Source organism: Lycium barbarum, chromosome 6, assembly GCF_019175385.1.
Source record: "Lycium barbarum isolate Lr01 chromosome 6, ASM1917538v2, whole genome shotgun sequence".
Classification (NCBI taxonomy): domain Eukaryota; kingdom Viridiplantae; phylum Streptophyta; class Magnoliopsida; order Solanales; family Solanaceae; genus Lycium; species Lycium barbarum.
In genome coordinates, this window is record NC_083342.1 from 42,290,670 (window position 1) to 42,362,758 (window position 72,089).

At 38.7% G+C, this 72,089-nt stretch overlaps 1 protein-coding gene across 1 annotated transcript; it reads left to right on the forward strand.

The window, feature by feature from the left end:
• Positions 1-50,263: 50,263 nt before the first annotated feature.
• LOC132644005 (uncharacterized protein At3g60930, chloroplastic-like) lies at positions 50,264-52,538 on the forward strand. Its single transcript, XM_060360539.1, has 4 exons — positions 50,264-50,285; positions 50,661-50,984; positions 51,045-51,160; positions 51,765-52,538. The coding sequence occupies exons 1-4, from the start codon at positions 50,264-50,266 to the stop codon at positions 52,536-52,538; spliced, it is 1,236 nt and encodes a 411-aa protein (XP_060216522.1).
• The last annotated feature ends 19,551 nt before the right edge of the window (positions 52,539-72,089 follow it).

Genomic DNA, 72,089 nt, shown 5'->3' on the forward strand with positions numbered 1-72,089 from the left:
TAACATCAAAATCCACCATTTCTAGCTCATGAAAATCAATCATGGTACGACGATCACAAATAATAATTACACAATTTCTATATTGTTATAGCCCGTATTTTGTACGTCCGGATAATTCGGGATAATTGCGAGAAGTTAAGGGCAAGACTACTTTCCAAGTTATTTTAATGAACAAGTTGTTTATTAGTATGAAAATATTGAGAAAGGCTAAGGGTAAAAAGGGAATTTCGCAAGATAGCTCATAAAAGTGTTGAGGAAGGCTAAGGGCAAATTTGGAATTAGGAAAATAATTTTCATGAATTGCAAGACAAAATACAACAAAAAAAAAAAAAGTGGGCTTGAATAAAAGGCCATAAGTGGCCGGCCAACTTGGTATGGGCCAAGGCCCATATGGGAATTAATATATACAACTAAAAGATGACCAAAATCATCTTCAACATAAGAAACTTCAAGAAACTTTGAGAGCAAAAAAAAAAGATAGCCTATTCGGCCAAGAGAGGGAGAAATGGAAGACCAAAAATCTTGATCAAAAAATTATTTCTCCTAGTAGTTCAACCAATTTGAAGGTCCTAACTAACATGGAGTGGTTGTTGGAACAAGCAAAGTACTCATGGTGCAAGATGGAAGCTCTAGCCGAATAAGAGGAGTCAAAGAATAAAGGTAAGGTTTAACCCCTCCTTTCATGTGTTATAGATGATTTGTGAAGTATTGTAGCATGTAAAAACGGATGAAATTCATGAAAATATGTATGTTGGAATGTGGCCGTATAGGTGCTTGTATTGTGTGGAAGTGATGAACTAACTTTACTTAGTATTTCAATGGTTGTTGTAATAGATTCTATGATGTAAAATGAGGATTTAGTGGCTTGAAGTGAAGTTATAATCGTTGTGGTATTGTTGTGGAAGATAATGTGACACTAGCATGAATTCTTATATTTGTATGCATGAAGTTGTTAATGTAGATTGTTGGTGGAGTTTATGAATTTGGAAGAAAAGAATGTGTTGTTGTTGGTTATGTTGTGTTGTGAAGTTTGGGTAGTGTATGTATTGGTTGGGTCGTTTGAAATGTTGTGCGGGTGGTTGAAATGTTCTTGAATATTGTTGAATGGTTTCGGATTAGTATTTGAATATGTGAACAATTATGAATTGAATATAAATGAGATGCCATGGAATTGTGACAAGGGTTGTTAATGTTAGAATGTATTTTGAAATAATTGTTGAAGTTGGAAGATATGATTGTTGGTATTGTTATTGATAAATTGGCCGAGTTAAACTCTCGGATTGTTGATTGATCATTTGGCCGAGTTAGATTCTCGGGGATGGTATACTTACAGGGGAAATGCTGCCGAAATTTCGGTAGATTATAAGTGAACTTATTTGAGAAACTGAGGCAAGTATATGATGACGAATCTAATGATTGTGTGAATTATTTGAATGTAGACTGACAAGCTTGGACAATTAAGCGTAGCTAATAGGATGTGGAGCAGGTATGTAAGGCTTACCCTTTTCTTTCTTTGGCATGTCCTAGAGCTAAGTAAGGTATGATGTCGATATGCACATTGGGGTTACTCTATTCTGTGATTCCGAGCTTGTTTATGATTCGTATGTACTTTTGATATGTTCTTAAAAGAGTTCTGTAAGAATTAATGTGTTCGACTTTTGAAAACAGTCTGCTATGTTTTGATACGTATGTGGTTCCAAAATACCTATCTGATTTGATCCATAATGAGATTCGAAAAGCTACTGATATGACTATTGTTTTGATTCTCCAAAGAAAGCTTCTGAAGCGTTCAAAGAGTTTCTGTTCCTAAAAGAATTCCGTAAGTATTAATGTCCCTAACTTTGGTATATGGTCTCGGATCGGTTTGATATATGACTATGATCCCTATGGCTCTCGATGTGCTTATGATGTTTGATATGTTTCTGAGTGGCATTCAAATGATATTTGGTATGACAAATGTCTTGATTCTCAAATAATAGTTCGTTCGATTATTCCATCGAGTCTTCGATATAATTTGATATGTATACATGGCCCCAAAAGCTCCATTTGATTTGATCCATAACGATATCCGAAAGGTACTTGACATGATCATGGCTTTGATTTTCCAAAAATGGCTTCTGAAACGTTCGTAGAAGGTTCTGTACTTCAAACGCTCATAACTTTCTTATACTAAGTCAGATTGACCCGAAACTTGTTTCTGAGCCTTCAGGTGTCGGTAAGTATACTGGACTATCGAGTCTTGATTTGTGTGCATACAGTTTCGCACTACTCTGTTTGTGCGAGCTTCCGTATGTCTTTCACTGAGCCCGGGCCAGGATATGTTCTCGTGCGTACTTCTCTGCATTGTTCACCGCGTCCCTCTCACTTGCGGGCCGGGGCATGTTATATATGATATGATGACATTATGATGTGATGACGGGGTGGTGGCCAGGATGACACATGATTTATTCACCGCGTCCCGCAAAAGTGGGCCGGGGCACGTTACATGCATATATGATACATGACATATGATTTACCGCGTCCCTTACGGGAGGGCCGGGGCACGTTATATGCATATGTGATATATGATTCTGACATGCATTGATGATTCTGTTCACCGTGTCCCTTACCAGAGGGCCGAGTTCTGTTGTATGCATCTGTGATATATGATGTCAGCATACGTAAGGAGTCCATCCACCGCGTCCCTTACTAGAGGGTCGGGATCTGTTATATGTATATGTATATGATGACATATGAGGTCAGCACGTATGATCTGTGTTTGGAAAGTAAGTATTCTGACACTCTAGACGATTTACTCATTTTTTGTACTCCTTCTGACATGTGACATCGGTATACATGAGTTGCGTTTGGAAAATAAGCTCCTTGGTTTTTCTGGCTAATGTACTTACTTTTGTTCCGTTGTTCCGATTATGATTCTGTTTTCTATATTTCGTGCCTTACATACTCAGTACATATTCCGTACTGACCCCCTCTTCTTCGGGGGCTGCGTTTCATGCCACGCAGGTACATACAGATGAGTAGAAGATGTTTCAGCAGGATTGGCGAGCTCCATTTACTCCTGGAGTGTTGCCGAGTCAGAGTTTATGTGTTATGATGTTTTGTTCGAAGTTAGAGACTTTGCAGACAGAGACGTGGGTATAGTATGTCAGTTTTGTAAGCGGCTCCATCAGCCGATATGTCATTCTGTATTATGTGATAAAATCTATATGATTACAGATTTTGCCTGATTTGAAAACATCGATAGAAGAAAGATTTTGAAAGCTTACTATGTATTTCACTTTTATTTGATTTCAGAATCCAAAGAAAATATGTGTGTAATAAGAGTCTGTGGGTTCGCTCGGCTCCGGATATAGGGCCGGGTGCCCATCACACCCTAGGGATATTAGGGTGTGACATATATACTCGGCTAGCTATTATTGATTCACCCACTGGTGTAGACACCTCAAAAGGTTTAATCGACTCCGGTTCGACTCTAAATCGACCCTCAACATACGGAGTAACATATGACAAGGTAGAGCCCGGATCAATCAAAGCATATACATCATGAGATAATACCGATATTATACCTGTAACCACGTCAGGGGAAGACTCAAGGTCTTGGCGTCCAGCCAAAGCATAAACACGGTGCTGAGGACTGCTGGAACTGGGAGCTCTCCCTCTACCTCTACCATGGCCGACGGGCGCATGTGAACCTGGCCCCATAGGGCGTACAGATGCTGAAGATTCGACTATCGACCCTGAAGGTTGGGTCCTACCTCTACCATGAACGGAGGGGCAATCACGCATGATATGGCCTGGTCGACCACATGAATAGCAAACATCCGAACCCAATCGGCATCGACCCCAATGCAACTTCCCACACTGGGAACATCGTAGTACGGGTGGCCTTGCCTGACCCGAATAATCTCTAAACTGAGACCCCGAATAACTCTGACTCGGCCCGGAATGAGTAGATCTGAATCTCTGGCCTGAAAACCGCGGGGGCGCACTAGTCATAGAATAGCCTGAGTGCCTAGACATCTTCTATCAGTGCCCACCTCTAAACTCACTCATCGGACCTGAAGATATGGCCCTCTTACCATGGCCCCTATCTTGCTCGTGTTCACTTTTTTGCTGTTGCAAGCTTTCTTCTAAGTTCTGAGCATGGGCCTGAATGCGCGCAATATCCATACCATCCTAAAGGGACGCAGTCAAGCATCTATCCATCAAGTGTGGCCCTAGGCCCTTCACAAATCGGTGTACCCGATTACCCATATCCGCTACCATGGCTGAAACATACCTAGCCAAGGAGTTAAAGCGGAGACTATACTCTAGGGCACTCATACTACCTTGCCTCAAGTTCAAGAACTTATCGGCCCTAGCTCGCCGAACTTCTGGAGGCATATAGTGTCGGAGGAAAACATCAACAAACTCTTGCCATACCGAGGGAGGTGCATTGGCTCCCCGTGAAGCCATCTATACCGTATACCATTGTATCGAGACATCTCTTAATCTATACGACGCTAGCTCCACCAACTCGGTGTCCGAAGCATGTATCAATCGGAGTGTCCTCAACATACCATCGATAAAATCCTGAGGGTCCTCCTCCGGCTTTGATCCAAAGAATTCCGGAGGGTTCAAAGTAATGAAGTCACGGGCCCTTGCACTAACAGCCCTATCACCTGCCCTGAACTTTGCCTCTGAGTCTGGGCCGCAACTAACTGAGTAAACAAATGTATGGCCTATTTCACATCTTAGCCCGAAGCATCCGGTGGAGGAGCTGGAGGTGCTGGAGCTGGGGCTGAGGCTCCCTCACGCTCCTCAGTAATAGGCACTGTCCGGGAGGACTGAGATTGAGCCGCACTCTGGGACTCACTTTCTTCTACTACCGGTGGCGGTGCTCTTTAAGCCCGCTTTTACCACCGTCTTGCCCTTTTGGGCCGCTGTAGCCTTTCTCTTTTAGGGCATCTCTGAAATACACAACACACGATTAAGGAACAAGAATTTCTTATATCACAGCTCTATCGCACGATTTCTTATGAAGAAAGAAGATCATTTATTCCCAAAATGTCCGCAGCTTCTTGTTTATAAGTGTGGTGCGCAACACACCCATAACCAAGACTCTACAAGACACAGCTCGTAGACACACCCTAGGACTGAACCGCGCACTGATACCACTTTTGTCACGACCCGTCTAGAGGGCCGCGACGAGCACCCGGTGCTAGCACACCCGGGCGCCCCTTAAATTACACTTATGCTTACATCTAGGTGAACCATACAATTAAACATATATATCTATTCATTCATCATACTAGTCCCATTGGACGACAATGCCTTTATATCATAATTGGCATCTATGCCACATCAACGTACATGAGCCGACGAGGCTATCAAAATGATATACAAAATATAGGCCGACAAGGCTAGACATATCTAACCATATACACGTGACTACGAGCCTCTAAGAAGAGTATAACATATCACATGAGCGGGACAGGACCCCGCTATTCCCATAATTATGTGCACAAAAGAATAAGTACCCAATAGCTATGGCTCCGAATGAAATGGAGCTCTGCTATGTAATCTTTGAGTAAGCAGCTATGGATCAAGCCTGTCTCCCTGTGCACCTGCGGGCATGACGCAGCGTCCACAAACAAAAGGAGGTCAGTACGAAGAATGTACTGAAAATGTAAAGCATGATCAATATCAATATAGAAGCATAAATAGCAACACAAGAAATAGCATAGAATAGGATATGGCAATATCATCGTCGTATGCACTTACTTGTCTTTCATAGGAACTTTCCGTTGCTAATACGTATTTGTGTACATACATCATTATCCGTATTCCATAATAGTACCCGTACCATATTTGTGCTCGGATTCGTATACATGCCCTTATTCACATTCATATACATAGTCATATCATATTCATATTCACGTCATATACATAATCATATCATATACACAACATTTACATAGCATACCCGACCCCGTAGGATCGGTGTTTCATACATACTTGGCTAACCAAGGCTCAAGGTTACTCATACCTGGCCCTACCAAGGCTTCAGGGTTATATCTACCTGGCCCTACCAAGGCGTCACGGTTATCCGTACCATCTGCAGAGGTGCGCGCACGTTTCGTAATCGTATACATACTTATTTACATATCATACCCGGCCTCATAAGCTCGGGGCTCTATAATAGTCACTCATAGATACATATACATAATAGCTCATAAGCTTCATTATTATCAACGTCATTATCATCATCTTCATCATTGTCGTCGTCGATATCATTATCACTATCATTGTCATTCGTCACATCCATCTTTATAGGCGTACTCGTTATACGAGGACATTATCAAATCAATTGAACGATATCATACTCTTACAGAAGATTTAGATGTTGGGCCAAAGAACCATGCCTTATAAGGGTTAGCCTTACATACCTTTCCGTTGCACTATTCTACACTTGCGCGTCCTCCTCCAATGCTAGCGTTTCTACCTTCGTTGAAGTCATACTATCATTAGAATCGATAGCTAGCATATATGACTAAAGATAGAGAAAATCGGACAGCATCTCCTCCATAACGTATCTCAACTCCTAAACATCAATAATAAATTCACGATGCCATAACAATAGCCATTACTCATTCATATTATCCATATTTCTAGACTTACATTCAATCCATCCATAACCATGGCCATAACACACACGACGTCCATTTACATACATTGTTCATCTCATGTTCTCAACATCATTTATATCGTATTTACATCACAATACATCAAGACCCATAGCTCAATTCATACTATTTCTCAAAATGACACTATTCCATATTCATGACTCATTTTTCTATACTCTTCTACAATCCAAGTATTTCAACTCTTAACTACCTTAAACAACATAGAAATATCATGAATCTTACCTTAAATGTTGTAGGAACAAGCTTTAGTTGATAATACTCCACTTTGAGCAAAACCCTAGTTTATCTCCATTTGGATTTCTTGACCTTGGATGATCTTGATGGTTTTCTTACACTTGATTCCCTTGATTTATGTTGTTGATAACCAAATATCCTTGAATTCTTGTGGAATATATGTAGAGAGATGTTCTAGAGAGAAGGGGTGTGATGTAGAAGTGAAATGAAATAAGCCTTGGTCCCCTTATTTAATGACTTAAAAATCTGATTTGAAGTGCACAGTGGTCGTAAACTTGGTTTGCGGTCCGTATTCCAGTTTATGGGCCGTCCTTCGTGGTCGTATTTAATCATATCAGAACCAGAAACTCAGGCTGAAACATGGTGATTTACGATCACGGTTTACGGGCCGTAAACCACTTTTCGGTCCGTATTTCAGGTCGTATTTAACCATTTGATCATTTGGCAGAAAGTTGAAGTTTTGAAAGCCAAAATACGACATGGCAGTTTACAGACCGTATACCACTTTACGGTTCGTATTTCACTTTACGACCAACTGGCTAGAATGCAAACCTGCAACTTTTCACATTTCCAAAACCTATAATTATTCATTATGGAGCATAACCTATCTCTTATTGCAATTGCCTTCGGAATCTTACTTAGGGTCGTCAAATGTTATTTCTTACTCATGAAAACATCAGATACTCGTACTCCTCGCGGGTCCATTCACTTGGACAACAACGGAGGATTTTTTCGAGGTGTAACAACATGTGTTCCATCAATTGATATTACAGGCTGACAACGAGCAAAGCCATCAATGCATGGTTTGAATGCCCAAAACACAAAATCAAAAATATGACCGGGCACACCAGGTTTCGATTTGAGTTTCCATTCAACAACAGTATCGTGATTGAAGTGTTGTAGAGCCGCCATGTATCTCGGCAACTTCTTGAAAGAGCCCTCCCAATTGCCGTACACTATCTCATGTGCACGCCTACACCCAAGATACGCCTTCCTCCTAGTAACAGTTTTGCTATATACTTTCAGGATGGCTGTAATACAATCTTTAATAGGGTACCTGAAAAAGTTGAAATATCAGCATATAGCAACGAGGAACATTATATTAACACCAAAAATAAAATGAACATAGGCGAAGGGGATACCTTGGGTTTTTTGCAATGTTGCCAACTAACACACGAGCAATCATATTGGTATCTAGATTGCAATGATCATCTGGGTGGTCACCCATATCACAAGTGTGCTTTGTGTAGAACTTTGAAATAGTCTACATCTTTTCAGCAGTTTCCTTACCACGGAGCATCCATTCGCAGCCTTGATATTTTCGCTTGCAGACCAATCACCAAATTTTTCGTGTGGAATCGTCAAATTTAAACTCCCTCATCCCCTGGATGCAATAAATCTTAACAGCCCTTTGCAATGATTTTTTCGAGCTGAAAATCATCCCTTTTTCAATATGAGCTTTTTGTTTTAAAAGATCCACTGGCTCTTTCCACAAACTTCGCCGAATATAATCATCCTCCCTAGTAAAGACAAAGGCATCTGGGCGACCTTGAAGATGATCAAGATAGGGGATCTCATCGGAATGCCACTGAATCGGCGTCGACTCTTGAAATTGGCTTTGCGGCTGAACCGGAGGCGACTCTTGTTGTTGAAATGGTTGTTGTGAATTCAGTTCCTCCTAGTGTGTCGGACTGTCCATCATGTCTTGCAACAATTCTACTTGATGTTGAGGATTAGTTCCAACCTCAATCTCATCGTCACTTTGCTCATCGTCACTGTCATCGGCATTAGGTATTTCCTCACTATCGCTAGATGATGTCACTATATAATTCGGATAATCCGGACCATCCATAGCAGGCCTTTGCCTATAATTTGGTGCAACCACCACATTCTCCCTACATAAGAAATTAGGGTGTTTTAACTACTACACATCAAATAACACTATTGATGTTAAAAAAATAGACATACCAATAGTAATCAACTGCACCGAAACTTGAGGAAGGACCGTCGCTTTGAGTTGTTGGATAGGCTGAGGATGTTCCAACCTGATTCCTCCATCCCGATTGAGGAGACCGTCCGATATGATCCATATCATGTGTATAACCCCTAAATAATATAATCGACATCATTAGTAGCATTCAAGTGCCACTACACATAATAATAATAATAATAATAATAATAATAATAATAATAATAATAATAATATTGTAAAAACTGAATATTTACCACTACCCGTCAAATTGCTGACTTAAACTATCCAGAGGCATTTGGCTCGTCAAAATGCCTTCATAAGTACTATGTCAGGGTAATTGTGTTGATAAGTAGGTTCCGCTTGAGTGACTTCGGCCTTAATTATAGACGGGGCTTCCCGACGAGGTCTATTTCGGGCTTCCTGAGGAGCCCTAGCCATGAATTCAAGTCGATTAATGGACACCTTCTCTATATACATTTCAAGGACGTTTAAAGTTATGCATTTCCTATAATTATAAGGCGCCTTCAAATAATCAGTCAAAGAATCATCGTCCTGAATGTACCACTGTCCATAACTAGTTACACTTTGCGGCGTAAATGACACTAGATATTTTCCAATTATATTGAGATCAAAATCACTTCTACTAACTTGTAGTCTATTATACAAGGCTTGGAGTAGTTTTGAGAATTTTAAGTCAAGTGGAAACTTAACATGGTATTTTGGGGGAGAATCGTATCGCAAATTATTTTCCTTGAATATAATTTGTCCGTCCCAGAATAAAGAAACTTTAATTCTTGGAACATCTGCCATATATTTTGAATAATTGAGGAGGAATACAAAATGCTAAAACTAGTTGAAACTTAGAATTTTATGCTTTACGAACTCGGTATTAATAGGATTCGAAGTTTGAATATAGATAGAACCAACGCATGCATGCAATTACAGTGTCTTGCAGTGTTACGTCAAATCAAATAAGTGTATAAAGTGTTGCATGACGCATGAAATAAGTGCGTTATGGCAGAATAGCACAGTAAATTACTGCGTTATTCTGTCACAGAAGGCTCACAACGCAGTAACATAATGCGTTATGTCAGAATAACGCATTAATTTAATGCGTTATACCGGTATAACACAGTATTTTACTGCGCTATGCCGCACATCTTATTGTCACCTCAACTGTCAAACAAAAAAAACGTCATGATTTGAATCAAAATTTATATAACGTAATTTGACGAATAACTTACCAACACAACATTCCACACAAAATTGAGTTACGATGTCATTTTTGACCAATTTAGAGATATTAATCGTGTTATATCATTCACTCCAGCAAACATCTTTGAAACAATGGGTAGGACCTGGGAACTAGGTGATGATGATTTTCATTACTCAAATAACCCTAACGACAGATTCAATCGAGAATACAATAATAAAATGAGAGAGGAGTGAGATTGGCGTGTTAGGGAAGCTGAAGCACTGGAGCACAAGTTAGCGTCAGTAGGGCTTAAACGCCCAAAAAAACGTGCTATGTCAATGTCTCGCGGAACTCCACAAAAGTTTAATTTGGCTCTTAATCGTTTTCGTGAAGAGAACAATCGGATGCAAATACGTTACTATAGGGTAGAATATGGTATACATGGTAGCACAAGATTTAGATCCAAGTGGGATTCGGACTGTGAAATGTCCGATGAAGATTAATATTTTTCTTACAATGAGGTAAGTAGGTAGGGTCATAAAGACCCCCTCCCCCCAGGGTACTTGGGGGTTTGCAACTATATAAGTAGCCCTTTCTTTTGTTATTAGACTACACCATATTCAATGTCGAGTAGTAGAAACTCACCTTGGTCTTTACTCCTTCCAAAAGAACCAAATAGCAGTGATGATGAGAGTTCAAATCATAGTAGTTTTTCGAGCAATACCAGTGATTTCAAACTAGATGAGCTAAATCCCCACCATCTTATAGAGCGTAATGATGATTTCTGCAGTGTGAAATATTCAGATCCGCGGGAATATTATTGCGGTTTACGCCGAGAATGGTCACATCGGCTTGCTGAATCAGAATGTCTTGTTCGTGACTTGGAAAATCTCAACGCTTCAATCCCAACAAGGTACTCCTTAACCATGCCTCAAGTAGGTCCAGAAAGTTGCGAGCTTGCCGTGCAAAGGATTAGAAAAGAAAGCAACAGAATGCTGGCAAGACGATGTAGATTTTACATGCTACAGTTGGCCGAAGAACAAGCATCATCAACCGGTAGAGAACTATCTGCTACTGAAACAAGATGTGTCTTAAGAAACCGCCAATATTTTTCGGAGGACGATATTGAGGACTTGTACTCTGATGATGATTAAAAATGTTGTACCTCTAGTGGTGGTGGCACATCTAGCGGTGGTGGCAAAAGATCAACTCAAGGGCATTAATTGATAAATGTTTTTTAAGTTTTTTTCTTACTTTGATGATTGTATTTTAATAAGTTTGGTTTTCTCATTAATTAGTATGTTAAGTATTTTCATCCACTCAAGGTTATGAATGAATGATGCAATTTAATTAAGTTTTTTTTTTTGAATGCTGCCATTTTGACTAAAAAAAATTAATTATTAATGAACAAGTTTAAATATTCGTAAAGAACTTAAAACTAATGACACCAAGCCTTCAGACGAAAATGGCGTTCGAGCACTTTTCAACCACTAAAACGGTTATCCGAAGATTTTCTTATCCTTGATGTGTTGATCCTACCTTACTAATCGCATAAAAATAAGTAGGGTCCTATATAAAATATTGAAGTTTCGGGGTCCCGAGGCATGATTAATCTATGGTCAAAATACATTAAAAAGTGTAATGGAAGAAGGGTTAACCAAAAGGGCCGAAAAAATAAGAGGATGCACTATAGCGCAGTAAATTACTACGCTATAGCACTTAACGCAGCCGTTCCCCTTAAGTGCTTTAGCGTAGTAATTTACTGCACTAAAGGCATTTTGGTAACTTATTTTTTTGTTGGGGTATTTTGGTTCAAAATATTTTTTTGGGGCCATTTTGGTTCCGGACTCGGTAGATTCCAACCCCATGTTAGGGTATTTAGTATCATGAGTTGGCTTGAGGCACGCATGTTTTTTCTAGAAAGACATGAAAGAAGCACACACGTGTAAGGTTTTATTAAAGAGAGAAGAGAAAGAAGGAAAATAAAAATTATTGAGAGGGGAACTAAAGCTTTGGAAATAAAATTGTGAGGCTCTTTTCTAAAAGGGCTACAAATACATTTTTCAACTTTGCGATTCATAACGGATATACCTCTTATTAAAAAAGTGATGCATATATACCTCTGTTGTTATACAAATGGTGTAAATATACCATTTTCGTTGACGAATTTTTTTTTTTAAAAAAGTCAAAAATAGGTCTCCCCATTTTTCGTGAGTAGATTTATTTTTTTAAGTCACGTGACAATTTTTTCCTAGTGGATTCTCTAGTTCATTTTCAGAAAATTTCTCCGTGGCTTTAATAAAAATAAGTCTATCCATTTTTTTAAACGAACCAGACCCGATCCACTAGAAAAAATTTTACTTCGTGGCTTTAAAAAATTAGTCTAGAAAAGAATGAGTAGACTTATTTTTTTTAAGCCACGTGGCATTTTCTTAATTAAATAACAAGCTAAATGATTTTAAAAACAAATCCGCAGCAAAAAAGAGTATTATTTGCTCCATTTGTGTAATGGCAAGAGTATATATACACCATTTTTGTAACGAAGGGTATATACTCTAAATCCCAAAGTTGAAAGATATATTTGCACCTTTTTCCTTTCTAAAATATATATACACCATTTTTGTAACGAAGGGTATATATATTCTAAATCCCAAAGTTGAAAGATATATTTACACCTTTTTCCTTTCTAAAATATATGTTCAGATCGAGAGATTGTAATAATACATATAGCTTCTGATCGATGGCTGAGGAGATAATGAAATAATCTAAACATAAATAGTGATATTTAATAGATCTACCTAATTTCGACAAACAAAGTGGGGATTAAATAAGACTTTTGTTGGTTCAACAACAATCACGATTTTTAGCTCTCTACATGTGTGTAAGGGTTTTATCCAAGAGAGATTTCTGATTCAAGCCTTATGAAAAAAACAAATCTTGATAAGAATGTCTTTCTATTGTAATGAATTTACACGGCATAAATTCGAATTAATCAAAGCCCCAAAATTTATATCGGAAACCAAATGAAAGACAAAAAACTCAAAAAAAAAAATTGATGTACCCTATTACTTCGAATCCTTTTAACTTGTTACTAAACTTTGGACAAAGCTCTAACCGTCTTGCTTGTTAAGTGTCAAAATAATGCACATTTGCGTTACAATAGAGACGTTCAAATTTGTCATTTGTTACACGATTATTGGTCCATTCGTGCTCTTACGTTAGCAAATTATTTATTTATTTTACCACTAAAAAGCTTCAACATGATATGAATGTACTCTATATCTCAAAAGAAAAAATCGACAAAATAATTCAAGTTTACCCCTCTACTTTTAAATATGATTTAAATTACCCTTTAAGTTTGAATTCTGTTAAGGGACAAAGATAAAAATGAGACTTTCTCGTAACAAAGGTAATATTAAATCAAAAGTTAAATAGAGGGTAAAGTTATTCAATTACGGACAGTAAAGAGTTAATTTAATCATTTTTTCTACTTGAAAATAACATGAGAGAGAGATGTCATGTACGTTATTCCCTTGTCCAAAAACTCACTAATTTATGCCCTAAGTTGTGTTTCTTAAAGTTCATTGTCCCCTTTTATGTGATTCCCTTAAACCCTTTTTCTTTCCTTTGTTTCTCTTTTTGCTAGGGGACAAAAAATTGGCTGTACGGTTATCACATGGGACTACCATAATCTATTGTAATTCTTATAATTTTTATTATTGTAAGCATTACTTAGGCCCGTTTGTCCATAGAAACGAAAAAAAAAAAAATTGAAGTTGGAGTTGTATTTGGTCATAGTTTTTGAAATTGTAGTTTTTGGTGAAATGTAGTTGTAAAAAAGTGAAATTTTTTGAAAAATAAGTTTTTTGAGTTTTTGATATTCCGGAATACAACTTCAAGTTATATTCGAAATTCTTATGGCCAAACGCTAAAAAGTGAAAAAAAAAATTCCGAAATAAAGTGAATAATTCTTATGGCCAAACGCCTACTTAATTTTTGTTAAGTTAGTTAAAAATTGAGATATTTAAATAAATATTTAAAGCCAGCATGTGTATTGCACCCATGACCATAGAAAAATACATATACAAAAATTGAGAATTATTAGTGCAAAATTATTGCATTGCGTAAGAAAATCTTAACCTTCACCTAACTAATATGTCGTACAAGCTTTACTGCCCTACAATTTTTCTTTTTTATTTTCGTTTATAAATTTTTTATTAGGTATTAACAAGTATTTCACTGCTCTTAATAGGTATGAGGATGACGATGATGATATAACTTTATCAATAAATTAAACATCCTCATTACAGTATTGATTATTAGTAAAGCTATCATTTGAAAGTAGTTGGAGATTCAAAAAAAAGGGGGAGTAATTCGATCAACCAAAATTTGATTACTTCCTAATACCATTTAATTTTATCTTGTCATTAAATGATAATTCTTGATGATTTCCACTAATATCAGGTAATGTTGGAAGCTCAAAATGCTCATAATACACTCCAACTTGAAGAGCTAAAAGGGTACATATATATGTAATGAATGATGCTTGAATTTTTTTACTTGCATCCTTTTATACTCTTATAATGGAATTTATCATTGGCTGTTTATTCTCTTTTCCCGCAAGAAAAATAAGTGTCGTTACTAAAGATTGGAAAGAGAAGCCCCATATATTTGGATGTACATCAAATCTCGGAATATACATTACAACGACTTGATTTTACTTTGCTTGAAATACTTCCAATATTATGGCAAAAAAAGTGAAGATATCTGGTTGCTTAAAAAAGTTGAGATCTATTTGTTTGTTTGTCAAGACTTGAGAGATCTATTTTTTTCATCGAAGAATGGGATCTAATTGTTTGTGTATTTTCTTTCTATTTTTTTTTTAACCTCGATTTTCTGTCTTCAATTCCTTTTTCTTTTTTCCTCTTGGAAGACCTACGAGAGGGAGAGGGGGGGGGGGGGGGTGAATAATGTTATAATGGTATTTTTGTTAACTCATCAGTATAATCACCATCTTTTACATGGTTAGTAAGGCTGCTTGGATGTATATATAAACTACAAGAAACAAGTCCTGTGACCTCAAACGTAAATGATTTTACTAATGCCAGGAAATATAAATTCTAATAAATGTATTCTATTAGATAAATTGTGATAATCAAGATCCCACGAAAATCGATTTTAATGTATTTGACAATTCACTACTAAAATGTCACTATACTTAGCTTGAGTTTTACGTACAATATACAAATGTCATGATCTAAAATCTGGTCATGATTGGTGCATAGGACCAAATTACTTTACTATATTCCAACAATATTGTGTCATATCAATTCAATAACTCAAGTTAATTAATAAGCTTTCACACATAAGCATCTGATCATGCAACTTCAACTCATAAATATAATAACATAACCAACAGATCTAATACAACTCAAGAAACAAATTCAACATAAATATGTGGAGCAAAATTCTAAACCCTTTTCTTGTAGAATGTACTACATTTATTTATGAAAATATGTGTGTGTTTAATTAGATAAAGCAGTAATGTCATAATGAAAAAAAGATAGTTTGTTTTTAATCACGTGCTGCATTGCATCAAGATTAAAGTACCAATAAGAACCAGTCGACATAGATGAAACAACACTGTCCTACCAACCAGTGGCACTGTCGATTAGTATTATTTATTTTTCTGTAGGTAAAGTCCTACAAATTTGTCTTACCTACAAATAGTATTTTCAGATGATGATTATGAAAATGGGATACTTGAATATAAATTTAACAGCGATGTTCAATTTGTCTGGTGAAAGCTCCAAAAATATTTTGTAGGTATGCTCACAACAAAATTAGTTAATCTAATTTTCCTCCTATAAATCCAATTATTTACTGGAAAAATATTTTTAAGAACCAAAACAAGGAGGGAGAGAGAGAGACCATTTGTTTTGGATATAAAAAGAACTCTTTTGAGAATAAAAATATTGCTCCAGAGACCTTCAGTTCTCAGTAATATTATTTTGTTAATGAGCTTCTACAGTTGATTTGGCTTAGAGGTAATTTTTTGCAGATTAAATATAGAAAAATTTACCCCTTTGATTGCTTGAGTGATTATTCTTTTTCCACTTCACTAATTATTTTTCTTGGTGACATGTTGTAGTCTCAATAATAGTTCAGAGGCTAAATGAAGTTTTGATCATGGACAAACAATGTACAAATGACAATCAAGTACAAGAAAGATTGAAGGAAGATGTTGAAGAACCAAATCCTAAACAGATCTCCAAAAGGAACTGGTAAAGAGTCACAACTAAAGAGGAACTGGAGACTGCCAAGAAGAAGCTGTTTCATGCAGACTTGGAGAATTGAGAATTTGTCTCATTTCAATTCTCTAAGGAACTGGATCTCAAGATATGAAAATATTACCATAAATTGAACACATGAAATTGGCTTGGTAATAGAAGAAGGTTTGTCGAATACGTGTGAAGAAAGAAAGAAGAAAATCTATATCAAACAAGGATTGACTTTCATACAATTGATGAAACCAAATCTTCGATGGATTTGGAGAATCGAAGGCAGTTGTTCACTCCTATAAATAAAGCACATCAAAAAACTTTGGAGCTCGACCACAACCAAAGACAGAGAGACATCTATATTGAGAGGGAGTAAACACCGGAGTTTCGAAGGAACCGACTAGAACAACATCAAAGAACTTGTTCCCATCAAGATTTATCATTTAGTTCTTGAGTTGTAATAGTTAGGTTTCTTGTGGTTCCATCTATTTACAATCCTAATAATTGTAATAGGTGTTTTCGAAGAGCCAATGAAGAGTGAGTAGAGAGAGAGCCAACAATTGTTGAGGAAGAGAGAGTTGAGGCAAAGATTGTTTGAAGCAGTTCCTTAGGTGTACAAGTCATTGTAACCTTAAAAGTTGCTTGAGTTTAGTGAAAGAGTTCGGAAAATTCCTACAGGGGTAGATTGTGGTTTATTCTCCCTTGAGCAAGGAGTTTTTCATGCAAAAATACTTGTGTTGATTTAATTATTCCGCACTTTACTTTTTTACATGGTTGCTCAAAAAAACAGGTTCTTTGAGTGTGTAGGTTGTAACCGGTTTAACAATTGGTATCATAGCTAGATCTTTTTATAAAGGTTGGCACCTTAAAAGATTATAGAACGTTGCACCTCAAGAATGTCAAGAAGCTCTACCAATCACAAGACCACCATGCTTGAATGGAAAATATTACCAATGGTATAAGCCAATAATGCAGGACAAAATAATAGCCAGGGACATAGAAGTTTGGGACATCATTCAAGATGGTCCAAGAATTTCTTTGGCACAGGTCAATGAATGTAAAGGAACTGGTCTCAAAATATGTGAGAAATAAAACGAGAAAGACATGGAGGATACTCAACTAAATGCCAAAGGTGAAAAAATTCTTATTTAAAGTATTGCACCTTCCATACACGATCAAATCCTCAGATGCAAGACTGCAAAGAAAATATGGGATACTCTTCAAACAAACTATGAAGAAGCTTCAGGAAGTCATGAAGAATAGGATGATCAATCCCTAGGAATTCGCAAGGAAATACCTATGTCAATAACCAATTCAGACTCAGGAGAAGAGAAAGACAATTCCTTAGATATCGAGGATGAACCTGATTTAGAAAACATCGCAGCAGAGAATATTAAGCAGAGAATATTATCTTTTATTCAGAACATGAAAAAGAAATCAGTAATAACTACTTCATAGAGGTCAGGGATGATATTCCCACTTACACTAGGAACAAACTAGAAAGTGTGGCTCAAACTATCCTCAACATCCTTGAAAATCTCTACATTGAAAGGAATAAATTGATGCAAGAATACACTATTCTTCGAATGAGCCACACAATCCTGGAAGAAGTAAGAGAGAACTTGAAAAGTGAAAGTCTCAAGAACCAGGTTCTCACTCTAAAGAATGAAAAGGCTGGACTAAAAATTCAAGCTTCAAGGTAAGTTAATGCTAAGTTTAAACTGGTGTTCTTCTTCTATGTTAATCACATGGTGCTTGTATTGATACTTCTCTGGTTATATTTATTTAAATGTTACTTTAAGGTGAATTAAAGTAAATAAATCAAAGGGTTTTAGCAGTAAAGGTAAGGTTTCACCTCCCCCTTCATTTGTAATCTCGTATGAGCATTCTAGACGTGTTTTTGACTCACAGAATGGCGAACGGAAGCCGTGAGTTCAAGTTTTTCCTATTGTATAGAGAAGTTTGGGGCTGTTTTATATGCTATGAAGTTTGGGGGTATGATCGATCTCGTGAGAGGATCGTGTGAAGTGGTTATTAGACAGAGAAGGAGGATGTGGTGATACACCATTCGTTTGAGGACAGTGTGAGCTTGACGCTCGTCATGTGCTTAATGTATTTTTAACTTGTTGATTAGCTGGTAATACTAGATTTATCATCTGCCTTCATTGTAGATTAACGTTCTAATAAGGAGGATTAATTCTTCATAGTATTCTATGTTGGAATTGAGGTATGTAAGGCTAAATCCTCTTTCGCCACCTAAGGCACGACCTCCCTCTCACATATTTTCTTATATGAGCTTATGAGGTCTTAAACTACAAATATCAAAAGATCCCATGTGTTATATGTTTCTGTCACTTGTTATTGCTCCATTGTGTCGAGCTTTCATGTTACCTTATACGGTCCATATGCCTCCATTTGAAATGTACATTAGTCTTTTATTTGAAATAACCATTTGTCTTGATTTGAGATGTCTATTCAGGTGTTCTGAGTGAATCACCTATCAAGTATAACGGAAATAATAAATCATGTATAACGAACCTAAGAGATAACATAATGTATTCCCAAAATGCCAAGGTACAACTTATGTGTTATATGGCCCCTTTGTGGCTTATTTATTCATGTGTTATATGAAGACGGATGAGTATCCTAGATGCCCCTTGTGGCTCAATCATGTTATGAAGACGGGTGAGTATCCCGAATGCCCTTTGTGTCTCTATTATGTTATGAAGAGGGGTGAGTATCCCGGATTCCCCTTGTGGCTCTATTATGTTATGAAGACGGGTAAGTATCCCGAGGCCCTTGTGCATATCATTATTTATATACAAACTCTCCCAAAAACTAAAAGAGCATGTGTAATATACATTGATCCAAAAGCTATAAAGTATCATGGTCCCAAGTGTTATTATACATAATGCAAAAGACGTATGTGGTATAAGAATGATAAGACTTGACATGTTGTTCTATAGAATGTTTCCTAGCCTCTAGATATTCTTATTTGACCATATTTCGGTTGCCTCTATTATGAGCTTCAATATTTTTAGATGTTATGTTGTCTGCCTTATATACAATTACAGTGCTATCTGTACTCACGTCGTAGCTATGCTTTTTGTTGTTGTTGTTGTAGCCCGGTGAGGCAATATATTTTGGGTTGCTGTGACAGTATGGTAGTGTCATATTACAGGGGAAACTATCACAACTGAACAAAATATATAGTAAATACCGGCCACACTTAGGAGAAGAGAAAGACAATTCCTTAGATATCGAGGATGAACCTGATTCAGAAAACATCACAGCAGAGAATATTATCTCTTATTCAGAACATGAAAAAGAAATCAGTAATAACTACTTCATAGAGGTCAGGGATGATATTCCCACTTACTCTAGGAACAAACTAGAAAGTGTGGCTCAAACTATCCTCAACATCCTTGAAAATCTCTACATTAAAAGGAATAAATTGATGCAAGAATACACTATTCTACGGATGAGCCACACAATCTGTCACACCGTAACAATAGTAGGACATGACGGGCACCCGACTCTCATTAGAGTCGAGCGAATCCCTAGACATTCACTCTATCAAAACCTGTCATTTCAAAAAAAAAATTTAAGAACATAAAACTTTTCCAAATAGAGATCATTATCTTTATAACGATTATGAAAACTTTCAGCCCAAGCAAGACTTACTATATCCATATGAATAATGTCCCCTATCTCCATAAATATAAAGGAAAACAGTATTCCTTTTGTAGCACTTCGCCCCTCTTTTTATTTATTCTTTTATTTTTTCTGAAATTAAGTCAAAAAATAAAAAATGATTTTACCCCTCCCCTACGTTTCCTTTTTCCTTCCACCCCCCAAAAGCGAAAGGCGGGAATTAATTACTAAATTAATTACTAGTTAACAGAGTTAACCTTAAAATAGTTTTGCAAAACAAGATGTTGTGGAGACAGGATTTGAACCGGTGGAAACTACCAAGCTGGAGTACGGTAGGGGCAGAGGGAATTTTCGGTGGAGCGGTGAAATGCATAGAGATCGGAAAGAACGCCAACGGCGAAAGCACTCTGCTGGGCCGACACTGACACTAAGAGACGAAAGCTAGGGGAGCGATGGTATTAGATACCCCAGTAGTCCTAGCCGTAAACGATGGATACTAACCAATTGAAATCATCTAAAATACATACTCTGTTAAAATCCACAAATGACTCAACTGACATCACTTTGGCGGCATCTCGATAAACAGGACACTGTCTGCAGAAGTCTCTACGGCCCTGACATACCCATAATCATACATATCTATACATGACTCGGCACAGCTCCAGAATGAGGTGGAACTTGCTAATCCCAGCTGATGTCCAAGCATCCTAGCTATACACTTAACCTGCCAAGGAATCTGGGGCTGCGGGCATGAACACAGCGTCCCCAGGAAAAAGGACGTCAGTACGGAAAATGTATTGAGTATGTAAGGTGGTAAATAGTCATAATCATAATTTGACTTAGGAGAGAAGAAATCACAATCTAACTTAATACCTGCAGCCTTCGCTGGAAGAAACATAAATGTGCACACGAAGTCTCAAAACAATCTTTAAGTACATAATGCAATCCAATACACATGCTGCTTCCGACATGTTAACAGAATGGTCCCTTCGGAAAGCCACTTCCGGCTAATATCACAATAGTCCCTTTGGACGGCCGCTTTCGACATAATAATGATGGCCCCTTCGGGCAGCTGCTTCTGGCTTAGCTAGGGTGGCCCCTTCGGGCAGCCGCTTCCGGCTTAATATCACCATCATATCAACACAAACTTAATCCACAAATATCAATTTTAATTCAAATCATAAGTCACTAATCAATTCATCACAATCCAGTTATTATCCTTAGTCTTTCATAAAAAGTTATCAAATTTGTATCTCACTAGACTTAGGAGGACATACTTCCAGGTTTGAGGGTAGAATTGTTATGAAATTCTTACTACTTATATTCTACTCAATTTCATCTTATTTCCCCTACCCAAAGAATAAATAATCATATCAATACAAAGGGATGATACTATGGAATGTAAACATAAATCGTAAATGAAATGAAGTAGTAAAATCTCGCACCCCCTTCGGAGTGGTTTTGAAAATCAAACTTTATGCTTCCTTTAGTATAAAACTCATTTCCTCGAAATCATTAGTAAAACCATATACACAACTCAATTTGACACCTTATGGGTGTTCTCTTCGGAACAGAATAGGAGTACAATATCAATAAGCCATCACAAGAAACATTTAGACCTTACTCGTCTAAGAATGGAATCATATGGAGTATATATAGAACGAATAACAACAAGAATCATGCCAAAGGAAGAAACCTTACATACCTGGTCTTAACTCAACGGCTCAAGAAATCAACTCGTAGCTGCTCCTCAACCTATATCGAAGAATATGTCCTTAGTCATTTTCCACCAACCTCACATATTAACTTTCATAAGTCGCATATTAACAAATGATTCGGGTTAGTGGAATTTCGGCAGCATCTACTCTGTTTCTACAATTCCTCCAAATCAACAACCATACTTAATTTACCACAATCACTTTGAATTAATTCTCGTACAACCAACACAACACCAATAATAACATCAAATATGATTTACGGTATAATTTCCGTACTTTCTCATTTAGCAACTTCGCCATGATCAAAATTGACTCAAATTCATCTAGAGGGAGGTAAATCTTACCTTATGTGCCAAGAAATATTATTATTTTACCTTACTTCACAACGAAGTAACCTTCGATCCGCTTAACGGAAGAAGACGTTACTGCTTTCCTTCTTAAGAGACCATACGTTGGCTCAACTAAGAAAACCTCTCAAGTTTCTGCCAGCGTTATTTTTTTTGCTAGTATTTGAAGATGAGAGGATCAAATTGAATATATATCAAATGTGCAGCATCCCATTTCCTATAGTAAATTTCCAAAGGAATAGAATTGTAATTCAAAGAGTCCCTTTCCTTGTCTCTACGTGTCACTATGCACTTTTATGTGCTTTTGACTCATCCATTTCATTATAATAACTTAGTCACGTTAGTTGCTGCCACATGGGTGGTAGTGTCCATATTAATTTTTCATCCAAATTCCACTAATTAGTGATGTGATTCTTCGAGTTAACAAAGAACCAATCGACCAGGATCTTATTCTTGAAGCGATTGATGGGCAGAATTCAAGAAACGGACGTAAATCGGGCTATACTTCTCGAAATTATGTGAAATCAAGACGAGGACAAAGATGACGATTTGAACTATAAAAATAACTATTGAATGGTTTAAATCAAGTAAGTATTAAAGGCGGAATGATGAAAAAAAATTAGGGTTCTGGATATGAACTAGAACAAATTTTAATCAAGAAACGCGTTCTTGAATGATCAAGAACGAATAAATTTCCTAAGTCACCACTTGAAATCAACTTACATGATAAAGAAATACCACACGCTATTTAAAACAAGATAAAGACTATCACCACCTTGCTTGGAACCAAAAACAAGGATAAAGAACAAGAAATGGAGAAAATAACTCTATTACAAAACTTAGGTTTATGCTAAAAACGTGAATAGTGTTTAACAAAGAATAAGAACCCTTTATATAGGCCTAGGGTCTCTTATTTGATGACTACAAATCCCTATTATACTCTAGAAAGGAAGTAGCTAAAAACAAGGAAAGTAAAATCCCTATTCTATAAGGAAAGGGGAAAGTAAAACCTACTAGAACAAGGAAAACAACTAATCCTAATTTAAGAAGGAAATAATTTTAACTTGGCTTCTTGGGCTTGAAATCATCCTTGGGCTTCTTGAATTTGAAGACAAGTCCACATACCAATTCTTGGGTTCACAAGAGCTTGTTATTGACGCCCTAAATAACAAAAGCCCAATATAGCTTCTTGATTTTCATCAATTAGTTAGTAATCTCTCACTAATCCAATATTTAACCAAAAACCCACATAATTAATTCCCTGATCACAATTCACTTAAATGGTAATCATTTTTAATACACTTCATATACTCATTGTCATGATCATGTGACATAGCACTAGTCCATACCCCCTTTGGTACACACAAAATATTATTTGCGATCATCCTCGTCAGACTTTTTCGTCTTAAACCATTTCGAGAATTCATTCCTTGTATACACCTAGTTCTTGATTTTCATGCTTGAATATGACCAAATCCTCTGGGCTCGAGTAAATTTTCTCATATTGGACGGTTCAATTTCCCAGCAAAAAAATACAGGGTATTATAGCTTAGACCGTATTTCATTCAAATAAATTTTGAACCTCGACGAAACTTATTTTTCTCCAATTCGTTTAACCCCTAACCCTTACGACACATCTATACCATCAATCTAACTAGCTATAAGCTTGGGGAAATAACCTCATATTCCGTTACTAATTTCATTTAACTCGCACGCTTTTCAATGCGTGAAAACACGGGATGTAACACAGTCTTGGAAGAAGTAAGAGAGAACTTGAAAAGTGAAAGTCTCAAGAACCAGGTTCTCACTCTAAAGAATGAAAAAGCTGGACTAAAAATTCGAAAGATTCTAGCCACGCCTTTCAAAAGACAAAGGTCATGCCAGGAAGACTCCGAAGGAATTGAAGGAAATAATGGTAGATATTAAGGCTGATCTATATCAGTAGAACAGGTCCTCAAGAATGAAAATTTTCCCGCATAAAAATCAACACATTGACAGACTAGGTTTGAAGTAACAAAGAAGAAAGGACAAGTAATAAGAAGGCTCTATCCAAAATTCAGTGCTTCTATTGTGAAAACTATCTGCGTACACATAAGACATGTAGATTCAGGATGTGGTCAACTCAATGAAGGATGCTCAATCTGTATAATGGGAGAAGAGATGAACCTGGACCCTCAGTCAGCCGCACTCTCACTTGAGGGAACTAAATTCATTCTGAATTCCAAAAGCTTGTCTCTGAGTGAACAGAAAAGGCTAAGGTAGAAGGAAACTAGAGCATGTGAAAAGGTCTTAGAACATGACAAAAAATAAGGAAAACCCTCCTCCTACTGAAAGCTTAGGAATGAGGGAGCATGGATACATCGAAAAACTCTCAAAAGAGTCTCATTCCCTGTATATAAAGAAACAAAAAACAACCTGAAGAAGTGTACCATGGTTGGAAGCAAGGACTTGGGTCACTAAAAGACGAAGTCCCCGAAAGCTTACATTGAAGATAAGGTATATAAGTGTTAAGCAAAAGTTAAAGTGAATAAGGTTTGGAAAATGAAATGTTGGACAAAGTAAATAAACTACTAGCTTCACCTATGTCACGACCCAACCGGAGGGCCATGATGGGCACCCGGTGCTAACCCACCCGGGTACCTCTTATCGTACATTCATATTCACATCTAGGAGGGCCACATAGCCTACTCATGATTTCTATACATCAATAATACTAATCTCATTGGGCGGTGACACATTTATATCATCATCAACAACTGTGCCCATATCCATATACACAAGCCGACGAGGCTAACGAAATAGTATACAAAATACAAGCCGACAAGGCTAAAAGACATCTAACTATACACAACTTTCTACGATCCTCTAAAGAGAGTATGTAACATCATATAGACAGGACAGGACCCCGCCATACCCATATGTATGTACACAAAAGAATAAAACCAACAACTGCAGCTCCGGATCAAATGGAGCTCCTCTATGCAGTCCCTGAATAAGTAATCTATGGATCAACCTATCCACCTGCGGGCATGATGCAGCATCCACAAATAAAAGGACGTCAGTACGAATAATGTACTGATTATGTAAAGCATAATCAACATCATAGTAGAAGCATAAGAAATAACATAAGATAGGAGAGTCATGAGATAATTGAGCCATTTGTACCTCTAGTGGTAACCATCCTGTTTTCTTACCCATTTTCTAATAGGAACCTTCCATTTCTAATTCTCACTTATATATTAGTACCATACCTGACCATGAAGGCTCGGTGTTTCACATACCCGGCCATAACAAGGCTCGGTGTTATACGTACCTGGCCCTACCAAGGCTCAGTGTCATCCGTACCCAGCTATAGTGGTGTGCGCGCGATAGATATCATACCCGGCCATATAAGATCGGTGTTACATAATGGCCATACATAGATATACATGTATACATAAATGTCCATAAGTATCATCAACATCATCATCGTCATCGTTTTCATTACATCTTCCTTTAGAGGATCAACTATCATATAACGGAGGTAATAGCATCGTGAAAATATCGAGGATCATGATCTTTAGTAATTCTAGGGATGGAGTCATTTGGGAGACATTGTGGAACTCATGAGAAGGTATATCGCAATGGAATCATGCCTTAATGAAAGAAGGGTTAGCCTCACATACCTCTGTGTCTTCTTAACTACTTAACGTTCCTCGTCGAAGCTTGGAGAATCTACATTTAGAAGGATTCATACCATGGTTAAGCCTTAATGATACTCTTAATTTCAAACTAGAATAATTCATAATCTAACGAAAATTGGGCAGAATTTCCCCTATTTCATCAACTTCCACCATATTACAAAACAACTCCCAAATAACCATAATAACATCCATCATATCATAATCAAGTACTCACATTCCATTAAGTCTTCAAAATTCATTCTCATATTCAACTTATACTAACAACTTCACACCAACCCATTTCACAATTTCATACAACGCTTCCTCATCACCATTATTACCTTCCATAATAAGATTATATCCATATTATACTAAGAATCATAACTTAAGTTAGCTTACTACTCAAAAATATCATAAAAGCTACATTTAGACTTCACTTTCTACTTCCTTTCCTCATCCAAGTTGTTTTACAACTAAACATGCTTAACAACATGTAATAAACATGAAAACTAACCTTTTATCTCATACGAATGAGCTTTGGAGTAAGATATCAACTTGTGCAAAACCCTAGCCACAATACCCAAGTAAATCTTGAAGTCTACTAACCCTAGTGAGCATTCTATCACATGAACACTTCAATTCTTGCTATTTGATCTTTGTTTTCTCTTGGGTTGGAGTGGAATATTCTTGGAGAAGGATTTGGCGATCGCAAGACTTTTTGAAATGTGGTAAATGAAATAAAAGAACAAGGGTCATCTATTTATACAAAAAAAATAAAAGCTGCCCGATGGACTTATACGGACCATTTATACGGTCCGTATAAGTGGATCGTATAATACCACCATGAAATTACCCCTCTATGTAAGGGTAATGTTATATGGACCGTATAAAGTTATACAGACCGTATAAGTGGTCGTATAACCCATAATTTCCGAAATTGCTCTGGGTGATTCATTTGACTTCCAATCCTCATGGAACCTTCTTGGCACTTATATAGCACTTAATTAACCATACAATAGACCCTATAGCAGCCCCTCAAGACATTACCCAATAAATATTAGCTCAACTATAGCGAAAACTTTTCCGAACACGACTTACATTTCACTTCCTTCAACAAACTAAATTTCACATATTCATATGACTTCAAACTATTATAGTATGCACTTTAATCTATCTAATACTTTCCTTAATCTCGTAAGGATTTCACAATCACCTTAAGCTCACGTTAGCCTACTCACAAGGCAATACTCTGACATTTTCGAGATGTAACAACTTATGTGCCTCACCTACTAGCTTGAGAAAGGTGGAGGACATTTAAGGCCAAGTTGATTTCTTTATTTTCATTTTTCACTCTCTCTGTCCTCAAGAACATCCCAAGGCCATCTCTCTCTTCTCCAAGCTTCACAAGCTGATTTTCTCTCCTTCAAGATTCAAGGTAAGTTAATGCTAAGTTTAAACTGGTGTTCTTCTTCTCTGTTAATCACATGATGCTTGTATTGATACTTCTCTAGTTATATTTATTTAAATGTTACTTTAAGGTGAATTAAAGTAAATAAATCAAAGGGTTTTGGCAGTAAACGTAAGGCTTCACCTCCCCCTTCATTTGTAACCTCGTATGAGCATTCCAGACGTGTTTTTGACTTACAGAATGGTGAACGGAAGCCGTGAGTTCAGGTTTTTCCTATTGTATAGAGAAATTTGGTGCTGTTTTAAATGCTAGAAGTTTGGGGGTATGATTGATCTCGTGAGAGGATCGTGTGAAGTGATTATAAGACAGAGAGGGAGGATGTGGTGATACACCATTTGTTTGAGGACATTGTGAGCTTGACGCTCGTCATGTGCTTAATGTATTTTTAACTTGTTGATTAGCTGGTAATACTATATTTATCATCTTCCTTCATTGTATATTAACGTTCTAATAAGGAGGATTAATTCTTCAAAGTATTCTATGTTGGAATTGAGGTATGTAAGGCTAAATCCTCTTTCGCGACCTAAGGCACGACCTCTCTATCACATTTTTCTCTTATATGAGCTTATGAGGTCTTAAACTACAAATATCAAAAGCTCCCATGTGTTAAACTTTGCTGTCACTTGTTAATGCTCCATTGTGTCGAGCTTTCATGTTTCCTTATACGGTCCATATGCCTCCATTTGAAGTGTACATTAGTCTTTTATTTGAAATAACCATTTGTCTTCATTTGAGATGTCTATTCATGTGTTCGGAGTGAATCACCTATCAAGTATAACGGTAATAATAAATCATGTATAACGAACCTAAGAGATAACATAATGTATTCCCAAAATGCCATGGTACAACTTATGTGTTATATGGCCCCTTTGTGGCTTATTTATTCATGTGTTATATGAAGACGGATGAGTATCCTAGATGCCCCTTGTGGCTCAATCATGTTATGAAGACGGGTGAGTATCCCGAATGCCCTTTGTGTCTCTATTATGTTATGAAGAGGGGTGAGTATCCCGGATGCCCCTTGTGGCTCTATTATGTTATGAAGACGGGTAAGTATCCCGAGGCCCTTGTTCATGTCATTATTTATATATAAACTCTCCCAAAAACTAAAAAAGCATGTAATATACATTGATCCAAAAGCTATAAAGTATCATGGTCCCAAGTGTTATTATACATAATGCAAAAGACATATGTGGTATAAGAATGATAAGACTTGACATGTTGTTCCATAGAATTTTTCCTAGCCTCTAGATATTCTTATTTGACCATATTTCGGTTGTCCCTATTAGGAGCTTCAATATTTTTTGATGTTATGTTGTTTGCCTTATATACAACTACAATGCTATCTGTACTCATATCTTGTTTGCCTAGGCACCTCATCCACATTGCAGGTTCAGAAGCACGGAGTAGCTGACCTTTTTGTTATGCATCTGCTTGTATCAGCTATTGGTTAGTGAGATCCATTTCTAACTGGGGACGAATCGAGACTAGTACTCTTTGGTGTATATGTAGATACCATAGATAGGTCGGGACCCTGTTCTGACAAAATGTCAGTTGTACAATTTTTAGATTCTAGTAGAGGTTTCATAAACACTGTGATGATGTTCATGTGTATTCAATTGTATTGTCAGGTTATGTGTTTCAGTTAGGCTTGGTGGCCCTTATATATTTATGTAAAATTTCCTTTATCAGAGTCTGTCAGTCGTATCATCTGCACATCTGTTTTTAGATTATGTCAACTGCTACGGTCATGTGTATTACAAGTGTCATATGTTACACCTCGGCCATTCGTGTTGTTGAGCTGTGAATACACTAATGTAGGCTTAAGGTGAACATGAATTCTATATGACCTTAAGGAGGGTATTTGGTAGCTTAAAGGTGTATACTACAAGATTTTTGAAGTAATACAAATCGGTGGAACTAAGTTCGTTGAAGGAAGTGAAGTATAAGTTGTGTTTAGGAAGGTTTCGCAATTATCGAGTTAACGATTATTTAGTAATGTCTTTTGAAGGGGTTATAGGGCTCCTTGTATGGTTAATGAGGTGTTAAATAAGTGCCAAGAAGGTTCCGTAAGTATTTGAGATCAAACGAATCGACGAAACGAATTTTGGAAAAGGTGAGTTATGCGACCACTTATACGGTCCGTATAACTTTATACGGTCCATATAATGGTCCGTATAACAGTTACAGTAAAGGGTCATCACTGGTGATATTATACGGTCACTTATATGGACCGTATAAAATTATATGAACCGTATAAGTGCCTGTATAATCTCGTCGGGAAGCTTTATTTTTGGGTTATAAATAAATGACCCAAATTCTTATTTCTCATTTTTTATCTTCTCCGCACCTCTTGAGAACTCTAGAACATTCCACACACCATATTAACACAAATCCAAGGGAAATCAAGGAGTAATTATCAAGAATCAAGAGAATCAAGTGAAGGAAGGCTCACTAGGGTTTGTAGAAATTCCTTTGGTATTGAAGTTGGGTTTTTTCTCTATTGAAGTATCGTCATCCAAGGTTCATTTCCATATGAGCAAAGGTGAGTTTTACATCCATTCAATGTTATTAAAACTATTTGAGTGGTTGAATGACTTGGATGAGGTAAGAAAAGAGAATATGGGCTCAAATATGGAAATAATGACATTTTGAGTAGTAAGTTAACTTGAGTCATGATTCTTAGTATGCTATGAGTACAATTTTGTTATGAATGATACTAAAGGTGTTGAGGAAGTATTATGTGTAAATGAATATGGTGTTGTGTTGTAATTATGGTTGTGAATGACTTTGAAAAGGAGTTTTGAGAATTGACCAAAGTTTAACTTGAAGAAGTCTATTGATTATGATATCATGGGTGTTACTATTGATTTTTGGGAGTTGTTTAGTATATGGAGAAAGTTGTCAAAACAAAGGAAATTCTGCCCAATTTTCGTTAGCTCTTAGTCGCATTAGTTTAGACTTAAGCATATTTCAAATGATCTAATTTAGCACGAATTCTCTTGAATGTAAAGTTGTGAGCTTGGAAGGAGAACGATTAGTCGTTAAGGAGACGTAAAAGGTATGTAAGGCTAGCTCCTTTCTTTCAAAGGCATGACTCCTATACTACGATTTCCTCTCTATATTTCCATGACTTTCTTGCATTTCAAGTGTTGAAAGTTAAAGATTCTTAATAGTTTTTCATAAGATAAAGATAAGATGTGTTCTATAATGGTGACGATGATGATGATCCTACTTCTAGAGATTCCAAAGCCTATGAAGTGATGCTATTACGAGTTTAATGATCTTGTTTCATGATTTTCTTGATTTTATTCATTATTGATGATATCACCTCATGATAAGTTCCTTCAAGGTGAGACTTAGCGATGACGTATGATCCACAATGTAATCGGAGGTTACCGACCTTACGTCACTCTGATAGAGTTACAGCTTTTACTTAAGCTCTCATACATGCTTTATGATATGTATATGTGAGATTACTCCGTACCTAGTTGGCCGGGCAGACACCACTACGCTGGGCGTAACTGGCCGGCTATGATGATAATAACACCGTACCTAGTTGGCCGAGCAGACACCACTAGTGGGCGGCATGAGATGGTTACCCCGGATGTAGGAGGCCCGGGTGCGGGCTCATGATGATCACACCGTACCTATATGGTCGGGAAGTTCATGTATGTATACATGGTATGATGATGTTTTAAATAAAAAATTTAGCATGCATGACTCTGCCTTAAGAGGCAGTTAGTACAAGTTATCTCTTCATCTTATGTTCTCTTATTTCTTTACTATGTTGTTATATATGCCTTACATACGCAGTATATTGTTTGTACTGACATATTTTCTTTTATCGACGTTGCATTCATGCCCACAGGTAGACAGGGAGACGACACAGATGCTTAGAAGCTTTTTTTTTTTCAGGAGATATACAGGAGCACTCCACTACCCTAGAGTTGCCGCTTATCGGTATATTCTTTTGTGTGCCTATTTGGGGCATGGCGGGGTCCTGTCCCGTTCTTATGATTTCAGTACTCCAGTTAGAGGCTTGTAGATACATATGTGTGGGTAGTAGATGTCCCATGCTCTTCTTAGTGTATATCATGTATATCATTTTGTAGCCTCGTGGGCTTATGTACATGTATGTTTTGAGAGATATTCGAAGATCAATTCACAATAAGCTTGTGTTGAGAATGGTGTATGTTCAGATTGAGTTTGATCAATTCCACTAGCATTTTGTTTATGGGTGTGAAGCACGCCACACTTATAAGCAAGAGGCTGCGGGGCATTTAGGAATAATGGTCGTCCTTCTTCTTCGGAGATCGTGCGATAGAGCTTTACTATAAGATTTCTATTTTCCTTACTTGTGTGTTATGATTTCAGCGATGCCAATGAAGAGAAAAGCAACAGCCGCCCAGAAGGGCAAGACTGCCACAGGAAGGCAGATTGAACAGGAGCCACCGATAAATATAGAAGAGGGTGAGTCTCATAATGAGTCTCCATCTCATACATCTCACACTCCACCTATATTAGAGGAGCATGAAGGGGTCTCCACTCTAGCTCCAGTGCCCCGAGTTCCTCCACCGGGTGCTTCGGGCCAACAGATGACCGAGGCTATTCAATTATTGACCCAGCTAGTTGTTGCTCAGGCTCAGCGGCAAAGTGCAGGTCTAGGTGATAGAGCGGTTAGTGCAAGGGCCCGTGATTTTATGAGTTTGAATCCTCCAGAATTTTTCAAGTCAAAGCCGGATGAAGACCCGCAGGGTTTTATAGATGAGATGCTGAGGACGCTAAAAATAATACATGTATCCGATACTGAGTCGGTGGAGTTGGCTTCCTATTGGTTGCGGGATGTAGCCGTTCTATGGTATAATAATTTGATGTCTTCGAGGAAGGAAAATGCACCTCCCCCGGTATGACAAGAATTCATAGATGCTTTCATCCGCCATTATTTGCCACCTGAGGTCCGTCGGGCCCGAGCTGACAGGCTTTTGAATTTAAGGCAAGGAAATATGAGTGCTCGGGAGTATAGTCTCCGTTTTAATTCATTGGCTAGGTATGCTCCGACCATGGTAACCGATATGGGAGACCAGGTACATCGATTTGTGAGTGGCTTAGGGCCACATTTGATCAAAGATTGCTTGACAGCTTCACTCCAGGAAGGGATGGACATTTTCCGTATTCAGGCCCATGCCTAAAATTTAGAAGAGCAGCAACAGCCGAACGGGGGTGAGCGTGATATGGATAGAGGGCATAGTAAGATGGACATACCGGCCGGTGCTAGTAGTGAGTATAGAGGGGGCCAGCGACAACAGTACTCCAGATATTCAGGCCAGTCCGCGACGAGTGCACCTCCTCGATTTGCGGGCAGGATATTTGATCGCCCCATTTATTCTGGACCGGGTCAGAGCTAAAGAGTTTCAGGTTTCCAGTTTGGAGGTGATCCTAGTCAGAGGAGACTACCGGTACCACGATGCATCCAGTGTGGTAGATTACATGTGGGTCAGTGTCGTCGAGGCTCAGATGCTTGTTATGCCTGTGGTCAGACCGGGCATATGATGCGTGATTGTCTGTCGATGAGTAGTAGAGTTGGGGCCTAGCCCACAGGATCAGTAGCTGACTCTTCTTTGTGTGTACGCCCTATAGGGCAGACTCCCCAAACTTCAGCAGGTCATGGCAGGGGCAGAGGGGGAGCATCCAGTTCGAGTGGCCCTCAGCCCCGTATTAATGCATTGGCTGGACGACAGGATCTTGAGCCCTCCCCAAACGTTGTTATAGGTATATTATCCGTATTATCCTATTATGTTTATGCCTTGATTGATCCGGGTTCTACTTTGTCATATATCACTCCTTATATTGTCGGTCGTATTGGGGTGAAACCTGAGCCAATCAAACCTTTTGAGGTGTCTACTCCTGTTGGTGACCCGGTAATAGCTAGACAAGTATATAAAAATTGTGCAGTTGTGGAATGTGATCGTCTGACTGTAGCTGATTTGATTAAGCTGGAAATGTTAGATTTTGATGTGATTATGGGCATGGATTGGTTGGCCTCCTGTTATGCTAATGTGGATTGTAGAACAAAAATGGTTCGATTCCAATTCCCAGGAGAACCAGTGCTTGAATGGAAAGGTAACACAACATCTCCAAGAGGTAGATTTATTTTATATCTGAAAGCGAGGAAGATGAATGCAAAAATGTATATTTATCATTTGGCTCGGGTTCATGACACCGAAGCAAAGCCGCCGACTCTTCAATCCGTCCGGGTAGTAAATGATTTTCTGGATGTATTTCCAGATGAACTTCTAAGTCTTCCACCGGAGCGGGAAATTGATTTTACTATTAATGTGCTACTGGACACCGAACCCATATCTATCCCTCCGTACAGAATGGCTCCTGTAGAATTGAAAGAGTTAAGGCACAGCTAAAGGATTTGCTCGAGAAGGGATTTATTAGACCCGGTTCATCGCCTGGAGAGAACCTGTCTTGTTCGTAAGAAAGAAAGATGGTTCCGTGTGAATATGCATTATAGGCAATTGAACAAGGTGCTGATAAAGAATAAGTATCCGCTTTCGAAATCGATGATTTGTTTGATCAATTACAAGGTGCTAGATAGTTTTCCAAGATAGACCTGAGGTCAGGATATCACCAGCACCAGGTGAGAGCTAGAGAAGAAGATATCCCGAAAACGAATTTCAGAACCAGATATGGTCATTATGAATTTCAGGTATTGTCATTTGGGTTGACTAACGCCCCGACAATATTTATGAATTTGATGAATAATGTATTCAGGCCCCTCCTAGATCTATTTGTAATCGTGTTCATCGATGATATCCTGGTGTATTCTCGATCAGAAGCAGAATATGCAGATCATTTACATACTATCTTTGGAATTCTTCGGACTCAAGAATTATATGCAAAATTTTCAAAATGCGAGTTCTAGTTAAATTCTGTAACTTTTCTGGGCCATATTATCTTGGCTGGCGGCATTCGAGTGGATACTCAGAAAATTGGGGCTGTGAAGACTTGGCCAAGGCGTACAACACCTACAGAGGTCCATAGCTTTTTGGGATTAGCCAGTTATTATAGAAGATTTGTGGAAGGATTTTCTTCTATTTCAGTACCATTGACGAAGCTAACTCATAAATCAGCAAAATTTTAATGGACCGATGCTTGTGAGCGTAGTTTCTAGGAATTGAAAGATAGATTGGCTTTAGCCCTAGTCCTGACACTTCCAGAAGGAACAGAAGGCTATGTTGTTTATTGTGATGCCTCCGGTGTTGGGTTGGGTTGTGTGTTAATGCAGCACGGTAAGGTTATTACCTATGCTTCCAGGCAGTTGCGGAAACACGAGAAGAATTATCCAAGCCATGATCTTGAATTAGCTGTAGTTATTCATGCATTAAAGATATGGAGACATTATTTGTATGTTGTTCATATTGATATTTATATAGATCACAAGAGTCTCCAGTACATTTTCAAGCAGAAGGAATTGAATCTGCGGCAGAGGCGATGGTTAGAGCTATTGAAAGACTATGATGTGAGTATTTTATATCATCCCGAAAAGGCAAATGTGGTGGCCGATGCTCTCAGCCGTAAATCTATGGGCATTCTATGTGATGTTCAACCGGATAAGAAAGAATTAGTCTATGAGCTCCACCAGCTAGCTAGCCTAGGAGTCCGCTTAATGGACTCGAGCAATGCATGAGTTGCTGTTCATAACCCAGCTGTTTCATCTTTAGACATGGAAGTGAAAAGTCGCCAATATGAAGATCCCAAGTTGAGTTACTACAAAGATGCACTTCCCCAGAAGGAAAAGTCACAATTCAAGATTTCTGCAGATGGGATTCTCGAGTATCGAAGCAGACTATGTGTTCCAGATGTTGCAGGATTACGCCACCAAATTCTGGAAGAAGCCTATTACTCCCACTATTCCGTTCATCCAGGAGCGACAAAGATGTACCATGATCTCAAGTCAATGTATTGGTGGGACGGCATGAAGAAAGATATAGCGGAGTTTGTAGCTCAATGCCCAAATTGTCAACAAGTGAAAATTGAGCACCAAAAGCCAGGAGGATTGTTGCAAGCTATGGAAATACCAACCTGGAAATGAGAGGTGATCAACATGGATTTTATTGTAGGGTTGCCCCATTCTCGACGTAGGTATGACTCCATATGGGTGATTGTTGACAAACTCACGAAGTCAGCTCATTATGCAAGGCTGTATCTTAAAGAAATAGTGCGACTTCATGGTGTCCCAGTATCCATTATCACAGACATAGCAGAGCAATTTACTGCTAAATTCTAGAAGTCCTTTCAAGAAGGTTTGGGAACTCAAGTGAGACTCAGCACAACATTTCACCTACAGACGGATGGACAAGCTGAATGCACTGTCCAAACTTTGGAAGATATGTTACGGGCATGTGTATTAGATTTTGGAGGTAATTAGGATGATCATTTGCCGCTTATTAAATTTTCATATAATAACAGCTATCATTCCAGTATCCAGATGGCCCCGTATGAAGCTCTATATAGAAGGAAGTGTAGATCGTCAATTGGATGGTTTGAAGTAGGAGAGACACAACTAATAGGTCTAGAATTGATTCAAAAAGCAGTAGAGAAGATCAAGAAAATCCGAGACCGGTTGTTGACCGCACAGAGTCTCAGAAATATTATGTGGACAATCGTCGACGAGACTTGGAATTCCGAGTTATTGATTGGGTATTTCTGAAAGTGTCGCCAATGAAAGGTGTGATGAGATTTGTCAAGAAGGGGAAGCTTAGTCCCCAGTATATTGGACCTTACAGGATTGTGCGCAAAATAGGCCAAGTGGCTTATGAATTAGATCTACCTTCAGAATTGGAGTCAGCTCACCCAGTTTTTTATGTGTCGATGCTCCGTAAGTGTGTCGGAGATCCTTCCAGAATTGTGCCTATAGATGATGTTCAAGTTACTGAGAAGTTGGCTTATGAAAAGGTACCCATTGCCATACTAGATAGGTAAGTGCGGAAGCTCAGAACCAAAGACGTTGTTACGCCTCCTGTTTTCGTCATAGGAGAACTTATGGTTTCCTAGTTAGCTATGCCTTTGGGATAGAGACCCGTTCTCGAGTTTTGGAGATAGAAAGCGTCTTACCCTGTGTACGAAGGTAGCATCGGATCTTCTTGATAATTTACAAGATTAGAAGTTGAACGAACCGAATCGACGCAACCTGAACTGATTCAGGCTAATCTGCAGACATCAGTCATCATCGACGGGCTGTCGACATGTCAACGGACCGTTGATGTGCGGCGTCGTTATGTTTCCGTAGCCCTGAATCTGCAAGCACAGGTCGACGGAGCAAGTCGACGGACTGTCGACACGTCTACGGGTCGTCGACCCGTTCATCGAACCACATCGCTGGAACTTTTTAGTTCCAAGTATAAATACATGATCTCACGACTTTATTTCTCATTTTCTCTCTTCCTATCAGAGAAACCCCTAGTATATATACTCCTAACATTTTCTATCATTATAGTGGAGATTTGGTAAGGTCCGAGCCCCGTAAACCCGAGCTTGTGAAGAAGAAGGTTGTTTCTAGGGTTTCTTCAAAGTTGTGAAGCATAGGAAGTTGGAGTTGAAGTTGATCCTTGGAATCTCAGACCCCTGAAGGTATGTAAATGATTCTACCCTTGTATTTAAGTTAATTATCAAGAGTTTTAGTGGTTTTAAGTAAAGAGAGGATACTTATGGAAGTGGTAAATGGATAAAGGGTAAGATAGTGACTTAGGGTTATTTTAAGAGATGATTGGGAATGGACTTGAGTATATTTTGACATGTCAGTGTTGTCACCGTTGTTGTGGATATTGTGGTTGATGTTGGATAGAATGTAAAGTTGAAGTGTTGTAAGCTTACAAGGGAAATGTTGTCCATAATTCGTTAAGCTCTATTTGTATTTAAAATGGTTCGTAAACGAGGTAAATAGTATAATTGAGGCCTATGTTGTCTTGATTGTAGACTTACAAGTTCGAAGAATAGAAGTTGGACGATTGGATATATTCTAAGGTATGTTAAGGCTGTCTTTTCTTTCATTTTGGTATGATCCTTATGATACGAACGAACAAACGAATGAGTGAGCTTCCATATCACTCTACTCTTAGAAGCACTGGGAGTACTTCAGTCTTTGATGTTCCTATACCTCGTATGATTTTTCTTTCCGTTCATGGGTCTTGATATTTCTTATGATGACGATGTTAGTTCAAACGTTGTCCATCGGAGGTAATAAGGCTTTATGTTACTCCGAGTGTTCTATGTACACATTTCAGTCATGCATTGAATTCATATACATATGCATATTGACCCATGACCAGAAGACGTTATATACACGTGTATTATATGTATATGGGACATGGGGAAAGATATAGGTGTTATATACGCAATACCACCTAATCAGCTGGTGCACCTTGATGATGATATATGGATCGGGTCGTACGTTCCTCGACACTATTATATGATATATGTATCGGGCGGTACGTTCCTCGGCACTATTATATGATATATAGATCGGGTCATACATTCCTCGGCACTATTATATGGGATATGGATCGGACTGAATGTTCCTCAGCACTATGACCTAAATATATATATACATGAGCACGATTATCATTGAAAGCTTGCATATTATGTGCCCACAGAGGCATTGTCAGTTATACAGATTTATGCAGATGCATACAAATACTAGTTCATACAAATACATGTAGATAGTCATTTCAGCTTATGAGTTTAGATGTTATTCATGATTCTTACATATACACATGTTTTTCTTATGCCTTACATACTCAGTACATTATCTGTACTGACTCCCTGTTGCTTGGGGGGCTGCGTTCATGCCCGTAGGTTCAGGTAGACCGATAGGTGGTCCAGCTCAGTAGGACCTCTATATCCAGCAGTGGTCAGTGCGCTCCATTTGATCCGGAGCTGTAGTCAGTTTTACCCTTTTGAGATGTATATGCATATGGGTATGACGGGGCCCTGTCCCGTCCTTTCTACAGTTTTATTCCAGTAGAGGTCTGTAGGCAGTTGTATGTATTAGTTAGATGATGTAGTCTTGTCGGCTTCTATTCTTTTATGTACAGTATATGTAGCAGCCTAGCCGGCTTGCACTGTTCCCTCAGCATGTATATGTATATATAGATTGAGTCATTTATAGGCCCTTGATATTCAGTATGGTCCAGAGTATAGAGGTGTTTGGTCACTAGCGGTCAGACACTTGTCGCGACTCATCGGTTTGGGTCGTGACAGACGTAGCCTCAGTTAAGGTTCTGTGGAGAAACAATAATAGGGAAGAGATGACTTGGGAAGCAGAAGAAGATATGAAGTCCAGATATCCGTATTTGTTTCCACCCCCAGAAGAGGCTCAGAACGAGACGCCATTGTCCTCAGGTATGTAATGTTTCTTTTGATGCTTTCTTGGTCGTGTGTGGCCATGCTTTCTGTTGTTGTTGTAGCTCGGTGAGGCAATATATTTTGGGTTGCTGTGACAGTATAGTAGTGCCATGTTTCCAGGGAAAACTCTGATGAAATTTTTGTAGAATCCCCGGGAACTTAACATTCAAGGACGAATGTTCCCTAGGGGGGAGGAAGAATGTTACACCTCAGACATTCATGTTGTTGAGCTGTGAATAGACTAATGTAGGCTTAAGGTGAAGATGAAGTCCATATGACCTTAAGGAGGGTATTTGGTAGCTTAAAGGTGTATACTACAAGATTTTTGAAGTGATACAAATCGGTGGAACTAAGTTCGTCGAAGGAAGTGAAGTATAACTTTTGTTTGGGAAGGTTTCGCAATTATCGAGTTAATAATTATTTAGTAATGTCTTGGAAGGAGTTATAGGGCTCCTTGGATGGTTAATGAGGTGTTAAATAAGTGCCAAAAAGGTTCTGTAAGGATTTGAGATCAAACGAATCGACGAAAAGAATTTTGGAAAAGGTGAGTTATAGGACCACTTATACGGTCCATATAACTTTATACGTTCCGTATAACAGTTACAGTGAAGGGTCATCACTGGTGATATTATACGGTCACTTATACGGACCGTATAAAATTATACGGACCGTATGAGTGTCCGAAATAATCTCATCGGGCTGCTTTATTTTTGGGTTATAAATAAATGACTCAAGTTCTTATTTCTCATTTTTCATCTTCTCCACACCTCTCGAGAACTCTCGAACATTCCACACACCATATTAACACAAATCCAAGGGAAATCAAGGAGTAATTATCAAGAATCAAGAGAATCAAGTGAATGAAGGCTCACTAGGGTTTGTAGAAATTCCTTTGGTATTGAAGTTGGGGTTTTTCTCTATTGAAGTATCGTCATCCAAGGTTCATTTCCATATGAACAAAGGTGAGTTTTACATCCATTCAATGTTATTAAAAGTATTTGAGTGGTTGAATGACTTGGATGAGGTAAGAAAATAGAATATGGGCTCAAATATGGAAATAATGACATTTTGAGTAGTAAGTTAACTTGAGTCATGATTCTTAGTATGCTATGAGTATAATTTTGTTATGAATGATACTAAGGGTGTTGAGGAAGTATTATGTGTAAATGAATATGGTGTTGTGTTGTAATTATGGTTATGAAAGACTTTGAAAAGGAGTTTTGAGAATTGACCAATGTTTAACTTGAAGAAGTCTATTGATTATGATATCATGGGTGTTGCTATTGATGTTTGGGAGTTGTTTAGTATATGGAGAAAGTTGTCAAAACAAAGGAAATTCTGCCCAATTTTCGTTAGCTCTTAGTCGCGTTAGTTTAGACTTAAGCATATTTCAAATGATCTAATTTAGCACGAATTCTCTTGAATGTAGAGTTGTGAGCTTGGAAGGAGAACGATTAGTTGTTAAGGAGACGTAAAAGGTATGTAAGGCTAGCCCCTTTCTTTCAAAGGCATGACTCCTATACTACGATTTCCTCTCTATATTTCCATGACCTTCTTGCATTCCAAGTGTTGAAAGTTAAAGATTCTTAAGATCTTTTCATGAGATAAAGATAAGATGTGTTCTATGATGATGATGATGATGATCATACTTCTAGAGATTCCAAAGCCTATGAAGTGATGCTATTTCGAGTTTAATGATCTTGTTTCATGATTTTATTCATTATTGATGATCTCACCTTATGATACTAGTTCCCTCAAGGTGAGACCTAGTGATGACGTATGATCCATAATGTAATCGGAGGTTACTGACCTTACGTCACTCCGAGAGAGTTACAACTTTTACTTGAGCTCTCATGCATGCTTTATGATATGTATATGTGAGATCTTTATATTCTCTAGACTTGTAGCTATGTGTGCTTCCATGTCCTAGACTTGGGAGCATGCATGAAATTCCGCTTTCTAATTCTGGACACATGCTTTGCTCTGCTCGGGTGCATGGAATCTCAAATAGGACAACTTTCTGTAAAATGCTCATAATATTTTGTTAGAATGTCCAGATGACGAACAATTTGAAATGTTAGAAACTAGTCTTCATGGAATTTAAGTTGACACCTTGTTCATAGTCAAACTCATTATACATTAGGAGTTATAAATTAAGTTAGGACATGTGTGCTATGGTCATCTTCTTCTTAAAACATTTTCAACTTGTTTCAAACTACCTCTCCCCTCTTATAAACAACCATTCAACCTTCCAAATATAAGATTTAGGTGTTATACACCTTCACAACTTTCTGAACACCCTTATGCCTAACTTAGAGACTGAGTGAGAACGTAATACCTAGCGAAAATTTTCTGGGACCTTGCATTTTTTTTTTCTCAACAACTTGATAGGTTCAACCTTTAATTTTTTTTTTGGAACCCACAGCCGCTACCCTTCGGGTGCGCACTGGTAACCTGCTCATTGTGCAATAGAGCTTGCAAACCACACAGGAGATATAAACCGCACTAGGAAAGCCCGGTGCGACGAGCTCTGACTGAGAAAGCTGTTGGCAAGGGGAATCGATCCCAGGTCTCCCATGTGGGAAACCGCTTGCCCAACCAACTCAGATCAGCCAACCGTTGTGGTTCAACCTTTAAAATTGTTAACATTGAACTCATTATACTTCTACAGTTTATATATATTCATTGCTTATGTGTCGTGTCAATATTGAGTTCGGTTGAATCTGTGGCACAAAGGTTACATCTGCCACTATGTATATGATTCTTGTTACACAATATGAAACTATGACCAAAAAGTCGATTATCATCACTAAAAGGATAGTCAAATAGTGAAGAGAGGTTACCATTTAAATCACAAGGCATTTGCTCGAATATTAGTAGGCCCACAATACTAACTTTTATCAATCGGACCTTTCCTACCTCCTGTTAATGCGTTAGTGTAAAAAAAAAAAAAAAAATCTAAAGTTATGACTTAATAATAGGAGAGTCTGCAACATCATTGAACCCGACTTAGGTCGTATTGTAACAGCACTCCTTATAGGATAATTTCTATATCCGCGTTTGTTTTCCAGTGACCTTCCCAATGATATTTATAATTTCCTCTAACATATACACATAAAATTTGACATAGACCACATTAAGGGCTTACTGCAAACATTCTCAAAGATCGAATTTCTTTTAACTATTTGCGACTGACAATTAATAATGTTTTTAAGAAGCAGAGAGCATCTCATTAGTCTTGATTCCATGCTTTAATTGTGATTATTTAGATTTTATACAGTAGTCGGTCAATTCAGTTATATCTTCCATAGAATCCAATAACACATTTTATTAGATAATTCTGTTTTGGTCAAAATATCATTTGGTAAGGTAACAACCCTCACTAAAATCTACGAAATTTTATTGGCCCAAGAGATCCTTGAGAATGATTATCCCACCAATAATTTCCATAAAATAATAAAGTTCATTAGGATATTTACCGTTGAATTATTTTGATGTGGTAGCTAGTTTAGTTTTTGGAATTTTCAAAGAAGAGTTCGTAACAACCTCAGTTACAAAGACCCGTGAAACAGAGGGAGAAGAAGAAGCAATTCTGATAAAAGGGAATTTCTAGATGTGACGTATTACTTTACAAACAAAAAAAATGAATTATAGCTTTCTACTGCATAAACCCATCTTTTTCACTTTTATGCAGTGGCGGAGCCACACCCATTGAAGGGTGTTCATATGAACACCCTTCGTCGGAAAAAATTATCGAATGTCTATATTAAATATAGAATTTTGTGGATATATACTAGTAATGAACAACCTTGACATAGAAACGAAAGATAGCCTAGCGGCTAAGGGTGTGCAAACTATCGCTCACACATCCCCTGTCCTAAAATATGAACACCCTTCGTCGGAATCCTGGCTCCGCCCCTGCTTTTATGTAGTCTAAATTGGTTTTAGTATCAAGCTGACCATTTTCTATACTCGATTTGAAAATTTTAAAGTTTAGGAAATAATAATAAAGACTTATGTTATTTTCGAGTTCTAGACTTCTAGTATGTCTGTATCTAAGATTTACTTATCACATGTAAAAATAGCAAAATTGATTTTTTTGGGGAAAGATCACGGATGTCCCCTCAAAAAAAAAAAAAAAAAAAAACTGCCCATACCCCCATAAAAAATTAAAAATATTTACCCGAGATGCCCCCAGTGACCCCAATTATGATACCAAAATGGTATATCGAGATGGTATATAAATATACCGAGATGGTATCATGGAAGATGCTTCAGTCCTTCTCTTAGTCCTCCATGATACCATCATGGTATATAAATATACTGAGATTGTATTATGAATTATCATGTTCGTATACCGTGATGGTATCATGAAAAACTGCTTCAGTCCTTTAATGAAACACTCCTCTATGATACCATCGTCTTATATATATATATACCGTGATGGTATCATGAAGGACTGCTTCAGTCCTTCAATGAAACACTCCTCAGAACCATGATACCATCATGGTATATAAATATACTGAGATGGTATCATGGAGGACTGTTTCAGTCCTTCTCATAGTCTTCCATGATACCATCATGCTATATAAATATACTGCGATGGTCTCATGAAGAGGAAGGATTTGGCCGAGGGGTATGCCGTGTAAATACTTATAGCCAGTGGGGGTAGAAGTGAAAATAGTTTGGGAGGGGGCATGGGCGAGTAAATATTTCGTATTTTGGTGGCAATTAGTGATATTTTTTTATACAGTTATTATTAAGGAAAATGTGGAAATTAAGGCGACAGTAAAATGCAAATTGAACAAGCCAAAGGCTATAGAGAAGAGTATTTACACAATCTTAAGACCAAATTTCCTCACAAATTAAGAAAATAAGGGGTTGTTTGGTTTGCAAGCATGTTATAATGGAATTGTGTTGTCAGGATTACAAGACGAGGATTAATAGTGACTGAATTATTTTGGTGGATATACATTTTGATAGATGTTTCATTCATTTGATTAAAACATACAAGCTATAATATAAAACATGTGTATGGTTAAACAATAGATAAATTTGGATAAATTTATTTTCAATTTTAACCTTGATCATTTTAAAATTTGAAAGAGTGGAGAAGGACACTTTTATCATTTGCGGGGTTTATCTCGGATTAGCTATTTCTGAATTTTTATCCCACATAGAATGTAATATAAAAATAATATTAAAATTATGGCATAACTAATCAGGAATTGCTTACAGCGGAAACAAAATCCAACCAAATACGAGATTAAATAATCCCCATTATATTTTGGGATTATTATATCTTCTCTCTTAAACCAAACGATGCCTAAGAACGAACAAATATCGCGATTATAATATATAAATTATAAGCATGTAAACCTCCGCCACTATTTTCATTTTCCAGCTCTAATATAAATCAGAATGTACTTAAACAACATATTCTTTCTTTTGTTTGGGAATAACTAAATAACATATGGTTGGCGATCAGAAATGTGATCTAATTTTCTTAATAAGATTACATTTAATTAGCAGATACTGTTCCAACTGAATCCATTTAGATATAGTAAATGGTATAATGGAACCCTTATTGCAATTATATAAGTTTTTTTCCCTTTCAACTATATAAGTTTCCTCAACCATAGAAGACGTTCTAAACGTCAACAAACCACCACATTAGCGTTTCATAATATCTATTAGTCAACTGTTTGGTTGATGATTGAGCCATTCTTGATAGGCATAATTCTAACTAACAATTAGTTGATTAGTTGATCAAATACCAGGGAATTATGCTCTTCTTCTCATTTTATTTGTGGGGGTAGGGGTGAGGGGTCATTGAGGTTGACAAGCAAATAAGGATTAAGTTATTTGTAGTATAATAATGTTACTTTTTTTTTTAATTATTAGTGTAGCTTCATTTATTGTAACAGGTTGGTGATTTAAATTATACTAATATATATATATATATATATATATATATATATATATATATATATATATATATATATATATATATAATTTAAACTCATAAAAGAGATAGGAACTACCTTAAACTTGGGCATAAAAGGCCATTGAGTCCCACCCGCAAGGGTGGCTCAGTTGGTTGAGCACGAGGCTTTCATAATGGAGGTCTCAAGTTCGAAACCCCCTGCCTACAACAGCAGGGGATCTGCCTTCTGGGTCGAGCTCGCGCACGGGGCCTGTCTAGTGCGGGTTATCTCTTATGTGTGGTTTGCGAGCTATCACACAGGAGCGGGGTTCACCCCGTGCACACCCGAAAGATAGCGATTGCGGGTTTCCTTATTATTAAAAAAAAAAAGAAAAAGGCCATTGAGTCCCTCTAAAGTTTAGATCCATGTTAACTGTATTTCATTTTGTGAGAGACACGAAATAAAAAGAGGAGAAGTGGGGTTTCTCAAGGCATTTTCACATATTGGCATCCATACATCCATCTCCACATGATAAAGAATGACATCTTTGGAAAAGGATCCTTCAATCTAAATTCCCTAATTCTCTCACTTTAGGTGACACAAAATCTTCGACATGTACAACTTCTTTTCTTTTAGGGCTACTCTTGACATATTTGCCCTATCATGAATTTTCAAAAACCCTAAATATATATACTTTTCAAGTTTCACAAAGTTGAGTTCCTGCCAGCCATCATTTTGTTGGAAGAAAAAGCAATCTTCCACATAAGTGAAAGCTAAGCCAAGAATTGGAATGTAGTGAAACAGTATAGTATTTACATTTTTTTTTATCAGAAGTTTCGAATTTAAGTCGTAATATCTCCTTTTTAATAGAGAGCATTAAAGGACATTCTGCAATGGGAATTGGATTTGGGACACCATAGTTAATTGAAAGGTTAAAAAGCCAAGTGGCAAGAATGCACACGTCCTGTAGTTCTCTTCACCAATCAAAGGGGATTCAGATTTTTTTTTGTCAAAGACAATAGGTAGTGCTAAATCAACTACTTCTTTGTTATAATAAATTCACATATGAACTAAGTATAAATTAATGTTTTCAATTTTTTTTTACTATATCTATAATTTTAGGCAAAAAAAAAAAGTAAAAAAGAAAAGGAAAAAAAGAGAAAAAAAAAAACGAAGTAGGAGTAATAATTATATTCTTGCCCACCCTAAAAGTGTCGAACTTAAGTACTCTAAAGCAAAAGAAAGGTTGAAAACACTATGATGACGCCTTGTCGGCCAATATTCCACCATTGTGTAAAAATTCTAAGTTAATTTAGTCTAATCCCATCATTATTTTGTTTAATTTGGCTCATCTCAGAGAAACATATTGTCCATATATTTGGATATTTTATTATCATACCTTTTTAGCTGAAAGTATGAATAAAAATGTAAGACTTACATAAAACTTTTCAAAAGCGCCATTAATATCTCTTAAGGTTTAAAATCTTAAACTTATTTAGTTAGAGGGGCCAAATACCTTCGAATTGAGACTTTTGGCTTTCTTCAAGGGCTAAAGATTGGTACTGTGAGTCTGTCACCACTGACCACCTATATTCGTTTTTTCTTTTCCTCTTTATATCTATAAAATCGCAATACATTGAGTGAAAAATTCCGGAGATCAAAAGACAAAATAAAATATTAGGATGTTCAAAATCGGGTCACGCAGCATTTAGTCCAGCATCTTTTAATTCCTAATGGACAAACGGAGAAATTAATTAAATTTCAGAATGAATCTTTGAGGACAAATCTTTCTGATGTTCATTAAATAATTGTCGATTAGAGTCTTATATCGAATAAATTAGATTTAATATTTCGTCCTCTAAATTTCATTTTCACAAAAAAAAAAAAAAAAAAAAAAAAAAGGTTACTTGTACTTTGGTTTGAAATAGAAATTAGAAATTGACTTTCAAAGAGTGACATGTAAGACTATTAACTTTTGTTTTTTCCTTTGACAAAGAAATGAGAAAACAGTTTTTGCTTGCTCATTATATGTAACCACACACAATTTAGTCCATGTCAAAAAAGCGTTGTTGCGTTATCGGATAAAAAGCTCTTGGCACATTTTCAAATGATAAGACAAACAACATTGCCAACGTAGTACAAATGACCAACAAAATATCGCCCTTTATTAATTACTTAATATATAACTCTGTCATATTACTTTAAACTTTTCTTTCGATGAAATAAATCAAACAAAAGCTATGAGTTTGAGTGGGAATTGAAACAAGGATTTTGCAATAGCATTATAGTGAACATATTGGGTGCACGAGTGGCTCCTATCAACGTGAGACACTTTCTATTATTAATGTTTCTTGCAATTTGGCCATTAATTTTCTGACATTTCTCCATATATGAGGTTGATATCATTGCTATACTTTTTGTTGAAAATGGAGGCAAAAATGATCCTTTTATGGACGATGATTCATGGGCCATTAAGTGGAAGATAATGCCTTTTATTATGTTATAGAATTATTTACTCTTATAGAATGAACTTATTTCAAGTCTTTAAGTTATTACTATTTTGCAGACAGAAAATACTTAGTTCAATGGGCATACATTACTCGTACTACATGCACCAGGCAACTTTACTCTCTTAAAAGTCATAAAGGGGACTTTGGCTAAATGTTATATCAACAATATGAAGAACCAATAGCTTACAGAAGAAAAAATTGTAACCGATAGAGGGCCAGCCGGCGAGTTACGGAGAAGGACTGACATACTTCTAAATTGACATACACTTTTAAAGAAGGGTTGCACATTATACTTTTAAGTGAATCTCATGTTAAACTGGAAAAGGAAAGTGAAAAGCTTTATAAAGCATATTCAAATTCATATGGTACACGCATTTTTGGGCTCGTTGATGGCATAGCCCAGAGAAATATCCACGAAGTCTGTTAGGCCAACGCGGACAATACGTGTCATGTGATTCACTACTAAAAAGTATATCTTTTCCGACAGCAGCATACCGATGGAATCGGTCGATACCGATTACCGACCAACACGCTCAAAAATAAAAAAATATTTTAATTTTTAAAAAAGAAATCAACGAAAAGTATGGCTGCTTTTTAGCTCCAAAACCCAAGAAATTATTTTTTCCCACCGAGGCTATCGGTAAAGTAGAACGCGAAATATATTGTTTCATTATCGATGGAATCGACCGATTTTTGGTCAAAACTGTATTTAACTAATTAAATAAATGACCGATAACCCGATCGGCGTGGTCGATTATTTTATTTTATTAAAAAAAGCAGCCTAATCCATTGGTGATTTTCACGCAAAAATGTGGTTTAAGAATATAAATAAGAAAAATGAAAGATTCGGACCAACAAGTACCAATAGTCTAGTGACAGAACAATATGCCACGATATAAACCTTGGTTTGGTTCCCCCAATTATAATTGTGTAATTTACAAAAATGGACAGCGTTAAAATCGACCGCATGAGTCGATTTTTAATAGTACCCTGCTTAGCTCAAATGTCTGTTTATCACACAAGTGTAACACATGCACCTTATCTCCTCTTTGTGTGGATAAACTTCTGAAAGACTTGGTTATAATACAAGTCTTGGTTTATATCTTTTCAATTTCTAAATAGGTATCGTTTAGAAATGCAAGGTGTATCTGTTTACCCCGAATTTGGATAATCAATTAAATTTGTGAGTGGGTATAAGATATGTGGTCAAATCTAAATCTACTTGACGAAAGGAAGATATAAATATAGATACAATATGACTAGAGCAATGATAATCTATGGTTTGTTATATACTCGTATGTTTACTAATGTATGAGTGTTATTCGATTGAGGAGATGCAAGAAATAAGCACAACAAATGTGACCGAAATCAGGTATTTGAGAGAGAGATTTTGTATATATATTGCTATTACAAAGTGTTCTTGATGTGTGGAAGCCAAACCCCCACAAAGGAGAGGGATGATCCCTATTTATAGTGCTGCCTCCATGGCCTTATATAATATAAATCATTTAAAAAATAAGAGGAAGGACAACTCTGAGTGGGTTAGGTTGACCATGCCGTCTGACACACGCATGGTTGGTGGTTGACCATGACAGGACGCTACAGACGCGTGGCTCACGCGCAACGGCTCTACCGGACCAATAGCCACGGATATTCGGACTAACGGCCCCGACCGACCTGGTGATGAAGAAACCGGACCAAACGGTGCCCCTGCTCAGCTCCGGTTCGAGCGTTCCTCCGGTTCAGAATGAAAGTCTTCACCTATGTTTTGGTAACCTTCTTCCTTCGGTCCCTCGTCTCACCGGTTTGACTCATATCCGGTTTTTACCGTATACAGATATGTTCTCGGGCACCCCTGCTCCAAGTTCCTCTACTCCGGCTCCGAGGCCTGACGATTTTGACGATATGTTCTCGGGCACCCCTCCCGCTACCGGCGAAGCTACGGGATTCGGGCATCTCCCTATCCCTCGGGTCAGCAGGTCGGCCAGCCGATCCTCCGAATCGTGGCCCGACCATATACAGATAGTCCCCACACTTCCCGGATCACCGATCTATCGGAGAAACGGGAAGTGGATGAATCACGAAACCGGCGACTCAGTTAGCTCGTTGTTATCTTCTCATTTTGGCGGGAACGGTTGCGTCACGTTTCCCTTTTCAGCGGCCACGTGTCCTATCCCGGATGGTCCGCTTTGACAACTGCCGCATACACGACGTTTCGAGTCGCTTCTCATTAATTATGGGGGGCACGTGGCGCTCTCGAATTGGCCGGGGAGTCGTAACCGCCACAGTCCCATGCTTATATAAGGCCCTTCCATTTCATCATTTGAACATTTTAGTTCTTCGATTAATCCTTTCTGCTTCAAACGTTCCGCCTCTTACACATTCGATATCTTTGCTCATAATCATCTGAAAAACTCGATTCTTGTTGATCTGCTACTTGCATTACGTGAAAAGGATCGATACTGCCACCTTTTCTACTTGTTATTCTCGCCTGTTGTTGCTTCCTTCTATAGCTTTTGCCATTTTTTGAACCTTTTGACTGTTCCCTTCGCTCTTTTGCCTTCTTTATCTCCCCTTTTGAATCCATTCAACTTCTTCCTTTCATATTTCCCAATGTCTGAAACCACTTCCCATGACATTCCCTCTGTTTCATCCCCAGGAACCGAGGCCGCGTCTCCGATTAAAGCGAAGAGCTCCTTCGAGCCTATAGCCTCGGATATTATACCGGCCAAACCCAACTTCAACAAAGACCTCCAGGTTGAAAAACCTTCGTCGGTGTCCGACAGGGAGTTCGACGTGAGGCGATACCCCTCCTTCATTATCGAGCATAGGCTCGACCTGGTCCGGGCTGACTGCGGGTGGCATACGCGTTCGGTTCAAGTCTTCGCCCTTGGGCCAGATGAATCAGTCACCGACCACCGGAAAGGCTTTTTGTACGTTTACACTTACCCCTTCACTCTCAAACTCAACCCTCCGTTCGACCCGGTCATCTTAGACATGTGTCGGACTTACGGCGTGACCTTGGCCCAAATCGGTCCGATTGTTTGGAGGGTCGTGGCGTGTCCCCGCTACTGGCCAATAACGCCGAGAAAGAGCTCACGTTGGCTCACCTGATACGCCTATATTCCCCGAGGCTATTCCAGGGCGGCGTAATAAAACTAGCAAAACGCAGCCGGAATCCCTTTTTCTCGAAGATGGATGAAGACAGAGACCGAGGTTGGTTGGAGCGGTTCGCCCGGGTGCGGACCTCGGACATCATTCCGAACGATTTCATGCCCTTTCCGGAAGAGTGGAACAACAAGCGTAAGCTTGAACTTCGAGTTATTGCCTTTGTATGTTTTGTCATTGTTCGGTCCTATTTCCTCACTGCTTTTCTTATTTATTTTTTTAGCCAACGTATACATTCCTCCGGTCGTCCGTAACCTGAATGAATGGGTCACGGCACTCCTCAGCCAGTATGACCACGACAACCGGACATGGGCCCACCTGTCACGCGACTGATGGGTCGCCCAAAACTACGGTAGTACTTTGCTTTTACCCGTGTTCACTGCATTTTTCACTATCCGTACTCATTGTCTCTTCGGCTTTCAGGTTTACCCAAGGGCTCGATGGATCCAAGACCGGAGTCGGGCGCCGAACCCACAGCGTCGGCACCTGAGTTCGATTCAGCGGGTGCGTCTCGTGCCCTTGCTGCCGCTGCCGCTGCCAAAAGAAAGAGGCCCTCGGAGAGAGGGCAAAAGTCGAAGAAGAAGGCGATGAGCGTCGCCCGGACCTCACGGGATGAAGTAGAGCCCGATATCATTATTCGGAGAGTTGATGCCGATTCTCCCGTGGCTCCGATACCAGAGGAGGCTGTCTCCATTTCACCTCTTCCTTCTGCTGCTGAAGGACTTCTGGTTCCAGTCTCACAAACAGGTGCGGAAGAAATTATTTCTCCGGCTCCTCTAAGGTCGATTGACTTTGTCGACATTACAGGTGAAACTTCTTCTAAAGAAGATCCCCTGCAAAGGACAAGGAGGTCCGGGGAGGCGGCCGCTGCTGAAGTCGGTCAAAAGACTGGGCCGGTCCTGGAGACCGAAATCCCCGTTGACGTTGATCTGACGCCCGAGCACGAGCCTGCCGCAACTACGGAGCCCCCGAGCTTTGCCGAAGATATTTAGGCTGCTCCAAGTTCCTATACTCCGGCTCCGAGGCCTGACGAGTTTGACGATATGTTCTTGGGCACCCCTCCCGCTACTGGCGAAGCTGCGGGATTCGGTCATCTCCCTATCCCTCGGGCCATGAGGTCGGCCAGCCAATCCTCCGAATTTGGGGCCAGGGACAGTTTGGTGCGTATTTTCCCGGTGCCAAGCGTGGAACCGAGGAGAACAAAATCGGTCGTGGTCACTGTCCCCGAGGCTTGCAGCTTCCTTTCTCGCCCGATGGGCGTAGCGAGCTATCTGGGGCATCTTGTCTCGGATTCGGACAAGCAGAAGATGACCGGGGTCACCTGGCAATGCCTCATCAACGAGGGTATGCATGCGGGCAACCGGGTAGGATTTTAAGTCGTTTCTGCACACCTTTACTGAGGATTTTAACCCTGTCCCGTTCAAGTTTTTAACTTGCTTTCTTTTGCAGAGTGTGGTGCTTGTCAACGAGGCCTTCGTCCGTACCCAGCAAGAGATGGATGATCTTAAGGGCCAATTGGATGCCCAGGGCCGGGAAACGGAGAAGTATCTACACCTTCTTCAGGAGAAAGAGGAGGAGTTGAGCCGAGCAGTCGCTCTTTCCAATCTTCAGCCCGAGCTTGACGCAGCGAAAATCGAGAACCGTCAGCTGAGGAGTGAACTGGTCGCCATGACCGAATATAATCGGAGCCTCGAAGCTGAGAAGATCAGCCTTAGCCGGGATAATGCCCAAATTTCTTCTAGGCTTGGTGAGCTTGAAACCACCTTCTCCCAACTCCGGGAGGAGCTGGATTTGGTGAAGTCGGATGCTTCGAGCTTTGCCGAGAGGAACCGGCTGCTCGAATCTGAGAGTGCCCGGTATCAAGAGCATGCTAGGGTGTTCGAAGAGAAAGTGGAGAGCAGGGCCCGGATGTGCGATGATCTGAAGAACGAACTTAAGGAAATGGCCGATGCAAATGACAACCTCCAGGCCGAGCTTCAATCGGCCATCCAGATGCAGGATGTTCTTGGGGAGGCTCGGGATGCCTTAGCAGCGAAGTTAGCCCAGGCCGAGGCTGATTTAGACGAGGCTTTGAAGAGCATCGAGGCCGCCGAGGCTCAAGCTACTATCGTTGCTGAGCACGAGAAGTGGAAGTCCCGGAGGATTACTCTCGAGCAAGCCGAGCATGGCTTTACCGATCTTCCGACCCTTATTGCCGAGGCTAAAAGGGTCGAAGGAGAGGCTAAGGATGCTCTTGGTTCCGACTCCGATGATTCTGAGCGGACAGAGTCTGAGCGCCCCGGTTCCATCCATTCCGAGTAGATTAGGGCCTGTACTTGGCTTTTATATTTATTTTATTTTTTGCCTTTGTAGGACTTTGGTTTTCCGATGTAAAAAACATCCCTTTGTATAAATGAAGAATGCATCTTTCTGGTTTCCTTGTTTGAATGTTTGCTATTATTTTTGCCAGAAGTGTTGGTCCGTTTTGAGGGCGAACTGGCTCGCGGTCGTTAGTTCATCGTGCCTGTAGGATTTACCCGACGCTTTTTTAGAACAAGTATACTCGTAGTCGTTAATTCACTGTGCCCGTAGGACTTACCCGATGCGTTGTCTATTCAGATGTCACCGAAACACGATAGGCATTTCCTTAGGATCGGTATTTTCTCGGCAATATTTTAGGGCTGGTATTTCTTCGACCTTGGCTAAATTTTGACGTAACAGTCCCCGTTTGGGGAAGTTTATCAAATTTTGGCTCGGATCACTGTGACCTCGTTGCCTTAGTCGAATTTTTTAATGATTTTGGCTCGGTTCGCTATGACCTCGTTTCTTTTGTCGAATTTCGACCATTGTGCCTGGTATAGGGCGTGTGAATGAAGCAGTGTCGAAATACAACGGTTATCACCGGGGTAAAGTCCATTTATCAGAAAGACACCCGAGATATTGTTGTCCGAACTTTCGATAGTTTTGTGCTTGCAAAATGTTTGTTCACATGAGAATTTTCATTCCTTTTGCCTTTGCGTAGCAAATACTAAATGGGACATGATTCATTATGATCGTTTGGTCCTTACATCGAATGCTAAATGGGACATGATTCATTATGATCGTTTGGTCCTTACATCGAAGGCTGTGGCCTGTGGCCGGGATAATTTTGTCGTAGCAAGTGTTGAGTTTCTCCGTCTTCTTTGACCGGGGTAATCTTCGATGCGGGCATAGTATCCCCCTAGCACTTATCCGAGTTGCAAGGTCGGGTGAGTGTTATTAAGTCCCCACTCGGAGGGTGTGACCTCGATGGTCCGGGCGTTCGTCTTTTTTTTTGTCAAGTAACACGTTGTGCTTGTTGCCTCATTAAAAACCTTGTCGGAAAACCCATTTTGGGACAAAATCATACTAAGGAAAAGAGTGCAACACGTGTTTTCAGATTCGGGTTCCTTTCTCTGCCTGGTACTCGGCTTTCTGCAAAACAGAAAGGTCAAAAATAGAGGAAACGTGGGGTATTCTTACCTCAGCAGTAGTATCTCTTTAGATGAGCCACATTCCAGTTATTGCGCAGCTGTTGTCCGTCCATGTACTCCAAATGGTATGATCCTTTGTCCGGTACCTCGGTTATCTTGTAGGGTCCTTCCCAGTTCGGGCCCAGTTTTCCTTCGTTGGGATTCTTGGTGCTCAAGGTAACTTTTCGGAGCACCAAGTCCCCAACTTGAAAATGACGAAAATTGGCTCTCCGATTGTAGTACCTTTCCATCCTTTGTTTTTGAGCGGCAATACGGACCAACGCGTTTTCGCGAAGCTCGTCCGTGAGGTCAAGTTTTACGGCCATGGCCTCCTCGTTTGATTCCTCGGTTGCATATCGGAATCGGAGGGTCGGTTCGCCAACTTCTACGAGGATAAGGGCTTCAGCCCCGTAAACCAGCGAGAAGGGAGTCTCCCTCGTGCTTGATTTCGACGTAGTTCTGTAAGCCCACAACACTTCCGGTAATATTTCTCTCCAATGATGCTTTGATGCTTCAAGTCTTTTCCTCAGGTTTTGGATTATTGTCTTGTTCGTGGATTTCGCTTGTCCGTTTGCACACGGGTGATACGGAGTTGATACAATTTTCTTGATCTTCAACCCTTCGAGAAATTTGTTAACTGCCGCCTACGAACTGGGTCCCGTTATCACAGGTTATCTTGGCGGGGATGCCAAAGCGACAGATAATGTGATCCCATATGAAGTCGATGACCTCCTTTTCTCTGATTTTTTCAAAGGCCTGCGCTTCAACCCATTTGGAGAAATAATCAGTCATAAACAAAATAAAATGGGCTTTACCTGGTGCCCATGGTAACGGGCCGACAATGTCCATTCCCTACTTCATGAAAGGCCAGGGTGACACCACCTAATGCAACAACTCTCCGGGCTGATGAATCATCGGAGCATGCCTTTGACACCCATCGCATTTACGGATAAATTTTTTGAGTCTTCGTCTATCTGGTTCCAATAGTAACCGGCCCTAATAATCTTTCGGACCAGAGCATCGGCACCGGAGTGATTGCCGCATGTCCCTTCGTGCACCTCTCTCATCACATACTCCGTCTCCCCAGGGCCCAAACACTTGGCCAGTGGTCCGAAGAAAGACCGCCGATATAATTGGTCGTCTACCAAGCAAAAACGGGTAGCCTTGGTCCTTAGTGACCGTGATTCCTTTGGGTCATTTGGGAGCTTACCATCACGCAAGTAGTCGAGGTATTTGTTGCGCCAATCCCAAGTTAGACCCATAGTGTTTATTTCAGCGTGTTCGTTTTCTATGGCTGTGTTTAACAAGTACACCGTCGCACCGGGGTTGATTTCCTCCCCTTCGACCGAGGATCCCAAATTTGCTAATGCATCGGCCTCGCTGTTCTTCTCCCTCGGTATGTGCTGCATGGTCCATTCTTTAAATCAATGAAGTACCACTTGGGTTTTTTCAAGATACCTCTGCATCCGTTCGTCCTTGACCTCGAAGACACCGTTCACCTGGTTTACGACCAAAAGCGAATCGCACTTTGCCTCGATTATTTCGGACCCCATACTTCGAGCCAGCTCCAAACCTGCAATCATAGCCTCATACTCGGCTTCATTTTTAGTCAATTTAGCAGCTCTAATGGACTGTCGAATGGCATCCCCGGCCGGGGTCCTAAGGACGATCCCTAGCCCGGAACCTTTGAGGTTCGAGGCCCCGTCCGTGTGTAGAGACCAAATGCCCGAGGCCTTTCCTGAGGTCAGCAGAAGCTCTCTCTCGACCTCGGGGACCATAGTCGGGGTAAAATCTTCCACGAAGTCGGCCAAGATCTGGGATTTGATGGCCGTTCGAGGTTTATACTCGATATCATAACCGCTAATTTCTACAGCTCATTTGGTTAACTTACCTGATAATTCCGGTTTATGCATGATATTTTTCAGAGGGTAAGTAGTTACTACACATATTGGATGGCATTGAAAATAGGGCTTGAGCTTTCTGGAAGCGCTTACCAACGCCAATGCCAATTTTTCCAAATGGGGATAACGGGTCTCCGCATCCCCCAAAGTTCTACCCACGTAATAGATAGGGAATTGTGTACCTGATTCTTCTCGGACCAAAACGCCACTTACCGCTACCTCTGAGACAGCAAGATAGAGAAAAAACGGCTCGTCCGCCTTCGGTGTGTGCAGCAACGGGGGGCTAGACAGGTACCTCTTCAGTTCTCGTAAAGCTTCTTGGCACTCCGGTGTTCAAGCGAAATCGTTCTTCTTCCTTAGTAAGTAGAAGAAACGATGACTCTTGTCCGAAGACCTCGATATGAAGCGACTCAACGCCGCTATTCTTCCGGTGAGCCTCTGTACCCCTTTGACGTTGTTTACTACCTCGATATCCTCGATGGCCTTGATTTTGTCTGGGTTGATTTATGTTATAGCCCGCATTGTGTACGTTCGGATATTCCAAGATCGTCGTGACAAGTTAAGGCAAGACCATTTTTTTAAAATTATTTTAAGATACAAGTTGTTAGGAATATTATTTATGAATATTGGTAGTATGGAAATATTTGGAAAGGCCATGGGTAAAAAGAGAAATTTGCAAAATGGCCAATGGAAATAATGTGGAAGACTAAGGGCAAGATGGTAATTTCACGAAATTCTAGAAAAAAAAGAAGAAAAGAAAAAAAAAGGGAGAAAGAAAGAATAAGCAAAGATGACAAATAAGTCATCTTTTGCCATCCTTCAAGAAAATTCTAGAGGAGGCCATGTGCCATGCACATGACCTTTTAATATATATGGGATCACATGGAAGAATTCATCATATTTTCCACTTCAAAGTTTGGAAGACTCAAGAAACAAAAAAAAATTGAGAGAAAAAAAATGGAGAGTTTCGGCCAAGGCCATGGAAAACTAACTCCATGAAATTTTGTCCTAAAAATTTATTTCTTCATGTATTTCTACTAATTCAAGGATGCTCTTCAACATGGTATAATTGTTGAAGTAAGAGAACCACTCTTTGGTGCAAAATTCCAACCTTAGCTAAGTGAGGAAGTTGAAGGAAAAGGTAAGAATTCATCTCCTTTTATATGTTATGGAGGCTTTGTTTATGTTTTGGAATGTAGAAAGGAGTAGAATTCATAAGAATATGGAAGTTGCATGATGATTGTGTGTGGCCGTGTGCATGGGTGATTGTAGGAACAATGATTCAATGATTTTATGAAGTGTTTTAGTTGTTGTTGTTGTGAATTCTATGTTGACAATGAAAGTGTGATGATTTTAGTTGAAGTTGTAGATGTTGGGTTGGCCGTGTGGTGTATAGGTTGTGTAGGAAAGATGAACAAATTTATATATAGTAATTTAATTGTTGTTGATATTATCCTATGATAGAAATGAGAATTTGATGATTTAAAGTGGTGTTGGAAATATTATGGGTAGATTTGGAAGACAATGTAATATTAATGTCGTTTCTATATTCACGAGTATAATGTTGTTAGAATGTGTGTTGTTGGAGTAGTTCATGAATTTGGAAGCAAAAAATGCATTAAAAATCGTTTCTAGGGAAGTTGAGGAGTTTTCGGGCAAATTATGGAATTTGGTGGAATCTTGCCTATTTTGTAGAATGACATGAAAAGCTTTCGAATTGTGTTAGAATGATCTTGAATTGGTACATGGATATGCAAATGTTGATATTGACTTAGAAGTGCAAAGTTGGGTTGGAAGTTGTTGCACTATTTAGGAAAGGAAACAATTTATGTTAGAATGCATTTTTGATTGAATATTGATGTTGTTGGTTTGTTGTTGGTATAGTTGTTGATGTCTTAGCCGAGTTAAATTCTCGGGGATGGCACATTTACAGGGGAAATGCTGCCGAAATTTCTATAGACAAATGTTACTTCAAGATTGAATTCCTAAAGGCTCTAATTAATATTTGGTAAACATGACCAATTGTAGATTTTGGAGGAAACGGGATCTGAATTTGGACAAGCGTAAAAGGCAAATAAGGTATGTAAGGCTTACCCTCTCTTTCTCTTGGCATGTCCTGGATGTGATAGGCTATGATTCGAGCCTCGGGGATGACTCTACTCTTAGAAATCCGATCTTATGTTTGACCCTTTTTCATTCAGTGTAATTGAATTAGGCATATTATGTTTAGTTGAAAAAGTTGGTTTGAACATATGTAACTTCCACCAACGGAACTGGATTGCCCTGAAACTTTCGTAGATGACCTTATAAGACCAAATGTTTATAGTTTTACGTATGTCACCTCGACTTGACCCAAGGTGGGCCCACAACCCCCGAGACCTATTTGTATTGTTTTATTTGTCCTATTTCCGTACGATAATTAAGGGAAGCTTTGGCTAATGTTCCGAGTTTGCTATAGGTATCTAGTAACTCAGATATAAGTGTTCCGACTCGACTATTCTAATATAACCACTCCGCTATGAATGATCTGGTTCGAATATTTTGATATAAGCATTCTGATGTAAATATTCCGATATAAGTATTTTGATATAAGCATTCCGATACAAATAACCCGATATAAATATTCTGATATAAATATCCTGAGTTAGGTATGCTGGTACGAGTGTCTGGTATAAGTATTCTGATACGGGTATTCCGATATAAGTATTCCGATATAAGTATTCGGCTATGAGTCTGGATATGAGTCTTCTGATCTGAATATTCTCTGTAAGTCTTAATGTTCTTTATGTACGATCTCGGATCGCTTAAAAGTCCGAAGAGGTTTCTGTATTTCAAATGCTCATAACTTCCTGATACTAACTTGGAAGAACCCGAAACCCGCTTCTGAGCCTTCGAATGTCGGCAAGTGTACCTATCCATCGAGTCTGGATTTATGTGCATATGGTTTCTCATGACTCTGCTCGTGCATGACTTAATGTCTCTTTCACTGCGTCCCGGGCCAGGTTCTGTTATCGTGCCCTTCTTCTGCTTTGTCCACTGCGTCCCGGGCCAGGTTCTGTTATCGTGCGTTTCCTCTGCATTGTTCACCGCGCCCCTCGGTGGGAGAGCCGGGTTCTGTTATCTGTATGTGATGATATGGGGATGGCGGCCAGGATGGCATATGATTCTGTTCACCGCGTCTCTTCCCAGAGGGCCGGGTTCTGTTACCGCGTCCCTTATCACAGGGCCGGGATCTGTTATCTGCTATCTGCATATGTATATATTGACACATGATTTTGACATATGATGATTCTGTTTACCGCGTCCCTTATCACAGGGCCGGGATCTGTTATCTGTGAAAATATTATATGATTCCGATATGCATAATTTGTGTCCGGAAAGTAAGCACTCTGGTATTCTGTACGTTCTGTGTTTCGTCCGATACATGACATCATCTGAGCATTCTGTACGTTCTGTGTTCCGTCCGATACATGACATCATCTGAGCATTCTGTACGTTCTGTATTCCGTTCGATATATGACATCATCTGAGCATTCTGTACGTTATGTATTCCGTCCGATACATGACATCATCTAAGCATTCTGTACGTTCTGTATTCCGTCCGATATATGACATCATCTGAGCATTCTGTACGTTCTGTACCCCGTTTGGCGTGTGACATCACCTCTGTACGTTCGGTACTCCGTTCTGTATTCTATATTTTCTGTACCTCTTCGGACATGCGATCTGTAATTGTAGAATAAGTACTTTGGTACTTTGGTTAACGCCCTTACTTTCTGTATATTCGCTTATATGTGAGACGGGTATGCATGTCTTGTGTCTGAAAAGTAATAAGCGTCTGGTACTCTGAATACCGTATTGGTTTGTTAGTTCTGTCTGCTTCTTTGTGATGCATGCTTTACATACTCAGTACATATTCCGTACTGACCCCCTTTCTTCGGGGGCTGCGTTTCATGCCGCGCAGGTACTCCCAGATGAGCTAAAGTTATTATAGAAGATGTTCCAGCGAAGATGGCAAGCCCCATTCTCCCGGAGGGCTGCCAAGTCAGAGTTTGTTTGTTATGATTTCTGGAATTGTGTTAGAGACTTTGCAGACAGCGTCGTGGGTATTGGTTGTCAGTCTGTAAGCGGCTCTGTCAGCCGATATATCGGTCTGTGCTATGTACTGAATTTTGTATGATTATAGATTTGTTCGGCTTGGAAGTTACGAGAAAGAATATTTCTGAAAAAAAAAATTACCATATATTTTATCTTATTTGATTTAAAAAGTTTGACGTGATTTTATGTGCAGTAAGAGTCTGAGGGTTCGCTCGGCCCTAAGTAAGGGTCGGGTGCCCATCACACCCTAGTAAGGTCGGGGTGTGACAATTTAAATAACCCGGTTTGACACCATGAAACCCAAAAATTTATCGGATCGGACACCGAAGGCGCATTTTTCCGGGTTAAGCTTCATGTTATACTTGCGGAGCACGTCAAAGGTTTCCTGCAAATGCTTCAAATGGTCCTCGGTTTCCAGGGACTTAACAACCATTTCGTCAATGTAAACTTCTATTGTTTTTCCTATTTGTTCTTCGAACATCTCATTAAATAGGCGTTGGTAAGTTGCACCTGTTACACCTCGGAAATTTCTCCGTACTTGTATGATGAGTGGAATGATGAAGAGTTTGAGTGAATGATGTTTTATTAAGTCGGGAATGGCTAATTAAGAATTTTTGGAAATAAGAAAATCGCGAAAAACTTTTCAGCCCAGTGGTCGTATATGGCACTATACGGCCCGTAAAGCGGTTTACGGACCGTATAGTGCAATCGTCCTCCAGCTTGTCAAAAATCCCAACTTTCTGTAAATGTTGAATATGGTTAAATACGACCCAGTTTACGGCCCGTAAACCAGGTCGTAAACTACCACGTCCATCAGCCAAAACTTTCTGTCTTTGAAATGGTTAAATACGACCACAGTGGACGGACCGTAAATCAAAATACGGTCTGTATATGGTGGTTTACGACCACTGTTCATCCCGACAAATTTTCATTAGAGACCAGATTTTGTGATTTTAAAAAGGGACTTAGACTTCATATTATTTCATTATTCATCCAACAACTCAAGAGACCTCTAGAACATTCCAAATAATTCCTCCACAAGAATTCAAGAGAATTAAAGGGAATATCAAGACCAACAACACTAATTTCATGGAATCAAGTGTAAGAACACATCAAAGGATCTTTTAAGTCAAGAAATTCCCAAGAAGGTGGAACTAGGGTTTGGCTAAGTAAAGTATTTCAACTTAAGGATTGTTCAACCATCATCCAAGGTAAGTTTCATGATTGTTCCATGTTGTTTGAAGTATTGGAAAGCTTAGACACTTGAAATGTAGAAGAACATAGAAATGGGTCATTATTGAGTGAATAGTGACATAAATGAATGATAGTGGAATTGAACTATGAATATTGAAGTGTTGTGAGTACTAATACGTTATAAATGATGTTTATATCATGAAACAAGCATTAAATGCATGAAAACGCAAGGATGAGCTAGAAGTAGAAATAAGGGAAAATTGGAGGAAAATGGTGGATTTTGCCAAATGTACGTAAATGACGATTGTCGATTATGATATTGCGAGTAATATTATGAATGTTGGGAGTTAATTTAAAACATGATAAAAGTGGTATGAGCGAAGGAAGCGTTGTCCGACTTCTCCTAGGATTAGCGACGCGTTCTTATAGTCAGTTACTAATGTTGATACGAATTCTCTTATGAAGGTAACGACGTGATATCGACGGAGAACAAGTGAGCGATATCTTAGCTAAACGACCAAGGTATGTGAGGCTAGTCCTTATTTCTAATGGCATGAATCTTCTAACTTGAATCCCTATTCCTTTTATGAGTTCTTACATTCTAAGAAGATAAAAGCTCATACTTATGAATGTCTATATGAGATAAGTTATACGATATGATGACACTAGAATGATGATGGTGTTATTCCTTGCCTACACTCACCTTATGTACTAGTCCTTTCAAGGTGAGGCAAAATGTCCATGATGGTTCCATAATGTAATCGGGGGATCACGACCTTACATCACCCCGATAGAGTAAAGTTGATCATGAGTCATATATACACATATCATGATAAGATGAGTATTTTATGATGAGCATATTATTATGAGTATTTACATTAAGCATGTCATGATTGCATTCACACCGGGCCTAGTTGGCCGGGCAGACATCGCTTCGGCGGGCGGCGATACGGATACACCACGACCTACGGCCGTGGGCAGACACCACTAGTGGGCGGCATGAGATGGTACCCCGGACGCGGGAGGCCTGGACGCGGGCTAATATTATTGATTATCACACCGTTCCGACATGGACGGGCAGCTTGCATATGATGCATACATGTTATGATGATGAGTAAGATAGCATGCATTACTTCATTTATAATTATCAGTCAGATCCAGATGTCTCATGTTGATGTTATCCTCATATTATTGATGTTTCCTTTCATTATGTATGCCTCTCATACTCGGTACAATATTCGTACTGACGTCCTTTCTTCGGACGCTGTGTTCATGCCCACAGGTAGACAGGGAGGAGAGCTTGGCCCAGGTCCTCAGTAGCTGTCAGCTGATAGATAGCACTCCATTGTTCGGAGGTACTTATGGCTATTCTTTTGATGTACATTCATATATGCATATTTTGGGCATGGCGGAGTCTTGTTCCGTCTATGTATTCATTATGTTAGTAGAGGCTCGTAGATACGCAGTGTGGGTTAGATGGTCTCACAAGATATTTTCATATGTATGTATATTATTTTGACGGCCAAGAGGCAAACGTAAATAAAGTATTTATGTTTTGATAAAATATGATTTTCCTACAATTGGTATGTAAAATTGATAAAAGGGTATTAAATGAGCAAGATAAGTAGTAGAGTGAGCGGTGCTCGGTAACTAGCTCCAGGTACCCGTCGCGGCCCCTAGCTGGGTCGTGACAGCACCGACATTTTTTAGGCCAAAAGGCATCACATTATAGCAGTAAATCCCATACCGGGTGATGAAGGACGTTTTCTCTTGATCCCCCGGGTGCATCCGAATTTGGTTATACCCGGAGTAAGCATCGAGAAAACTTAACATCTCATGTCCGGCCGTCGCATCGATCATTCTGTCGATGTGAGGCAACGGAAATGAGTCCTTCGGGCATGCTTTGTTTAAATCTTTGTAATCGACACACATTCGAAATTTGTTACCTTTTTTAGGCACCACTACCACATTAGCAAGCCAATCCGGGTATTTTACCTCCCGGATAGAACCTATTTTTAAAATCTTTGTTACCTCGTCTTTTACGAAGACGTGTTTCGCTTCCGCCATGGGCCTTCTTTTTTGCTTCACCAGGGTAAACTTCCTGTCCAAGCTGAGCTTGTGAGTTGCTACTTCCGGTGATATACCTGTCATATCTATATGCGACCATGTGAAGCAATCGGCGTTAGCTCAAAGAAATTCAATTAACTTGTTCCTGAGCTCCGGGGTAAGCCCCGTGCCCAGGTATACCTTTCTGTCCGGTAGGTACTCGAACAGGATGATCTGCTCTAGCTCCTCTACAGTTGACCTGGTTGCATCCGAGTCATCCGTCATGACGAACGATCTGGGCACCTCGAAATCATCCTCTCCATGCCCTGGATCCGACCCGGTGTGTTTTGATTGCTTTGAGCCGAGACGCTGCTTCCTCTACTGCGAACATTTCCCTTGCAGCGGACTGTTCACCTCGGATGGTTTTCACTCCTTCCGGGGTGGGGAATTTCAGTAACTGATGCAGTGTTGAGGGCACGGCCCTCATGCTATGTATCCAGGTTCTGCCCAGTAATGCATTATACTTCATGTCCTCTTCGATCATGTAGAACACCGTTTGTTGAATGGTGTCATCGACGTTTACAGGTAATGAGATCTCCCCCTTAGTGGTTTCGCTCGCCATGTTGAACCCGCTGAGTACCCGGGCCACTGGTACGATCTGATCGAGCAACCCTAGCTGTTCGACCACTCTCCATCGGATGATGTTGGCCGAGCTACCTGGGTCAATCAAAATACGTTTAACCTTAGTTTTAAAGATAAGTACAGAAATTACCAATGCATCATTGTGTGGTTGAATGATGCCCTCTGCGTCCTCGTCGTAGAAGGAAATAGAGCCCCCGGCTGAGTGATCTCGGATGCGCTTTTCACGAACAATAGAAACCTTGGCCCGTTTCATTACCGGCCCCCGAGGGGCATCGATACCCCCAACTATCATGTTGATTGTATGCTGGGGTTCGATCGGCTCGGCTCTTCGATGAGCTTCCCTTTCCTTGTAATGACTTTTGGCTCGCTCGCTCAGCAGATCTCGGAGATGACCGTTCTTCAGTAACCGGGCTACCTCTTCTTTCAATTGGCGACAGTCCTCGGTTCTGTGACCATGGGTTCCGTGATATTCACACACCATGCTCGGGTCCCGTTGGCCCGGATCCGACCTTAGAGGTTTCGACCATCTTACATCCGGGATGCGACCGATGGCCGAGGCGAGGCCTGAAGTACTAAAGTTGAAATTGTACTCCGATATCTTTGGCAAACCCTTATTATCGGCAGAACTTCCGGCATCGCTCCTGAATGAGAGCCCCCGGCCGTTTGACGGGCGTTCGACCCGTTTACTACCCCGACCTGAGAAACGGCTCGGGCTCACCCTTGACTTTTCCGACCTAAAACCTTGCCTCTCCGAATGGGTGTATGGACGATACCTTTCCTTCGATGATTCGGCCTTTGTTTCGTAACCCTTCCTTAGTTTCTCAAAACTTCTATCCACATTTATTGGCCCCGGGGGGAGCTCGAATTGATCATCCTCTACCCAAATCTTCGACTCGTACCGATTATGGACATCAGCCCATGTCACAGCCTCGTATTCCAGCAAGCTTTCTTTTAATTTGAACGAAGCTGTTGAACTTAGAACATTGAGCCCCTTTGTGAAAGCTTGCGCGACCCATTCTTCTGGAACCGGGGGGAGTTCCATCCGTTCCCTCTGGAACCGGTTGACGAACTCACGCAGCAACTCATCGTCTCTTTGGGTTATACGGAAAATATCAGCCTTGCGGGCCTGCACCTTTTTGGCACCGGCGTGGACCTTGATGAAGGCGTCGGCGAGCATTTCGAAGGAGGTGATCGAATGCTCGGGTAGATGGTCGTACCACGTCAATGCTCCTTTTGACAGGGTTTCCCTAAACTTCTTCAGCAGTACCGATTCAATTTCTTCCTCCTCCATATCATTACCCTTTATGGCACATGTGTACGAGGTCACGTGCTCGTGCGGGTCCGTTGTGCCGTCATATTTCTTGATATCCGACATTTTAAACCTCTTCGGGATTAATTTCGAGGCCGCACTCGGAGGAAAAGGCCTTTGGATGTACCTCTTCGAATCCGGCCCTTTTAGTAAAGGCGGAGCCCTCGGGATTTGATCCACCCGAGAGTTGTACGTTTCGACCTTCTTCTCGATCGTGTCTACCCGTTTTGCCAAAGTTTCGAGCATTTTTAGAACCTCGGTTGAGGATCCACCTCCGGATCCATTGCTCTCAATAACGCGTGCCTCCTCCCTTCTGGGTTCAGTAACACCGCTCGTTTTTTTCGGGGTCGTTGTATCCCCTCCGTTCTGCAGCCGGGCTATTGCGATTCCCTGCTCGGCAATCGCCGCTCTTTGCTCCTGCAACATTTCAAAAATTAAGCGTAGGTCGCTATTACCATTGGGTGTACCCGGTTCTTTCCGATCCTGAGCCCGGGACAAAGTAACAGAATTATGGGTATTTAGAGGATCAGTGGCCGGTAAAGTGCCATTCTCCTGGTCTACGATGTTTCGTTGGTTGAGGCCCTCCCTCGAATTAACGAGGTTAGGATCAGATGGGTTTGGTGGTCCTCGTGGACCGCTTCCTTCGTTCTCGGCCACGATTTCGTTGTTGTTAACGTGACCAGATTGCCCACTGTCAGCCATTTAGTCCGTTTTTTCAATTACGAACATAAGGTGTTTTTGATTTAGATGAGTATGGTTGGGATCAAGACAAAAGGCCACTATTATCCTAGCCCCACGGTGGGCGCCAAACTGTTTACCCCGAATTTGGATAATCAATTAAATTTGTGAGTGGGTATAAGATATGTGGTCAAATCTCAATCTACTTGACGAAAGGAAGATATAAATATAGATACAATATGACGAGAGCAATGATAATCTATGGTTTGTTATATACTCGTATGTTTACTAATGTATGAGTGTTATTCGATTGAGGAGATGCAAGAAATAAGCACAACAAATGTGACCGAAATCAAGTATTTGAGAGAGAGATTTTGTATATATATTGCTATTACAAAGTGTTCTTGATGTGTGGAAGCCAAACCCCCACAAAGGAGAGGGATGATCCCTATTTATAGTGCTGCCTCCATGGCCTTATATAATACAAATCATTTAAAAAATAAGAGGAAGGACAACTCTGAGTGGGTTAGGTTAACCGTGCCGTCTGACACACGCATGGTTGGTGGTTGACCATGGCAGGACGCTACAGACGCGTGGCTCACGCGCAACGGCTCTACCGGATCAATAGCCACGAATATTCGGACTAACGGCCCCGACCGACCCGGTGGTGAAGAAACCGGACCAAACGGTGCCCTGCTCAGCTTCGGTTCGAGCGTTCCTCCGGTTCAGAATGAAATTCTTCACCTATGTTCTGGTAACCTTCTTCCTTCGGTCCCTTGTCTTACCGGTTTGACTCATATCCGGTTTTTACCGTATACAGATATTTTCTCGGACACCCCTGCTCCAAGTTCCTCTACTCCGGCTCCGAGGCCTGACGAGTTTGACGATATGTTCTCGGGCACCCCTCCCGCTACCGGCGAAGCTGCGGGATTCGGGCATCTCCCTATCCCTCGGGTCACGAGGTCGGCCAGCCGATGCTCCGAATCGTGACCCGACCGTATACAGTATCCGAGATATATTTGCGGCTAGTAAATCATTTCATTTGCATATATTTGATTGAGTATATAAACCCCTTGATTGATTTTGTTTAAGAAAATAGAAGAAACAACATTCGCACGTATCATATGGAATGATACATAATAACATGACGTACCGAGAGAAGAAAAGAAAAGGCCGTAAAATAACCACTCCACTAGTGTAATGCATTCATGAAAAGGAAAAAGGAATGTAATTACACTTCTCTCCTTTATAGGCTCCTCTTCAGCTTTCTGTTGTTACTGTTATAATTATGGACATTGATAACTTACAAGAAGTCTTGATATAAATCATTGCCAAAGGAAAAAAGGAAAACGATAAGTCTGTTACCCCTGCATACAAAAAAAAAAAAAAAAAACTTATTATAATTATTAGTTAATTGGTTGTAATACTTGATCTAGAAGTCGTGTAAAATGACATAATTTAGATGATATTATTATTTGTCAATAACAGAAACAGTACATCCCAATCAAATTCTTCAGTTTTTTTTTTTTAAAAAGAAAATGACAAACATATCCCTTTCTGAATGATTCTTTAAATTTGAATTGGTTTGATCCTTAAATTTGCTAAAAGTAAGCATTTTTGTCGTCGAATATTTGAATAGCTCTGGTTTTTAAATTTAACAGATATTGTGAAAAAAAAAAGGATTAACATGAATTCACATTTGGAGGTGTAACATGAATTCACATATGGACATGTAAAAAAAAAAAAATTAACATGAGTTGAGTCTAATTCAACTTTTGTTAATTTTTATCTAGTTCTGGAGTTAGATGCAGTTTTTATATGTGCAGTTTCTACTACCTGTCATGTGTTTTTGGTGTCTGATGCAATTTTTGGTGTTGTAGTTTCTTAAATTTGACGAAACTTTTCTATTGTTTCTGTTTAATATTTATTTTCAGAGTTCCACTAAATTTTAACGGTGATAATTAATTAAATATTTAATGTAGACAAGAAAATACTTGCTTTGGACAAACTTAGACATCACCCAATTCGCCAAAGTTTTTACTGATTGGGCAGGAGTTTTATCTGGGCTAACATGGATCAATATGGGCTTCGCTCAAATTAACCCCTTTAAAGTGCTGGGCTAACCTGGGCTATAGAGCATACCCAAAGTCAACCCGTGATTCCAATCATTCCAATTTGGGAAAAAGACACAAGTAGCCATCCGGCACAAACTATTGGCATCCCGATGCAAGAAGTTTAAAAAATATTTTTTAGCCTTTTTAAAATAATTTCATTTCATAGCTTTTTTTCAACTAATTTTAGCATATGTATAAAAAATGTATCATACATATAGAAACTGTATTATTGTTGTATAGAATATGTATTCCTACAGTATGTGTTTAGAAATATCATTGTTGTATAATTTGTATATAATAAATGTATAACCAACCTATATTTACTAATTATATATATATTATACATATTTTTTTTGGGGGGGGGGGGGGTTGGGGGGTGGGGAGGCTACTTTACTGAATTAAAATAGAAATGAGATATATGTTTTTCCATATGTTACTCTAACTCAACTGATTCGAATCAAATCGTTTTGAAAAACTTGAAATCAATTGAAGAAAGGTACTTTAAATGTGTACAAATGAGAGGAGGCAATGACGATTCGTCATTCTTCCCATTTTCCAATGAACTTCTCCAATTTCATCATTATATTTGAACAACTTATGTCCATGAAGGTTTTGTGATAACTATGTCATCCTTATTCCTATTTTCAGATGATTTCAAACCAAGATTTTCCTGTCTCACAATGTTCAATCACTTATGATAACTATTCGATCATTGGAACTTTTACAGAAATGGTGGGAGAGAGAAAATTGGGAAAAAAATGTTGAGTTTTATCAACTTTGGAGCCTAAAATTAAGGGATACTTATTCCTTTAAGTTGTTATATTTTGAAAACCGTTACTGTGTTGGGTAATACTCCCTCCGGATCAAAAAGATGTCCGCTTAGTTTTTTTTCTTGGGTAAAAAAGCGTGTCCACTTGTCAAACCAAGAAAGAATAAACTTTTTCTTTCCAGATTTACCCCCATTAAGTGTTATGTTGTCAAATCTCAATACTTATTTAATTAGGGTTAATTTAGTCAAATTATCTATTTTTATCTAGAAGTTAGTATTTTCTTAAGGAGTGTTCAAATATCTAAGTGAACACTCTTTTTAATCTAGAGGGAATAGTAACTAGTTAAAATATAGTTCAAGGATCCTATTTCGTTATATAGTGTAAAATTCTCAATAGCTTTTTGAGATGATCACATAAGTGTCCTACGTTAATTTTCACCTTTCATCTTCCTAGCATAAAAAATAGAATATCAATTTTAGCATACTAAGATTCACAGTAATATAATATTCCAATTAAATTTGTAACCCCATCAGCTTCCTCACCAAATCCCAATAAATCAGAATACCTTTTTCCCTCTATTCTCTCTCTTTGCAAAATAAATTAAGGATTAATGCTATGATATTTTTTTTCTCTTCTCTCTACTCCGTAAACGCTACACCGTCAACTTAAGAAACCACAAAGAGCAAATTATGATTTATTTTTTATGCTCTATATATAATTTAAGTAACATTTTTATTGTACGCATGATTGTAGTTACTGTATGGGTAAAAAATGTACCTGACACGTGAACCAACATGTAGTTGACACGTGTCAGTTTATTCAATGACGAATAAATATTAGATGGTAATGCCGAGCATAGCATTGTCGGAAAGACAGCAGATTGGGTCATCGGTGAAAACACCAACGGAAACAACAGATAAGACTCTCTTTATTGCGCATTAAATGGAATTAATGCAGTAACGACTGAAACGGTTATTAACGGCCATAATCAAGGAAATCGAATGACAATCATCAATTCATCAATTAATGATTGTCGTTACACACACGCAATGGAAAGAGCGCCAGATAGGACCATATACCTATAAATAAGATTTTCATTGATAGAGCAGAGCATCCAATGCTGACCGAAAGAATACACTAATTATTATTATTATTATTATTATTATTATTATTATTATTATTATTATTATTATTATTATTATTATTTCTTGCTTATTTTCTCTTTGATTCTTTGATCATCAAGCTTTCATTCATTCTTGAGGATTAAGAACTCCGCTACTGTTGTTCATCAAAATTGACATAAGTTTATTCTTTTCTCTTTATTTATCTATTCTTTATCAATAACTAATAAATTGCTTGTCTTAATTCTATCTATATCAAATTACTACCAACTGTAGTTAATCTTATATCGCATTCAACTATTTGAGTAAAATGTGAATTTTGACTCAAACATTTACATTGAAAAAACCTATGGTATATAGATATATTCATGGTGTACTGAAGATTTTAAATATTTACACTATAAATAACCATAAATATGAAAATAAAAATAAAAAATAAAAAATCGTGTGCATATATCCAATATTTGTGAAAATATTTATAGTATAAAACTTAATTACTGCAAATATATTATAAATATTTATTACTAGATGAGAAAATGTCCGTTACAGGCCCAACATTGTAGTTTCAGAATGTGTTAGGTATTTACTCCCTCATTCTAAAAATATTTGTCGCATTTTTCATTTACACACCCATTAAAAAAGCATTCATAAGGGTAACATTTTAACTATTTTACCCCCTTGACATATTTCGTCATGTCCTTACTCCTCAATAAATATTTACTCAATTAATGATAAACCTCATAAATGTTGGTATGTAAACTCACAAAATCAGCCCATTGATGTAATTAATACAAGCGTAAAATGGAAAAAAACTAGTTAATTTTATCTTGGGTAAATAAAACGATAAATATTTTGAGACAAACATTTTATTAAGGACGACAAATATTTTGAGGCGGAGGGAGTAATAATTGTTTTTTTAAAAAAATTAATCATCAATATTTTTAATTGATTATGGGGATTACACTTTACAATAAACTGTTTTTTTTTTTTTTTTTTTTATAAAATTAAATAACAATCTATAACTTGTGTAAGTTGCCCCAATTAACATCTCACGACCCAATTCACGGGCAATGATGACATCTACACTGTCAGGGGCGGCTCAACATAATTGGATGCCTAAAGCGAAACTTTAATTAGAGGCCTATGATCTAAACAAACTTCATATATATTTTATTTGAAATCTATTTTTCTAACTTTTTTTTTAAATGCAAAATTATTACTTAATACTTTTTTTTATAATTGATTTCTTTGAAAATATTTCTTAGTTGTTAATTTTAGATAAGATTTATCAGTTTCAATGTTGAAAAAACATCTTTCCACCGAGGCAATCATTACAGGATCTGTTAACACAATTTTATAAGTAATAAGTTGATAAATTTTAGATAAAAATAAAAGATTTAGAACGATAGAATCTAATTTAAGAAGTTGATAACTTGGTATATCTTACTTTAATATGCTTGTTGTAATGCTTGAAAACTTGAGAAGAAACAAATAAAGAATTTACAATTCACTTTGTTAAACCCTTTTCGACTATTGACTCTTTTTTGACAGAGTATTACTCTAACTTATCAGATATTTGAAGAAAGAGAGTACAAAAGGAGTTAAAGAATATAAAATGATATGAGCGTTAGTGAACAGAATGTAAGAAGACAAAACAAAATTTTCTTGATTTCTTCTACTTGAAAAAAGTTAAAGAGAATAAGATAATATAAATTTATAAAACTATTATACTTTTTATCTAAAAAAATCAATTTATTTTAAGCAGCAACTAACACAAAATTTATTGTTGGTAAAATTTGGGGCCCCCAATACTTCCCTAACAGTAGAGCCGGCTCTGTGTCCCACCGATAGGCGAACCAAACCCAAAAGTTCAAGTCATTTGGAAAGTAAAGCGAGAACATCAATACAATTAAACATAATCCAACAATTTGTAGATATTTTCAAAATTTTTTGCTCTTGCTCTTTGATTTTGTAACATTAATTTACACTTTCAAAGGACTTCTAAAATATTAAAGTATAAATACGTATCTGAAAGGTAAAGGAAAACATTTTTCTTAGTTTATGTAGTAGATTTTTTTAAAAAAAAATCAAACAATTGAAAGCTCTTCTAATTTCTATTTTACTTAAATTTTTTGAGACTAAAGTCCCCGATGATCCAAATTGAGCTTTTCATATGTTACATTACTCTCATTTGTTTCTTTTAATTGAACTCATATTGGCTAATTTTTTTTTCCAAAAGATATTACAGTATTCAATTAACGTCAAAAATATGTAATGCGAAAATATTGTTGTATGACGAAATCAATAAAGTTAATTTATCAATAAATATAAATAATTAAAAGTTTTGATATTACAAGATACTTTTGTAGATGTTCTTTCAAATTAAATCACACGCAAAAAAAAAATAAATGAAAAGTCAATACAATTAAATTGTTCTTACTTTAATCTTTATTTTTTCTTACAAAAGATGCATGTTAAAAAAAATAACATTTTTTCCTTTTCCTTAATT

Coding starts and splice junctions, on each gene's coding strand:
- LOC132644005 (XM_060360539.1), top strand. CDS start 50,264: ATGGATGAAGACAGAGACCGAG. Junction 50,286..50,660: donor GGATGAAGACAGAGACCGAG/GTTGGTTGGAGC, acceptor TTCGGCTTTCAG/GTTTACCCAAGGGCTCGATG. Junction 50,985..51,044: donor GGTTCCAGTCTCACAAACAG/GTGCGGAAGAAA, acceptor TCGACATTACAG/GTGAAACTTCTTCTAAAGAA.